Source organism: Lathyrus oleraceus, chromosome 5, assembly GCF_024323335.1.
Source record: "Lathyrus oleraceus cultivar Zhongwan6 chromosome 5, CAAS_Psat_ZW6_1.0, whole genome shotgun sequence".
NCBI classification, from domain to species: domain Eukaryota; kingdom Viridiplantae; phylum Streptophyta; class Magnoliopsida; order Fabales; family Fabaceae; genus Lathyrus; species Lathyrus oleraceus.
Genome location: NC_066583.1, coordinates 228,645,696 through 228,717,784, shown reverse-complemented (window position 1 = coordinate 228,717,784; position 72,089 = coordinate 228,645,696). Strand labels below are relative to the sequence as shown.

The 72,089-nt window shown below is 37.4% G+C and overlaps 1 protein-coding gene across 1 annotated transcript; it reads left to right on the top strand.

Moving 5' to 3' along the window:
- The first annotated feature begins 40,687 nt into the window (after positions 1-40,687).
- LOC127083185 (glycine-rich RNA-binding protein 4, mitochondrial) lies at positions 40,688-42,463 on the top strand. Its single transcript, XM_051023431.1, has 5 exons — positions 40,688-40,861; positions 41,281-41,438; positions 41,552-41,620; positions 41,931-42,037; positions 42,120-42,463. Exons 2-5 carry the CDS (start codon positions 41,315-41,317, stop codon positions 42,258-42,260), a joined length of 441 nt encoding a protein of 146 aa, XP_050879388.1. The 5' UTR covers positions 40,688-40,861; positions 41,281-41,314; the 3' UTR covers positions 42,261-42,463.
- The last annotated feature ends 29,626 nt before the right edge of the window (positions 42,464-72,089 follow it).

The window sequence follows — 72,089 nt, the reverse complement described above, 5'->3', positions numbered from 1 at the left end:
TACATTAGTGGTATCAGAGCAGGTCGGTCTGTCCGGCCAGTTGTCGAGTCGTTTTGTCTAACAATGGTGTAATTGTTACTAGTCTAACTTTTAAGTGTGTTGTAGTGACAAGTTGAAATGGCTGGAAGGAATGACGCTGCAATGGCTGCCGCAATGCAAGCAATGGCACAAGCGGTGCAGAACTTGCCAAATGCTGGTGGAGATGCTGGATCACGTAGCTTGGCGACTTTTCAGAGAGAGAATCCGCCGGTGTTTAAAGGGAAGCATGATCCAGATGCAGCCTTGGGATGGTTGAAAGAGATTGAGAGAATCTTCCGTGTTATGGATTGCACTCCAGCTCAGAAGGTTCGGTATGGTACTCACATGCTAGCAGTCGAAGCTGATGACTGGTGGCTAGAGACTCACGAGAGGTTGACCGTGGCAGGTGAAGACATTACTTGGGATGTATTCCGTAGGGAATTTCTGAGAAAGTATTATCCGGAAGATGTCCGTGGTAAGAAGGAAATTGAGTTCCTTGAGCTGAAGCAAGGAAACATGTCTGTCACGGATTATGCTGCGAAATTTGTGGAGCTGTCCAAATTTTATCCTCATTACACTGGTGCTGGTGCTGAATTTTCAAAGTGCATCAAGTTTGAAAACGGACTGCGCTCTGAAATTAAGAAGGCTGTTGGGTATCAGAAGATACGCATTTTTACTGAATTGGTTGATAGCTGCAGGATATTTGAAGAAGACAATAATGCTCATTACAAGATTGTCAGTGACCGCAGGGGAAAGCAGCATCAAAATCGTGGCGAGCCATATGATGTTCCAGCTGGAAAAGGGAAGCAAAGAGCTGCTCCGGCTCAGAGGACTAGTAGGGGAGGTGCTCCTGCTAGTATAGTTTGCTTCAAATGTGGTCAGGCTGGTCATAAGAGTAATGTATGCACTGCTGAAGTAAAGAGGTGTTTTCGCTGTGGTAAGATTGGCCATGCAATAGCTGATTGCAAGCACAAGGAAGTGATTTGTTTTAATTGTGGTGAAGAAGGGCATATTGGAAGTCAGTGTCAGAAGCCAAAGAAATCTCAGACTGGGAAGGTGTTCGCATTGACCGGAACTCAAACCTCCAGTGAGGACAGACTTATCCGAGGTACGTGTTATATTAATGGCTTTCCTCTTGTAGCTATTATTGACACAGGGGCGACTCATTCCTTTATATCTTTGGATTGTGCTGTGAAACTTAAGTTAGAGATATCTGAGATGTTTGGTAGTATGGTAATTGATACTCCTGCGAAGGGTTCAGTGACTACTACTTCGGTTTGTTTAAATTGTCCTTTGAGTATTTTTGGTAGAGACTTTGGGATGGACCTAGTGTGTCTTCCACTAGTGCAGATTGATGTTATTCTGGGTATGAACTGGTTGGTGTTTAACCGAGTTTCTATCAATTGTTTTGATAAGACTGTGGTCTTTCCGGAGATTGAGGAAGGAAAGAGTTTGTTTCTATCAGCAAGACAGGTGAATGAAGAAGTAGTTGATGGGGCAGAGTTGTTTATGCTGTTAGCGACTGTGGAGGCTAAAGAAAAACTGGTGATTTGCGATCTAGCTGTGGTGTGTGATTTTCCTGATGTGTTTCCGGAAGAAGTGAATGAATTGCCGCCAGAGCGTGAAGTGGAGTTCTCTATTGACTTGGTACCTGGTACTAGGCCGATATCGATGGCTCCGTACCGTATGTCTGCTGTTGAGTTAACTGAATTGAAGAGTCAGTTGGAAGATCTATTGGATAAGAAATTTATTCGTCCGAGTGTGTCACCGTGGGGTGCACCAGTGCTATTGGTTAAGAAGAAAGAAGGTACTATGAGGTTGTGTGTGGACTACAGGCAACTGAATAAAGTGACGATCAAGAATCGGTATCCTTTGCCGAGGATTGATGATTTGATGGATCAGTTGGTTGGTGCAAGTGTGTTCAGTAAAATAGATTTGAGATCTGGGTATCATCAGATCCGTGTGAAAACAGAGGATATTCAGAAGACTGCTTTCAGAACAAGGTATGGACATTATGAGTATTCTGTAATGCCTTTTGGTGTGACTAATGCGCCTGGAGTATTTATGGAGTATATGAATAGGATTTTCCATCCGTACCTAGACAAGTTTGTTGTGGTGTTTATTGATGATATTTTGGTGTATTCGAAATCCGAAGAAGAGCATGCTGAGCATTTGAGAGTGGTTTTAGAAGTTCTACGAGAAAAGAAGTTATTTGCCAAACTCTCTAAATGTGAATTTTGGTTAGAAGAGGTTAGTTTTCTTGGTCATGTGATTTGAAGAGGTGGTGTTGCTGTTGATCCTTCCAAGATAGAAGCGGTATCTAAGTGGGAAGCTCCGAAGTCTGTTGCTGAGATTCGAAGTTTTCTTGGGTTGGCTGGTTATTATAGGAAGTTCATTGAGGGATTTTCTAAGTTGGCGTTACCATTGACGATGTTGACTAGAAAGGGGCAAGCGTTTGTTTGGGACTCAAAATGTGAAGGAGGTTTCCAAGAGTTAAAGAAAAGGTTGACTACTGCTCCTATTCTGATATTACCGAGTTCGTCGGAACCGTTTGAGGTTTACTGTGATGCGTCATTGTTGGGTTTGGGTGGTGTGTTGATGCAGAATAAGCAGGTTATAGCTTATGCTTCGAGACAGCTAAGGGTTCATGAGAGGAACTATCCGACGCACGATTTAGAGTTGGCAGCTGTGGTATTTGTTCTGAAGTTATGGAGGCATTACTTGTACGGGTCAAGATTTGAGGTTTTCAGTGACCATAAAAGTTTAAAGTATTTGTTTGATCAGAAAGAGCTGAATATGAGACAGAGAAGATGGTTAGAGTTTCTGAAGGATTATGACTTTGGTTTGAATTACCATCCGGGTAAAGCAAACGTAGTGGATGATGCATTGAGTCGGAAATCATTACATATGTCTATGCTCATGGTTAAGGAATTGGATTTAATTGAGCAGTTTAGAGACTTGAGTTTGGTGTGTGAGAGTACTCACAATAGTGTTAAATTGGGAATGTTGAAGTTAACAAGTGGTATTCTGGATGAGATCAGAGAGGGTCAGAAATCCGATATGCTTTTGGTTGATAAGTTGACTCTAGTGAATCAAGGTCAAGGTGGCGAATTCAGAGTTGATGAGAATGGCGTTTTGAGATTTGGTAGTCGGGTGTGCATTCCGGATGTTACCGAACTTAAGAAGAGTATTCTGGAGGAAGGACATCGTAGTGGGTTGAGTATTCATCCTGGAGCTACGAAGATGTATCATGATTTGAAAAAGTTATTTTGGTGGCCGGGAATGAAAAGAGAAATTGCAAGTTTTGTTTATTCCTGTTTGACTTGTCAGAAGTCAAAGATTGAGCATCAGAAGCCGTCTGGGCTAATGCAACCGTTGGCTATTCCAGAGTGGAAGTGGGATAGTATCAGTATGGATTTTGTTTCTGGTTTACCGAGGACAAGTAAGAATTTTGAAGCTATTTGGGTGATTGTTGACAGATTAACAAAGTCGGCTCATTTCATTCCGATTAGAATGGATTATCCGTTAGAAAAATTGGCTGAGTTGTATATTGAGAAGATTGTAAGTTTGCATGGTATTCCGTCGAGTATTGTTTCGGACAGAGATCCTAGATTTACATCGAAATTCTGGGAAGGTTTGCAGAGAGCTTTAGGAACTAAGCTGAGATTGAGTTCTGCATATCATCCGCAGACTGATGGTCAGACTGAGAGGACGATTCAGTCATTAGAAGATCTTTTGAGAGCTTGTGTTTTGGAAAAAAGAGGTGGTTGGGATTGTTATTTACCTTTGATTGAGTTTACCTACAACAATAGTTTTCATTCGAGCATTGGTATGGCGCCGTTTGAAGCTTTGTATGGTAGGAGATGTCAGACACCGTTATGCTGGTGTGAGTCCGGTGAGAGTGCTGTGGTCGGACCGGAAATTGTTCAACAGACTACAGAAAAGATTAAGATGATTCAGGAGAAGATGAGGATGGCTCAGAGTCGTCAGAAGAGTTATCATGACAAGAGGAGGAAGTCACTTGAGTTTCAAGAGGGAGATCATGTGTTTCTTCGTGTTACTCCGATAACAGGTGTTGGTCGGGCTTTGAAGTCGAAGAAGTTGACACCTCGATTTATTGGTCCTTATCAGATTTTAGAGAGGATAGGAGAGGTAGCCTATCGTATCGCTTTACCGCCGTCACTTGCGAATTTGCATGAGGTTTTTCATGTGTCTCAGTTGAGGAGGTACATTCATGATCCGTCGCATGTAGTCCAAGTGGATGATGTACAGGTGAGAGATAACCTGACTGTTGAAACATCGCCTATGAAGATCGAGGATCGGGAGTTGAAGCGGTTGCGGGGTAAAGAGATTGCCTTAGTGAAAGTAGCTTGGGGAGGACCAGCAGGTGGCAATGTGACTTGGGAACTGGAGAGTCAGATGAAGGAGTCCTATCCAGAGTTATTTGTTTGAGGTATGTTTTCGAGGACGAAAACTCTTTTAGTGGGGGAGAGTTGTAACACCCCAAATAAAGTAAAAGAATTATTTAATTAAGTTAATAATATATTTAATAATTTAATTAAATAAATTGAATTATTGGATTATTATTATTATTTTGGAATAATAATTATTATTGGAAAATATATAAGTGGAATAAGAGAAAAGGTTTTCATTTTTGGAAAAGGTTTTTACGTGAAAACTGAGAAGCTACAGAGAAGAGGAAAAGGGCAAAGAGCTGTAGAGCAAAGGTTGGAGAACGGAAAAGCTTGAAGCTCGAAGAGTTGCCGGATTGTTAAGGTAAGGGGGGTTTATCGTCGTTTAATGGGTATTATCGATTAACATGTAATGGGTAGTGATAAGCCGTCGATTGACCCTAATTGGGATTGAGAATGCTGAGAAATTATGTTGAATAAGTTGTATTAAAGCTGAAATTGAATTTGTGTTTGAGTGTATTGTGAATTCTGAGCGTATAGCTTTTTACGGAAGTTGAATCGGAGGTCCGGAAGTCCTCCAACGGCGGAAAATGCGGAAACTCTGCATTCTGCCTTGTGTTAGCGCAGGAACTGCTGTTTCGCCTGCGTTAACCGGTTAACCCAGGGTGTTAACCGGTTAACACAGTTATAAATTGTGAAAAATGTTGAGTTTTGCCTGCGTTAACCGGTTAACCTATAGCGTTAACCGGTTAACACTGTTGCGTTTTGCCTGGAAGTGTAATTTTCCTGCGTTAACCGGTTAACACTGTTGCAGTATGTAAAAATGGTTGATTTTTATGATGTAAGTGTAATTGGTGATTGGCCTATTGTATCCAATTGTGATAAATAAATTCGTGGAGTCTATGTTGCGAAATGTTGATGCAAATATGTTGAGAAGTTGTTTTGTGGAAATATTAAGTTGTAGGCTGATGAGCCAAAGTTGAATATAAGTTGTTTTGTTGAAAATGCCGAGTTGTAGGCTGATGAGCCAAAGTTGAATACAAGTTGTTTTGTTGAAAATGCTGAGTTGTAGGCTGATGAGCCAAAGTTGATTTTTAAGTTGTTGTTGCTGAAAAAGCTGTTATGTTGTCGTTGTTATTATGTTGTTGAACTTTCAAGTCGTACATGCCATATACATTCATATGCATTAAGTCGGGGCTTTTGCTCACACCACGTTGGCCTGGACTGGCAAAATTATGGGGCTTTTGCTCACACCACGTTGGCCTGGATTGGCAAAAATTCTAAGTTGAAAGTTGAAGGCTTATGCCTTGATGCCCACTAAACTGGCAATGATTTTAAGTTGGGAGTTTTACTCCAAATGGTACCACATGCATGAAGAGTCGAGTCTCATTTGAGTTGCATTTACGTTGTGTTTGAATATGATGTTGAGTTGAATATGCTGCTACCGAATGCATGATATGATGTGGGTGATTAACGTGTAAAGTTACTTAACATAACATGATGATTTATAATATTTGTTATATCGATTGAGGAACTCACCCTTACAGTTATATTTTTCAGGTAACGAGCAGTGAGTTGAGTAGAAGCTAGTGCTTGAAGTCTAGAGTGGTTTTAGTGGGTCATGCTCTGATAGATGTAACATCGGGACGGGATGTTCTATTTGTTGAATAAATGTTAATTTTAAGATATTACAGATGTTGAATGTTTCTATCCGCTGCGAATTTTTAAAGAAGTGTTTATGTTGGATTAAATAATGAGCATGACTGATTTTACGGTGAATTATGTGAAGTATTATGTGACACCCTTGGTGCATGATTACTCTGATATTGATTTATATGCTGTTGTTTTAATTAAATATTTGGGGTATTTAGAAGGGTGTTACAGTTATCATTACCAACCACTAAAGCAGCAATTTCTGAAACTGTCGGTACATTGTAAATTCTACCATAAGTTTTTCTATCTAAAATGAGACACAACTTCAAGTGTTGTGTATCTGAATTAAACAACCATTGCTTGGCCATTTGATTTTTTTTTGCATGAGGGTTATGTTCATAGAGCATATGCGACAACTGATGTATAATGTCTGAATCAATGTGTTTTGTGTTCCTATATATGTAAAATGACATAAATATAATGGACAATTGAAAGTAATTTTAAATGATTTTTTTTACAAAGGGGAGCATGTATAGGGGAAACGAAAAACAAACTATAAACTTAGTTACCTTAAACCTTACGTTCTGTTTTGGACTTCATTATCAGTGTTAAAAATATAAAGTTGTGCAAACTTAGGTGGTTGACTTTCTGGGGGTAACAAACTTCCAATCCGATGACAAGATTGTCCTTGAATCCACAACGTAGGTGGTCCACCTCCTTTGTTAAAACTATTATCCAACTTTGCACCAGGTGATGTGAATGCAAACATCATGTTGGAAATGCGAATTTGTTGTTGAAACTTCCTGCTAAATATATTGTCATCATCGAAAAGGAGACGTGATAATAAATCTGGTGGTTGTTTAAGTAATGAAAGTTCAACCTTTCCATTGCTACAACATAATGAAAACTTGGGATTAGCGGAATGATGAGTTTTTCTCATTCTCTCTTGATACCACATCATGGCTTTACAATAACGACACTCGATCAAAGGATCCCCAATGTCGTAATATTCTGCGAATAGACACACATTATTATAGTTGGACACCAATGTTATATTATAAGTTTATATGTATGATTATGAAGTACCTTCAGAAGTTGTACGAGCATTGCCATTAATTGAAAAAGGTGGTTGGTAGTCGTCAGAATCGGATCATGATTCATCCTCAGATTGATGAGCTAGTATATAGTAAGATGAAACCGTTACTAGTGCACAAGTATGGGAAAAAAAGTAAAATAGAATTTAGTAATATATAAATGTCTAACAAATATTACAATACAAAACTGTTTTGTTAAAGCTGTATTAAAAAACAGCTAGAATTCAACTTGCTTGAAAAAGGATCATATTCGGATCCTTCGTCAGTGTCACTGTTAAAATCTAGATTAATAGTTGGGATAAAAATAGGACAGTTTGGAACTGGTTTTGGAATGGAAACCAAATTGGGGACTGGACCAGGTTCGTTGACGTGTCTAACCGGATGCGAGAAAATAAAGTTGGATTGACTGTAATTTGATTAAAATAGACATGTATGAAGCCAGGTAAACTATGCTATTGCAAAAGCAGTCAAAAGGCAACACATAATTGCAATAATTACAGACTAATGCAAAGTTTTTCCCAATAAGTATTATATTCGATGTACCTAACGTGCGACGAGGATGGAGATGGCATGACATATTGGCTAGTATTTAGTTCAATAATGATATGTGAAACATTATGAGTAAGATTCATAGCTAGCTCTGGAACTCTCAACGTACGTCGCCGCCGACCATGAGGAGGTTTAACTGTTGTCGATTTTCTGATTCATAAAAGAGTAATTTCATAAACAGTATAATCTTATAAGACTTACTTTCTTGCAATAGAAGGTTCTCCAACATCAAATATGTGGCTGATATGGCATGCATGTGTTCTTATAGGTGACACCATAATATCATGCGAGGAATTTTCATCTTGCTTGCACGGGACAACATCTGAGAACTTAGACAAAAGATTAGTTCCTAAACAATGAACCTTGGAGAATTGCTTTGTAGGATGAAAAACATGTTTGGTATGGCTAGGTTCTGAGCCAACATATTCCGCAGTAAGCAACTGACCTTCTTCAACGACCTGAGCAACTGTTTTTCGATTTTGCTGTGAGGGAGTTATCTCGGACAATGGAATTCTCAATGGGACCAAATTTGGGGTGGTTAGTTGGTGAAAGAATGATTGATGGTGATTAGGTGTATGCCGTAGCCGTTTAGAACATGAGGCTTTTATGATTAAAGCCCTTCTTGCCCTTGCTCGCTTTGCTGATACAAAATTGGTGGCATCATCCATATCTAGCAATTTAGTAATATTAGTCGAATCACATGCTCTATTCGGTGAACAATCCTGAATTTTGTTTACTAAACACCTGACATCAGTGGCGGACCTGAGGGGGACGTGGGAAGGCCACGACCACCCCTCAACTTTTTATTTTTTTTTAATTCATCTATATTAAATTACTAAAACATCCTTATTTTAAATTAAAATTAATTTTTATTTTTTCTTTTTGATTCAAAGTTAGGTTAAAACACAGATAAGGTAAAAAGCTCTTACCTTTCATTTTTTTCTCATATGAGTTTGCTACCGGCATCGGAATCGGAACAGATTAAAGTGATCGGCATCTAACAGGTAAAAAACTTTATTCCTTTTTCTTTTATAAAAAATAACAAATTATAGTGATTGCTTGATTTGTGTTTTTGAGATTTTTAGGGTTCTTCTTTCTTGATGTGTTAAAATAATCTATATGAGGTTTATTAAGTCAATTTATAACACTGTAATTTATAAATATAGTTATACACTGCAATAAGATTTATTTAATCATTATTGCTGTTAATTTCTAATAGTGAAGTTACCGGTATTTAAAAACGGATTAAAGTTGATTAATTAAGTTTATTAATTTTTTTCTCTTTTAATTTTTATGTTCTCTAAATTGATTTTTGGATCTGATATGATATTATAGGAAGAGTAAAGATGAATAATAAGAAAATTGATTCTTTTTTCAAAAGGAAAGCATGTGACATTGAAAGAGAAGAGAGAGATGAAGAAATTATAATCCCGACATCCAAATCTGAAACAGTTCTTGAGAATCCAACAATTGAAGAGCATCATGGTTTTGAAAATTCTTTGGAACGCGATCCTGGAAAGCGTCCTTCGATTTGGCAATATCCACCAAATCAAGTGGATGCAATACGAAGAGCTTATCTAAAATGGGGTCCATATCAAGTTCATTTAGAAAACTATCATTTGTCCGGTAACGAGGATCATCCGAGAAGGTTTCAACATACTTGGTGTAGCATATTTCCATCATGGTTAGAATATTCACCATCTGAAGATGCCACATATTGCTTACTATGTTACCTTTTTAGCAAAAAACTAAGTGGACGTCCCGGATCACTTGTCTTTATTTCTATGGGTTTTAGAAATTGGAAGAAAGTTAGGAATGGAAAACATTGTTCCTTTCTTAAACACATAGGGAAGGATCATTGCTCACCACACAACAATGCAATGAAAGCTTGTCAAGACTTGTTGAATTAAGATGGTCATATTAGAAATGTTATTCAAGTGCAAAGTTCAAGTCAAAGAATGAATAATCGGTTACGACTCAAGACTTCAATTGACACTGTTCGTTGGTTAACACTACAAGCTTGTGCTTTTAGGGGTCACGACGAAAGTAGCAAATCAAGAAATCAAGGTAACTTTCTTGAGTTATTGAAACTTTTAGCATCCTACAATGATGAAGTTGCAAAAGTTGTGTTGGAAAATGCTCCACAAAATTGCAAGTATACTTCACATCAAATTCAAAAAGAGCTCTTGCAAATTATTTCTAGTAGGGTGAAAAAGAGTATTCGTGAGAAAATTGGTGATTCCAAATTTTGCATCGTTGTTGATGAAGCTCGTGATGAATCAAAAAAGGAGCAAATGGCTCTTGTATTAAGATTAGTTGATAAAGTTGGTTTAATACAAGAGATTTTTTTTGATGTAGCACATGTTAAAGACACCACATCTTTAACTCTTAAGGAAGCAATATGTGATATACTTTCTCGACATAACCTTGATGTTTCTAACATTCGTGGCCAAGGGTATGATGGTGCTAGAAATATGAGAGGAGAATGGAATGGTTTACAAGCCCTCTTTATGAAGGATTGTCATTATGCATACTATGTTCATTGTTTTGCTCATCGATTGCAACTTGCATTAGTTACATCATCAAGAGAAGTCAAACCTGTTCATACATTTTTTGAGAAGCTGATCTTTGTTGTGAAAATGTTGTTTGTTCTTCTACAAAGCGTCATGATGAGTTACAAGCTGCCCAATTAGAAGAAATTGCTTATTTGTTAGAGATTGATGAGATTGTAACTGGTAAAGGTGCAAATCAAGTTGGTACATTGAAACGAGCTGGAGATACTCGTTGGGGATCACATTACGATTCAATTTCTAGCTTGATAAACATGTATGAAGCAACTTGTTTAGTTTTAAAAAAATTGCAAAAGATAGAGGGAGTTATGCTACACGTGCGGATGCAGATAGTTGTTACAATTACTTGAAGGCATTTGATTTTATATTTATTTTGCACTTGATGAAAGAAATCATGAGAATAACAGATATGCTTTGTCAAGCCTTACAAAAAAAAATCAAGATGTAGTTAATGCTATGAACTTGATTCGTTCAACAAAACATCTTATTCAAGGTTTGAGAGAAAATGGTTGGGATATATTGTTTACTAAAGTGGTATCTTTTTGGGAAAAACATGGTATTGAGATTCCTGATCTTAATGATGTTCATTCAACAACAAGATTTGGACGCTCCCGTCTTGAAGAGAATCAAGTCACAATTCAACATTACTTTAAAGTTGAAATCTTTTTCACTACCATTGACAAACAGTTACAAGAGTTGAATAGCAGATTCAGTGAGCAGGCAATGGATTTGTTAACTCTTTCTTGTTTTTTATCTCCTAAGGATAGATATAAAGCTTTTAGCATTGATATTATTTGTTCTTTAGTTGAAAAATATTATCCTATGGATTTTAGTGATCAAGAGAAGAATAATTTGCAATTTCAACTCCAACATTTTCTATTTGTTGCTCGTCAAGCATCAAACTTGAATAATTTATCAACTATTCAAGAACTATGTTCATGTTTGGTTGCATCTGGACTGACTGAAACTTACTTCTTGATTGATAAACTACTTCGTCTTATCATGACTCTTCCCGTTTCTACGGCCACAACTGAGAGGTCTTTTTCAGCAATGAAAATTATTAAGACTAAGTTGAGAAACAAGATGGATGATGGGTTTCTTGGAGATAGCATGACAATATATATTGAAAGGGAGATTAGTGCAATCATTAGTTCAGAGTCAATTATTGACGATTTCAATTCACTCGGAACGCGTAAAGCATTACCTTAAGGTAGTTTTAAGTCATGTAATTTAAATTTTTAGTAATTAACTTTGTATTTATTTTAACTTTAATGTTTTATTTAAAATACTATTTACATTTTATTTATAATCTTTATTTTACGTTAGCGGTCATCCCAAATTTTTTTATCTGGCTCCGCCACTGCCTGACATGTTGCTTCTGTATTTTTGAAAAAATAATGCACAGTGCATATAAGCTAATCATGTGATACATTGTATATATGTAATGTGAATGTATTTGCCATGAAGGTTTGTTTCTACAACAACTAAAACAATTTACATATGTCACACCATGTAATGAGCAATGGAGAACATTTGCTTATTGACATATATGCAATTTTACATATGCTGCTATCAAGATATTCACAAATAGTCACAAGTATTTGAATGATTATGTTGTTGTGATATCTTAAATTTCCCAACATGTAATGAAAGTAGGGTTCTTATATAAATCCTAACAAATAGAAGCATGTAACAATCTAGGTATCTATGGTTCTTAAAATAATGTATCCTCGGAAACAAATAAGTGAATGAAAATGGTTACGTGTAGGGGTGGCAAAACGGGTCATCCGCCACGCCCCGCCAAATTGAAATGGGCACGAAAATCTAGCCCGCCCCGCCAAGGTGGCAAGTTGGCGGGCGGCGTGCTTGCCCATTTTTTTTTTAAGTTGTTTTTGCCATCTTTATTTTGATTTAATTGAGAAATCAAGTAATATCATTATGATTATTATTTCTTAAATAAGTTTATGTATAATAATACAATATATATATGTAGTTCCATTTTAAATAAGTTTGAAGTTGAGTATCAATTAGTTATAAGGAATTGATTTCATTCAATATTATCAATATAAATTATATTATGTATAATAATACAGTATTATTCTCCCCTGTTATGCAATGATCATTTATAAATTAAAATATTATTTATTTATTACATAGTACTATATATTAATGATAAAAAAATTTAAGTGATAATAATCATAATGATATATATATATATATATATATATATATATATATATATATATATATATATATATATATATACTATTTTCTTTATAAAATAAATTTTTAGAATCAATTTTGGAGATATGACAATGTATGTAATACTATTAAAGCTGAAATTGTCTATTACTGTATGGAATTTGCGGAATAGGCAATGTATGTAATAAAGAAGAATAAATTTTAATAGACAGTGTATGTCGTGCCTATGTGAGCATGTATTAATGTATTAAAGAGATGTCATGCTTTATGCTTAAAATGGAACTTTCAAATTGTAGATTTTGGTCAACGGGTAAAAAAAGTAAATTGACAATCAGCGCACATAGTTACACTTGAGTCGAACGATCATATGTCTAAAAATGTCACTTTGCACCCAAAATCATGTCAATTGGCCTGTAAATGTTATTTTGTTTGAATGGAAATCACATTGGTTTGAACATTGAAGGATGATGGATGTAATTGAAATTAGTTTACAAGTTGGTTTAACACTTGAATATGGTAAGATTATCATGGGTTGTAAAATGGTATGTTGTAAGGCAAGTTACAATAGTTGGTTCAAATAGATCAAAAATGGTTTATGGAATGGTTTGTGGTGAGTTGACTTTGGTCAACTAGTTGACCAAAAAGTCAATTGTTGACCAAAGTCAACATGTGTTTTTTTGGCATTTTTCTCATGTAATGGACACTTGTATGATTATACAACAAATGTGATTGATATTTTGGATGAAATGGATTGGATGAACTTGTATTGAATGAATCTTCTGTATGAACATGTTTGAAATTAGATTGAAATGAAAACAACTTGACATAACTTGAAATGTACATGACTTAAGTATGAATGGAATCACACTTGGCAAGAATTAAATATTTCTAACAATGGATTACCAAAGCTTAAGGAATAAACCAATAGCTTGCAATGGCATGGAATCAATGCTAGGATCCATGAATGAACCATTAGACATAAACCAAAGGACATATCAATGACTCAAATGGTCAAGGACATGTATGAGCAAAGGCATGGCAACAGATGAAGTGAGCATTGACCAAATGAAAATATGCTAAACAATGCATGACCTTGGACTAGGCATGAGGATGATCCAAATGAAGTGCCATGAATGGGGAGAGAATATGAGTTATGGGATCAAGATGAATGAAGTTGTAACCAAGGAAACAACATGAATGGAGTTGTAACCAAGGAAACAACATGAATGAACCATGAACAAGAGGTTAAGTGAAGCACACAATGGGCGAAGAATCACACGAAACTAGGGTTATGAGGCCATCCAATGAGTAGGAGACACCATTAGGGTTTAGACAGCCAAGACAAGACTCAGAGAAGCTCCATAGGATTCCATCATCATATCACCAGGAATTAGGGGTTGGAACTCTGAGGATTTCTTTGATGACACCTTGTTGAATCCACACCCTCACAATCAACAATTAGGGTTTCAACCCATATGATGAGCAAGACCACAATCTTCAGGCCAAAGCCCTGATTTTTAATAACCGCAACCTTGAATCTATTATGCTTGTTAGAAAATGTTAATCATGAATGAATGATGCACATGAATGAGGCATGAATGAGTATAGATGGATCTCAAGTTATAGGTCAGGTGAAAAACAAAAAGGGAGGGCAAATTTTGGGTTACAACACAATCATAGTTAGTTATTGAAGAGTATAAACATACCATAAATTCAGTTTGAAGGTCCACCCCAACATCAGTATCCATAACCAATAATGGTGTTTTTGAAGTATGCTGGTGGCATATCCGTAAACCAATACATTGGAATTAATTGAACATAAGAATCAAAATTCATAACATGATTATGAGTAAAACGGAAAGAAAAAACAGAATAGTAAATGGCTTGTACCTCATTTGGTTTAAGCAAGTCAGTTAAGGTTGTGTAAACACCAGACTCATTAAGGATGCTAACAATTGAGAATTGGCCATACAAAGATTGAAACTTGATTCTAAAAGCAAGATCTTGGTCCAACAATTTGTCTAGGTGTATTTGATATATCTTTGGGTTATCCTCTCCATCCTAGGCCAACAAATTAAATTAGTAATTGAAAAGTTGTTGACTTGATATGAAAATTACAAATAAATAGTAAGAATTGCATTAGGGATTACCTCCTTCATGAGTTGTCTAAATTCCCTAGCAATCATGTTAATGTAAGGGATACAATCTTTATCCCAAAACACAAAGCATCCAACATGGTTATCAAACTCGACTTCAATTTCAATTTTGTATCTAAAACATGTATTGAACTGTGGTATATGTCATTTATGAAGCTTCAGAAGTAATAGATGTAAATTTGAAAATGAAAGTGAATTCTTACTTAGAAACAGGTTCAACATCCTTAACTCCACAAACACATTCAAATTTGGTTCTATTGGACTTGTTTGATGTCTTGCAACCCGGACACGGCTCAAAGTACCATCCAAATTTGGAAGCCTTAAATCGTTTGGTTGTACCAATGGTTGTGGCAAAACAATCCTAGTTTGGTTCCATTTACTGTCAACAAATATATGATTAAGACAATAACTTTAGTCATTCTTAAAACTACAACAAACATTGCTTAGTTCACAGATTCGTCAGATACTTTTGACCTCATTCGGGTGAGTCCATTTTTTGTTGCTAGATTGTATAAATGAATATGATGTTTGGGTGAGAGAATGAGACAGGGCAATGGTTGATTAGGTTGTTGCTAACCTGCTGCAAAAATTAAATGCAAAACACATTCATGATATACAAGTAACAGTATAGTCATAAATTAGAGACACAAATTATAACTATTTAAGAAATTAACATACTTCGATTTGAATGCCAAAACTTGGGGATGGTTTAAGTTAATATGAAGCTTCGATCCTTTCATGCGTTTGATAGACCAGGTGTAACACCCCGAATAAAATAAGAGAATTATTTAAATTAAGTTAATAATATAATTATTAATTTAATTAAATAAATTGAATTATTGGATTATTATTATTATTATTATTATTTGGAATAATAATTATTGGAAAATATATAAGTTGGAATAAGGAAAAAAGGGTTTCATTGTTGGTAAAGAGTTTTCACGTGAAACAGAGAAGCGGCTGAAAAGTGGAAAGTGGAGAAAGGGCAAAGAGGAAGAGCTAGAGAGCAAAGGTTGAAGAACGGAAAAACTTGAAGCTTAGAGATTTGCCGGATTATCTCAGGTAAGGGGGGTTTATCGTCGTTTAATGGGTATTATCGATTAACATGTAATGGGTAGTGATAAGTCGTCGATTGACCCTAATTGGGATTTAGAATGCTGAGAAATTATGTTGAATAAGTTGTATTAACGCTGAAATTGAATTGGTGTTTGAGTGTATTGTGAATTTCTGAGCGTATAGCTTTTTACGGAAGTTGAATCGGAGGTCCGGAAGTCCTCCAGCGGCGGAAAATGCGGAAACTCTGCATTCTGCCTTGTGTTAGCGCAGGAACTGCTGTTTCGCCTGCGTTAACCGGTTAACCCAGGGTGTTAACCGGTTAACACTGTTATAAATTGTGAAAAATGTTGAGTTTTGCCTGCGTTAACCGGTTAACCTATAGCGTTAACCGGTTAACACTGTTGCGTTTTGCCTGGAAGTGTAATTTTCCTGCGTTAACCGGTTAACCTATAGCGTTAACCGGTTAACACTGTTGCAGTATGTAAAAATGGTTGATTTTTATGATGTAAGTGTAATTGGTGATTGGCCTATTGTATCCAATTGTGATAAATAAATTCGTGGAGTCTATGTTGCGAAATGTTGATGCAAATATGTTGATAAGTTGTTTTTGTGGAAAATATTAAGTTGTAGGCTGATGAGCCAAAGTTGAATATAAGTTGTTTTGTTGAAAATGCTGAGTTGTAGGCTGATGAGCCAAAGTTGATTTTTAAGTTGTTGTTGCTGAAAAAGCTGTTATGTTGTCGTTGTTATTATGTTGTTGAACTTTCAAGTCGTACATGCCATATACATTCATATGCATTAAGTCGGGGCTTTTGCTCACACCACGTTGGCCTGGATTGGCAAAATTATGGGGCTTTTGCTCACACCACGTTGGCCTGGATTGGCAAATTTTAAGTTGAAAGTTGAAGGCTTATGCCTTGATGCCCAATAAAATGGCAATGATTTTAAGTTGGGAGTTTTACTCCGATTGGTACCACATGCATGACGAGTCGAGTCTCATTTGAGTTGCATTTTATGTTGTTATTGAGTTGCATTTTACGTTGTTATTGAGTATGATATTTGAGTTGATGTGTCGTTACTGAATGCATGATATGATTGGGGTGATTAACGTGTAAATTTACTTAGCATTACATGATGATTTATAATGCTTATTATATCGATTGAGGAACTCACCCTTACAACTATTTTTCAGGTAACGAGCAGTGAGTGAGTAGAAGCTAGTGCTTGGAGTCTAGTGTGGTCTCCTTAGTGGGTCATGCTCTGATAGATGTAACATCGGGACGGGATGTTTTAACTTGTTGAATAATTTTATGTGTAATGTATTACATATGTTGAATGATCTCTATCCGCTGCGTATTTTGCAAGAAGTGTTTATGTTGAATTAAATAATGAGCATGACTGATTTTTATGGTGAAATGTGTGAAGTGTTGTGTGACACCCTTAACTGAAATAATTACTCTGATTTATATATTTGTTGTTGTAAATTAAATATTTGGGGTATTTTAGAAGGGTGTTACATTAGTGGTATCAGAGCAGGTCGGTCTGTCCGGCCAGTTGTCGTGTCGTTACTGTCTAACAATTGTGTATTGTTACTAATCTAACTTTTAAGTTGTGTTGTGGTGATAAGTTGAAATGGCCGGAAGGAATGACGCTGCAATGGCTGCCGCAATGCAAGCAATGGCACAAGCTGTGCAGAACTTGCCAAATGCTGGTGGTGATGCTGGATCACGTAGCTTGGCGACTTTTCAAAGAGAGAATCCGCCGGTGTTTAAAGGGAAGCATGATCCAGATGCAGCCTTAGGATGGTTGAAAGAGATCGAGAGAATCTTCCGTGTTATGGATTGCACTCCAGCTCAGAAGGTTCGGTATGGTACTCACATGCTAGCAGTCGAAGCTGATGACTGGTGGCTAGAGACTCGCGAGAGGTTGACCGTGGCAGGTGAAGTCATTACTTGGGATGTATTCCGTAGGGAATTCATGAGAAAGTATTATCCGGAAGATGTCCGTGGTAAGAAGGAAATTGAGTTCCTTGAGCTGAAGCAAGGAAACATGTCTGTCACTGATTATGCTGCGAAATTTGTGGAGTTGTCCAAATTTTATCCTCATTACACTGGTGCTGGTGCTGAATTTTCAAAGTGCATCAAGTTTGAAAATGGACTGCGCTCTGAAATTAAGAAGGCTGTTGGGTATCAGAAGATACGCATTTTTACTGAATTGGTTGATAGCTGCAGGATATTTGAAGAAGACAATAATGCTCATTACAAGATTGTCAGTGACCGCAGGGGCAAGCAACATCAAAATCGTGGCAAGCCGTATGATGCCCCAGTGGGAAAAGGGAAACAAGGAGCTGCTCCGGCTCAGAGGACTAGTAGGGGAGGTGCTCCTGCTGGTATAGTTTGCTTCAAATGTGGTCAGGCTGGTCATAAGAGTAATGTATGCACTGCTGAAGTAAAGAGATGTTTTCGTTGTGGTAAGACTGGTCATGCAATAGCTGATTGCAAGCACAAGGAAGTGATTTGTTTTAATTGTGGCGAAGAAGGGCATATTGGAAGTCAGTGTCAGAAGCCGAAGAAATCTCAGACTGGGAAGGTGTTCGCATTGACTGGAACTCAAACCTCCAGTGAGGACAGACTTATCCGAGGTACGTGTTATATTAATGGCTTTCCTCTTGTAGCTATTATTGACACAGGTGCGACTCATTCCTTTATATCTTTGGATTGTGCTGTGAAACTTAAGTTAGAGATATCTGAGATGTTTGGTAGTATGGTAATTGATACTCCTGCGAAGGGTTCAGTGACTACTACTTCGGTTTGTTTAAATTGTCCTTTGAGTATTTTTGGTAGAGACTTTGGGATGGACCTAGTGTGTCTTCCACTAGTGCAGATTGATGTTATTCTGGGTATGAACTGGTTGGTATTTAACTGAGTTTCTATCAACTGTTTTGATAAGACGGTGGTCTTTCCTGAGATTGAGGAGGGAAAGAGTTTGTTTCTATCAGCAAGGCAAGTGAATGAAGAAGTAGCTGATGGGGCGGAGTTGTTTATGCTGTTAGCGACTTTGGAGGCTAAAGATAAACTGGTGATTGGCGATCTAGCCGTGGTGTGTGATTTTCCTGATGTGTTTCCGGAAGAAGTGAATGAATTACCACCAGAGCGTGAAGTGGAGTTCTCGATTGATTTGGTACCTGGTACTAGGCCGATATCGATGGCTCCGTACCGTATGTCTGCTGTTGAGTTAACTGAATTGAAGAGTCAGTTGGAAGATCTGTTGGATAAGAAATTTATTCGTCCGAGTGTGTCACCGTGGGGTGCACCAGTGCTATTGGTTAATAAGAAAGAAGGTACTATGAGGTTGTGTGTGGACTACAGGCAACTGAATAAAGTGACGATCAAGAATCGGTATCCTTTGCCGAGGATTGATGATTTGATGGATCAGTTGGTTGGTGCAAGTGTGTTCAGCAAAATAGATTTGAGATCTGGGTATCATCAGATCCGTGTGAAAACCGAGGATATTCAGAAGACTGCTTTCAGAACAAGGTATGGACATTATGAGTATTCTGTAATGCCTTTTGGTGTGACTAATGCGCCTGGAGTATTTATGGAGTATATGAATAGGATTTTCCATCCGTACCTAGACAAGTTTGTTGTGGTGTTTATTGATGATATTTTGGTGTATTCGAAATCTGAAGAAGAGCATGCTGAACATTTGAGAGTGGTTTTAGAAGTTCTACGAGAAAAGAAGTTATTTGCTAAACTCTCTAAGTGTGAATTTTGGTTAGAGGAGGTTAGTTTTCTGGGTCATGTGATTTCAAGAGGTGGCGTTGCTGTTGATCCTTCTAAGATAGAAGCGGTATCTAAGTGGGAAGCTCCGAAGTCTGTTGCTGAGATTCGAAGTTTCCTTGGTTTGGCTGGTTATTATAGGAAGTTCATTGAGGGATTTTCTAAGTTGGCGTTACCATTGACGATGTTGACTAGGAAGGGGCAAGCGTTTGTTTGGGACTCAAAATGTGAAGAAGGTTTCCAAGAGTTAAAGAGAAGGTTAACTACTGCTCCTATTCTGAGATTACCGAGTTCGTCGGAATCATTTGAAGTTTACTGTGATGCTTCATTGTTGGGTTTGGGTGGCGTGTTGATGCAGAATAAGCAGGTTATAGCTTATGCTTCGAGACAGCTGAGGGTTCATGAGAGGAACTATCCGACGCACGATTTAGAGTTGGCGGCTGTGGTGTTTGTTCTAAAGTTGTGGAGGCATTACTTGTACGGGTCAAGATTTGAGGTTTTCAGTGACCATAAAAGTTTAAAGTATTTGTTTGATCAGAAAGAGTTGAATATGAGACAGAGAAGATGGTTAGAGTTTCTGAAGGATTATGACTTTGGTTTGAATTACCATCCGGGTAAAGCAAACGTAGTGGCTGATGCATTGAGTCGGAAATCATTACATATGTCTATGCTAATGGTTAAGGAATTGGATTTAATTGAGCAGTTTAGAGACTTGAGTTTGGTGTGTGAGAGTACTCACAATAGTGTTAAATTGGGAATGTTGAAGTTAACAAGTGGTATTCTGGATGAGATCAGAGAGGGTCAGAAATCCGATGTGCTTTTGGTTGATAAGTTGACTCTAGTGAATCAAGGTCAAGGTGGCGAATTCAGAGTTGATGAGAATGATGTTTTGAAATTTGGTAATCGGGTGTGCATTCCGAATGTTGTCGAACTTAAGAAGAGTATTCTTGAAGAAGGACATCGTAGTGGGTTGAGTATTCATCCTGGAGCTACGAAGATGTATCATGATTTGAAAAAGTTATTTTGGTGGCCGGGAATGAAGAAAGAAATTGCGAGTTTTGTTTATTCCTGTTTGACTTGTCAGAAGTCAAAGATTGAGCATCAGAAGCCGTCTGGGCTAATGCAACCGTTGGCTATTCCAGAGTGGAAGTGGGATAGTATCAGTATGGATTTTGTTTCTGGTTTACCGAGGACAATTAAGAATTTTGAAGCTATTTGGGTGATTGTTGACAGATTGACAAAGTCGGCTCATTTCATTCCGATCAGAATGGACTATCCGTTAGAGAAATTAGCTGAGTTGTATATTGAGAAAATTGTAAGTTTGCATGGTATTCCGTCGAGTATTGTTTCGGACAGAGATCCTAGATTTACATCGAAATTCTGGGAAGGTTTGCAGAGGGCTTTGGGAACTAAGCTGAGATTGAGCTCTGCATATCACCCGCAGACTGATGGTCAGACTGAGAGGACGATTCAGTCATTGGAGGATCTTTTGAGAGCTTGCGTTTTGGAAAAGGGAGGTGCTTGGGATTGTTATTTACCTTTGATTGAGTTTACCTACAACAATAGTTTTCATTCGAGTATTGGTATGGCACCGTTTGAAGCTTTGTATGGTAGGAGATGTCGGACACCTTTATGTTGGTATGAGTCCGGTGAGAGTGCTGTGGTTGGACCGGAAATTGTTCAACAAACTACGGAAAAGATTAAGATGATTCAGGAGAAGATGAAAATTGCTCAGAGTCGTCAGAAGAGTTATCATGACAAGAGGAGGAAATCACTTGAGTTCCGAGAGGGAGATCACGTGTTTCTTCGTGTTACTCCGATAACTGGGGTTGGTCGAGCTTTGAAGTCAAAGAAGTTGACACCTCGATTTATTGGTCCTTATCAGATTTTGGAGAGGATAGGAGAGGTAGCCTATCGTATCGCTTTACCGCCGTCACTTGCGAATTTGCATGAGGTTTTTCATGTGTCTCAGTTGAGGAGGTACATTCATGATCCGTCGCATGTGATCCAAGTAGATGATGTACAGGTGAGAGATAACCTGACTGTTGAAATATCGCCTATGAGGATTGAGGATCGAGAGTTGAAGCAGTTGCGGGGTAAAGAGATTGCCTTAGTGAAAGTAGCTTGGGGAGGACCAGCAGGTGGCAATGTGACTTGGGAACTGGAGAGTCAGATGAAAGAGTCTTATCCAGAGTTATTTGCTTGAGGTATGTTTTCGAGGACGAAAACTCTTTTAGTGGGGGAGAGTTGTAACACCCCGAATAAAATAAGAGAATTATTTAAATTAAGTTAATAATATAATTATTAATTTAATTAAATAAATTGAATTATTGGATTATTATTATTATTATTATTTGGAATAATAATTATTGGAAAATATATAAGTTGGAATAAGGAAAAAAGGGTTTCATTGTTGGTAAAGAGTTTTCACGTGAAACAGAGAAGCGGCTGAAAAGTGGAAAGTGGAGAAAGGGCAAAGAGGAAGAGCTAGAGAGCAAAGGTTGAAGAACGGAAAAACTTGAAGCTTAGAGATTTGCCGGATTATCTCAGGTAAGGGGGGTTTATCGTCGTTTAATGGGTATTATCGATTAACATGTAATGGGTAGTGATAAGCCGTCGATTGACCCTAATTGGGATTTAGAATGCTGAGAAATTATGTTGAATAAGTTGTATTAACGCTGAAATTGAATTGGTGTTTGAGTGTATTGTGAATTTCTGAGCGTATAGCTTTTTACGGAAGTTGAATCGGAGGTCCGGAAGTCCTCCAGCGGCGGAAAATGCGGAAACTCTGCATTCTGCCTTGTGTTAGCGCAGGAACTGCTGTTTCGCCTGCGTTAACCGGTTAACCCAGGGTGTTAACCGGTTAACACTGTTATAAATTGTGAAAAATGTTGAGTTTTGCCTGCGTTAACCGGTTAACCTATAGCGTTAACCGGTTAACACTGTTGCGTTTTGCCTGGAAGTTTAATTTTCCTGCGTTAACCGGTTAACCTATAGCGTTAACCGGTTAACACTATTGCAGTATGTAAAAATGGTTGATTTTTATGATGTAAGTGTAATTGGTGATTGGCCTATTGTATCCAATTGTGATAAATAAATTCGTGGAGTCTATGTTGCGAAATGTTGATGCAAATATGTTGATAAGTTGTTTTTGTGGAAAATATTAAGTTGTAGGCTGATGAGCCAAAGTTGAATATAAGTTGTTTTGTTGAAAATGCTGAGTTGTAGGCTGATGAGCCAAAGTTGATTTTTAAGTTGTTGTTGCTGAAAAAGCTGTTATGTTGTCGTTGTTATTATGTTGTTGAACTTTCAAGTCGTACATGCCATATACATTCATATGCATTAAGTCGGGGCTTTTGCTCACACCACGTTGGCCTGGATTGGCAAAATTATGGGGCTTTTGCTCACACCACGTTGGCCTGGATTGGCAAATTTTAAGTTGAAAGTTGAAGGCTTATGCCTTGATGCCCAATAAAATGGCAATGATTTTAAGTTGGGAGTTTTACTCCGATTGGTACCACATGCATGACGAGTCGAGTCTCATTTGAGTTGCATTTTATGTTGTTATTGAGTTGCATTTTACGTTGTTATTGAGTATGATATTTGAGTTGATGTGCCGTTACTGAATGCATGATATGATTAGGGTGATTAACGTGTAAATTTACTTAGCATTACATGATGATTTATAATGCTTATTATATCGATTGAGGAACTCACCCTTACAACTATTTTTCAGGTAACGAGCAGTGAGTGAGTAGAAGCTAGTGCTTGGAGTCTAGTGTGGTCTCCTTAGTGGGTCATGCTCTGATAGATGTAACATCGGGACGGGATGTTTTAACTTGTTGAATAATTTTATGTGTAATGTATTACATATGTTGAATGATCTCTATCCGCTGCGTATTTTGCAAGAAGTGTTTATGTTGAATTAAATAATGAGCATGACTGATTTTTATGGTGAAATGTGTGAAGTGTTGTGTGACACCCTTAACTGAAATAATTACTCTGATTTATATATTTGTTGTTGTAAATTAAATATTTGGGGTATTTTAGAAGGGTGTTACACCAGGCATACCAGATGTTGCAGAAACAGATAGAATTGCAGTTACATGTCAGAACAACTAAAACAACAAGTGACACAGTTATCGTCAAAACATTGGATTAAATGGCAAACCTTGAATTTGCTTACACCACGCATGTGTTAAGATCAACATTGTTGGACCAGGAGACTTGTTTGAGACACTATATTTCATGAATTTTTTTGTGTAATCTTCCCATAGTGCAACCTCAATGACATTACCAGCCTCATCACAAAGAGTTATATTGGCACACGATTTATTACCACCGCCGCCCATTTGCGTCTTCACAATATCTTCCATAACACCTATAATGTCTAAAGTTACAAAGAATCCATACAGTTAAAATGTAGTTGTTCGAGAATGCAATCAATGTAAAAGAAAGTATAACACATGATACACCAATATCATAAAAAGCTCGCCATATAAGAGATCAGTGCTGAATTTTCCAATAAGAAAATCGACCATAACCTTAAACTTGAATTGGTGTAGCGATATTTTGGGTATTGCCATCTTTGAAACCGTTGTTCCTCCATTGAATATAAGTTTCAGCTTGTTGTGGCATACTTTGAAAGTGTCGTCATTAACAATATGTTATCCATTGTAAAGAAAATATGTTTCATGTTTCGTAAGTTATTCAATCCAATCTTTAAACTCTCGATCCCGAGTTGTCACGTGAATTTGATCACCCTACAATGTAAATGTACATTTAAAGGAAGCATTCATAACAAATTTACAAACATGGCTACTAACGGTTACCTTAGCATCTTGTATGACCATTTCGAGATGTTGTAGTCCACTGTTCTCTTTAACAACCCAAAGGTTAGCGACACGAATTAGCATTTTCCACACATGATTTCCTTTAACCAAATCCTTGATTATAATAGGTGGTCTTGACATGGTTGCTTAAAAATCTGGCCAAATCATAAGAACGCATCATATGTCTGTTAGTGAACATGACAAAACTCATCATATGACAGAACATACAACTCCATGTAACATGAAATAAGGACCATACCAGTTATGAATACAAAAGCAAATGTAACATCTAGGATGACAGAGCATACCAGTAAATAAAATGAAATTCATACCAAATGTAACATCATAAAATAAGGACCATACTAGTTATACATGAAATGATAAAGCATACCGGTAAACAAAATGAAATGCATACAACAACAAATGTAACATCTATGTAACATGAAAATGAGGTTCATACCAATTATGACACAGGGGGTATAACATCATATCAGTCAATATGGCAGAGTAAACAAAGCAATGTATAATGTATATAAATAAAATGCATCCAAGTCTATACAACTCATGAATTTATGAAAAGCATTTCAGTCTATGAACACGAAAAGCATACCAATACTGACACATAGTAAATAAAGTTTACACGAAAAGCATACCAATATTAAAAGCTTTTGCATAAACATAACTTCATAGTTTGGACAATGGAACAAAGCTCATACTCTTCAGAGATCTTCCCTTGCAAATAAAGTTTACTTGAATGGTATAAAAATCAAGACCCCGTTACATGAACATAAACCATACTACATAATCTGGTATGCTTAAAACTTCAGAAGAATAAAATGGTAGTCTGGGATAGAAACTATAGAATAACAAACATGATTCGACATAGACTTCGATAAATAATGCACAAACCTGATTGCAAATGTATCGCTTGAGCGGTGACCTCTCCGTGTCAGAGTTGGCTATCGGAGTGTATCGCCTCTCTGTGTAACATAGGACGAGAAGAACAAAAAGTGAAGTTTGGGCGCCTATGACTGAGACATAAGAGTGACTGCAATGTACTCCCTCCGTTCCTTTTTAAGTGTCATTTTTTGACTTTTTACACATACCAAGAAAGCTAATCATTGTTGTTACTTTTCACATAATAATTCTTCTTTTACCTATAATACCCTTAATTATATATTACATTTATTTTATTTTCTCTCTCTCTGTAATAATTATCTAGGGGTAATTTTGATAAAAGAGCCATTAATACTACCTTGAACTTTGTAAGTGACAATTAAAAAGAAACATTTTTTTCTCAAGAAAGTGACACTTATAAAGGAACGGAGGGAGTAATAGGTAAAGAGTGTTGAATGGCTTATATGGGAATGAGGGGAATTGTTTTTTGAGGAAGCCAATTGTGGATGGACATTTGGCAGTATGGGAAAGGGTATGTTTGGAATTAATTAAATGATTTGTTATTTAATGAAGTGTCACTTCAGTTGTGTTAAATAAAATGACTGGTAGGGAAACTTTGTCAAGGCATGAAATAAACTTTTGAAGGGTTGCTAGTTGATTTATACGAATTACTTTGTTTCTCACTACCACTGCACCCATTTTTTATTGGTAATAATATCTCTCTCGCTTCTAACATTTGCTTTATCTTCTTATAATATGTGTTTCATGTTATTAGATCATTTTTTTCTTTTCAATTCGTATACATTGTTAGTACAATATGGAGTTTTTATGGTTTATTATCCCGTTTTGACGTAATGTTGTCTTCAGACATACTTGAACCTAATACAAATCTAATTCTTAGTTTAAAACTCCTAGTATGATTTTCACTGATCAATTTCATTGAAAATTAACTATAAAAACTAACAACTAATTCTATTTTTTTGGACAAATGTATGTTTTTCTTTTAATATTTGGAAAATTTGAAAAAATTCTATGAAGCAAACATAAGTAAAATAAAAAACCTTAAACCCTGACGAAAAAAATGTGAGCTTGACTTGAAGAAATGTCTAACTTAAAACCTGATATTGTCGGAAGTCGTGGCTACGAGCTCCGCCTCATCCGCTGCACACACTCTCTTTCTTCGGTGATAACTTTGAATCTCGAACCTCAAAACAAATTCATAAATGGTCTCATCAACAAGCTCATGGCCTCAATCGAGCATGACAATTATCTTGAAGGACTCTCCTCCCAATCATGCAAACTTATCTTTCAACTTAGCCCCAATTTGCTGCCATCAATTTCCATCGACACTTTTTACTTTGAGTTGGTAGTTAAGGTGAGAAAAATACACAAGAAGGGGGAGGGTTGAATTATGTATAACAAAATTGTTTTGCTTCTGAAAAACAGTTCAGAGTCTGATATCAAAGTTAATAATAGCAACGAAAAGAATATGAATCAGAAGTAATAAATAACACACATAATTTATCCTAGTTCCTCTCCTCAACTAAGATTAGTCCATTTTCATTGCCTCAATAAGAGCTTTTCACTATAATCAATCCTGATTATAACTTTGCTCAATCAAACCAGAAAGAGATTTCACTGCTCAATCAATCCAGAAAGAGACTTCATTGCTCAAGCACACAGGCAAGAGACTTCCTTTGCTCAAGCAAACTAGCAAGAGTTCTACTTTTAAAAAATAGTTTAGTAGAAAAGATAACAATTATACTTTGATACACAATTAGAAGTATAGTAGTTGTACAAAAACCACAAAGGTTCTTAACTCTTAAGATTTCTAAGATACACAAAGATAAGAAATCTTAAGATCTTATGTAATAACAGTTATAAATAATAGCTCAAAGTTATGCTTAAGATGTTACGATATTGTATTATTGTAATCTTCCTTCAAATCTTCAGCTTCCTTTTATTGAGGTAAAGAAAAAGTTATTGAAGGGTTGAGCAGAAGAGTTAACTTCGCGAAGAAGCATGCCAAGAGAGACGTTAGAGTATGTATCTAGTTAGAAACATTGTCCACTAAATAAAGGCATTGTTCACAACATATTTCAGAGTACTAGGTATCTATCAAAAGGTAGAACAGACAGAAGATGTCACATCACCATTCCTTTAGCCTTGCAAAACGAAACCCTAGTTGACTCTCTCCAGAAATCTGGCGCTTTGATGAGACTGGTATGATTTTGGTACAAAGTACATATTAGAGACACCTTTAACCTTCAGAGTCTAAGTTGTCATTAGAGGATGGAACACTATGATCAAAGTCTAAACCTTCAGAGGCAGAACCACCTCGTTCAGAGTCTGATCCTTCAGAATCATCGGATTCTGATCTTCCAGAATCTGGCATACTTTTCTTCTTCACATATGATTTTAACAAGGTCTATTCATAGTAAAATACTAAGCTTGTGATCCTGCACACTTTAACATATGTTAGTATACCCATTTGTTTTTTAAGTACTTTGTTATCATCAAAGCCCAAGGGCTATGAGCAATCTTGTTCTAACAATCTTCCCTTTTTTAATGATGACAAACAAATGTATTTAAGAATAATGGTTGGTCAGTTTAACTAGCTTGACAATATAACAGTCCGAGGTTTGTAAGCTCTCCTTAAGTGTAATGGTTCATAGGTTAAGTTTTGTAAGCTCCCCATAAGTCCTATCCAAGTTAATTAAACTTATTTTGATAAGATAATGTTTAGATGAATGCAATATCAAAATAATTAGGGTTCAAGTATATTAAAAGCATTCAATAAATACTTGTAATCCTTCTTGTTAGACGAAGGCGACTTATCTATAGGGGAGTGAATAGATCCCAAGTTAAAAAACTTACAAAAACTATTTTGAAAATTTTAACGGTTAGCGAAAGTGATCCGGATCGAATCATCTAAACCAAACTGCTACTCAAAGAACCCTAACCAAATCAACCGTTCACCTTTCAAAGCTTCACGGTTCTCACTTTATGAAAAAACAATTAAACTTCCTTTCCAAATGTACAAAGATTCCAGAAGAAAGACAACAACAATCTACTACTCAAATTGATTGAAATCCTCTCTCTCTCTCTCTCAAACCGTTTCCCTCAACCCAATTTTTCAGTGATTTTCGTTGAATATCAAAACCACACACACGACTCTAGCAATACAAATCCGAAACCGAAATTTTCTAATCAACATGATCTACACATCGCATGCATTCAACAATCGAAAACTCTTTCACTCGAATTTACCTTAAACAATCATAAATCATTAATCATAAAAAAATATACGGCAAAATATACAAGATTTATCAATGTGAAACATAAATTGTACCCCCTACGAAGGAAGAAATATGAACGAAAGTTATTTCTCTTCTTCTGTTTGTCTGCTGATTTTTTGCAATCTTCTTCTCTTCGCGTCTGAACTTTAATGTGTATGCTTGGAGCTTTTGTGTGATAATGGTATCTCTCTGTTTTTTAATGGATATGCTATTTTTTTGTGGTATTAGGCCATCTGGATTTTCTTTGGTTTCATTGAGTTCAATGTATGAGTATGTAATACCCCGTATTTCCTTAAATACCTAAATTCCTATTAATTGAGATCAATTGAGTTCCTATGTGCTCTAAAAGCTGTTGATTGGGATAAATAGAGTAAATAGTGAGTTCAGGTTGACTTAATTAATATTAATTGGGACTGACCTTTTATTAATTGGGACATTTTGGTAACACTAATAATGGGTCAATAGCTTTGGTAGAACAAATATTACAAGTATGATGCCACTTGAGATATTTGCTACTACCTGTAACCACTTACTTACCACATATATTCCTCATGGCCACTTGCTTATGATCTTTGACTCACTCACCAGCACATGTTATTACCACATATCACCTACCATAAGCCACATCACTTTCTCTATGTATCAGAAAGGTTAGTATGGAAAGAAGTAGCTCAAGGGAAAGGTAGAAGAAGAGAAAGCAAGGCTAGTGGAGAATAAGAAGAAGAAGGAAAAAAGCTTGGAACCAACACCATCATCTTCATCCTCATCTCATCTTCCACAACTTCTCCTCTTCAATTTCTTGAGGTGGGTTCTAGTTAGAAACCATAGATTTCTAGAGGATTATGGTTGTAGAATTATAGACAAATCATGAAAATCCATGCTATATGATAAATATTTTCTTGCTCTTGTTGACTTCCATGAACATGTGCTTTGATGTGTTCTTATGATTGTTATGATAACATGATTTGTTATGGTTGTGTTTATGATGTTGAAATCCTTGTGGTTATGGACTTGGAATCCTTGCTATACATGTGTATATGAGCATGTAATATGATGAGTTTTGTTGGAAGAAGAAATGGATGGTGTGCTAGAAAAGAAATAACAGAGGAAAAGGTGTATGTAAAGGTGAAATGTGAAAATGTGAGTGGACCAATCGATTGGTCTCTGTCATCAATCAATTGACAACCCTTTGTTTTCCAGAAAAAAAATGTAATTTTAGCAGGACCAATCGATTGACACTGCATTACAATCGATTGCACAAACTTTCTATATATGGACAGTGGGAAATGTTTAGTGAGCCAATCGATTGACACTCAGGATCAATTGATTGATCCTCAACAAACTTTGAAAAACAGAAATGTGAGAGGAACCAATCGATTGGGCTTCCCCAACCAATCGATTGACTTATGTTCAAAACTTCAAAATCCATTTCTTAAGTGTTTCTAAATGCATTTTTCCAACCATTAATCAATTGTGATGCTACGCTTATGTTGAATACACGCTAATGGTGAAAATTACATGATGAACCTAGTGAGTTAACCTAGGATTGAAATTAGGTCATGAGTTAGGTTTACAACCTAGACAATATGAGAATACGGTATTCATTCTTACGATGCTTATGTGGAGGTCGTGGACGAATTGTTTCCATTATTGAGAATGAGACGCATTGTATGGAACATGCCATGTTATTATTTGTGTATTATGGTGAATTAAGTCACCTGTGATTAATGGATTTTGTTATGGTTCGTGGAACCGATCATGTATTCAGAATGTGTATTTTCTGTGGCGGTGCACATCTCTATTTGGTATGCTTAGATGAGTAAGCATTGGGATGTGAGACCGATGATTCGAGCCTCAATTGGGTTTGAGCCCCAACCACTGCAGATGTGGGGGAAAGGTGGACACCTAAATGAGTTGGATTCCCATATGGTGAAAGAGACCCTAAGTGGGTTAGATTCCCATACGGGTGACAGTCGCTTGAATTGGGGATTAAGCCTCATAGAGGACCCAATATCCACCGCGAAATTCGAATCATACGAGCATGCATGAATCGGGCCTGGCTTAGACATAAGGTCGTTCGGGAATTGATGTTTCGTGATCTGAATAATGGTCGTGGTTGAGTTATGAGAACTCAGGTGCATGTTGTCATACATTGCGAGGTATTTTCCCCATTGCTCAAGTGTTAGTTCCCTTGTTGACTTGAGTTGGATATGAGTTGAACATTGATTAAAAAACCCTGTAGAGCCGAGTGGACCAATAAGATAGAGAACCCACTGAAATTATCATCTCACCCCATGTTGTTGATTATTTTTCAGGTGGTTCTGAGCAGGTGAAGGGTAAGGACAAGATAAAGTGATGTCTTGCTTACCTGATGACTGGATGGCTTTTCTTTCCGTTGTGTAGATATTTTTGGGATAATTGTTTAATGATCTAGATCAGTAGTTTTATTTTGGGCACTTTTGTGTATATTTTGTTCCATGTTGTATTTATTTTGGGCATGTATTCGTATATGTACACTATGCTGCTAGGCGCTTATATATTTCAGTACCAGTTTTACACTATGTATAATATGTATTCTAGACATATATTATACATGAGTGTTATAGTTGATATCAGAGTAGGTTGTATCCTCGACCTAGCCATGAAATATTATAAGTATTTCTTTCTACCTCATATGTGGGTTATCATCATTGTCCTTGGTGTTATATTCATAGTATTGAGCCTGATCAACTTAATCCTATTTGTATGACATTCAGGATCATGACTGATAGACGCAGAGGTCGTGGTAGACCCAGAACCCAGAATTCAGACTCTGAACCGCCAAGTGGCAGTGAAGGTTTTCAATGGCCTTAATTTATGCAACAGATGCAACAACAACAGAACCAATTCATGCAACAGATGATGCAACAATGGGATGATGGTTTTCATCCTCAACGGGTTCCACAAGAAGCTGCAGGTGGTAGTTTCCGAGATTTCTTTCGAATTAATCCTCCTGAATTCCATGGTGGGTTGAATCCCGTGAAGGCTCAGGAGTGGATAACCAACATGGAAATGATTTTTCAGATAGTGCATTGTAGCAAAGAGAATAAGATTGTGTTTTCTTCTCACATGATGAAGGGTTCAACTGTGAGATGGTGGGAGAGTGCTTCGACTCTTATGACCAATCAAGGAATACCCAGGGATTGAGAGCATTTTAAGACTATTTTCCTGGATAAGTATTTTCATAGTTCTTTGAGGACTCAGAAAGAGTTTGAATTTCAACAGCTTAGGCAGGGTACTATGTCAGTAGTTGTGTATGCCGAGAAGTTCGAAGATATGGCTGCTTACTCTAGGCAGGCCGCGTACGCACCCAATGAGAGGTGGATGATTGATTAGTTTCTTTTTGGTCTAAGGGGTGAAATTTATCACAGTGTATCTCAAAGGGAATTCACTTCTTATGCTGAATTGTTAAGGCAATGTTATGTGGCTGAGAACAGTTTGAAGAAAGTTCAAGAAGAAATGGATCAATACAGGAGTGGATAGAAAGACCAAGGAAGGCCAGGTAGCCAGTTTAGGCATAGATCTCAGGCTTTCAAAGGAAAACAGGTGCAACATGCAAAACCTAACCAACCTCCCCAATGTCAAGTGTGTAAGAAGTCTCATTTTTGAAGATGTGCTGGAAGTGGAGTTAAGTGTTTTACTTGTCAGAGGGAGGGACACATGTCTAGGGAATGTCCTCAAAATAAGAATCAGATGCAAGGGAGGAGTACCAATCGAGTTTATACTTTGGATGCAAGGAAGGATAAGAGCAATAATGCCTTAATTGTTGGCATGTGTCTCATCAATAATCATCCTTGTTTTGTATTGTTTGATTGTGGGGCGACACACTCTTTTGTATCAATTCAGTGCATGAAGCGTCTTGGCTTGCAAGCAATTCCCTTGTCTCCCCTTATGGTGGTTACTACCGCCATGGATGATGTGGTTGGGACACTTTTGATTTGTGAAAATTGTTCGCTCTCGGTGAATGGTAGAAATTTTCAGATTGATCTTATTTGTTTACCACTTAAGAAGGTTGATGTAGTTTTGGGGATGGATTGGCTTTTCGCCAATTCGGTGTTTATTGGATGTGAAGAGAAGTTGATTATCATTCCATCTAGTGAATCTGCTCCAAAGGATGTACTAACTACTATCTTGGAAGGTACGGTTGGCATGGTTAATTTCTTATTTGGGAATGAAAAGTCAGTTCTCTTGGTTCTTACCAAGGAACCTAGCGATAATCTGAGCGTTACCCAAATTCCAGTTGTTTGTGAATTTTCGGAAGTTTTCCCCGAGGATGTCACCTCTATTCCTTCTGAAAGGGAAGTGGAATTCTCTATTGATCTGATACCTGGGATGACTCCAATCTCCGTTTCTCCGTATCGCATGGCGCCACTCGAGTTGAGAGAGTTGAAGAATCAATTGGAGGAGTTGTTATCCAAGCATTTCATCCGACCTAGTGTCTCACCATGGGGAGCTCTAGTGTTATTAGTAAAGAAGAAGGAAGGTAGTATGCGGTTATGCATTGATTATCGCCAGTTGAATAAAGTTACCATTAAGAACAAGTATCCTCTGCCAAGGATAAAAGATTTATTAGATCGGTTGAAAAAAGCATGCGTGTTCTCGAAGATTGATCTACGATCAGGCTATCATTAAATAAGAGTTAAGAGTTCGGATGTACCAAAGACCGCATTTAGAACCCGATATGGCCATTATGAGTTCCTTGTAATGCCGTTTGGTGTAACAAATGCCCCAACTGTTTTCATGGACTACATGAATCAGATATTTCAACTTTACTTGGATCAGTTTGTGGTGATCTTTATTGATGACATTCTTATTTATTCTCGTACTCCTCAAGAGCACGGAGAATACCTAAGGATTGTTCTATTTGTACTGCAAGAGAAACAACTTTTTGACAAGTTAAGTAAGTGTGAATTTTGGATGAACGAAGTGAAGTTTCTTGGTCATATAATATCACAAGGAGGAATGTCAGTGGATCCATCTAAAGTTGAAGCAGTTATTAATTGGGAAAGACCGAAGAATGCTTACAAAGTCATAAGTTTCTTAGGTTTGGCAGGTTACTATCGAAGGTTCATAAAAGGATTTTCATATATAGCATTACCCATGACTAGACTTACCCGAAAGGAAATTTCTTTCAAATGGGATTCGAAGTGTGAGAAGAGTTTTATGAGTTTGAAGGAAAAGCTAACAACTGCTCCTGTTTTAGTCATCCCTGGTCCTAGTAAGTCTTATGAAGTATTTTGTGATGCCTCTAAGAGAGGATTAGGAGGGGTGTTAATGTATAGTGGTCAGGTTGTAGTCTATGCCTCTCGTCAGTTGAAGCCTCACGAAGAGAACTATCCGACTCATGATCTTGAACTGGCTGTTGTTGTATTTGCAATGAAAGTTTGGCGACATTACTTATATGGAGTGCATTTTGAGATGTTTAGTGATCACAAGAGTTTGAAATACTTATTTGACCAGAAAGAGTTAAATATGAGACAGAGGAGATGGATTGAGTATTTGAAGGATTTTGGTTTTGAGCTTAAGTATCACCCAGGGAAGGCGAATAAGGTTGCAGATGCCTTAAGTTGGAAAGAGATACATAAAGCTGAGTTTATGATGTTAGAATACACATTATTGGAAGAGTTCTGAGATCTTAATCTTCAGTTAAGTTGGATGCAGGATGGTGTGATAATGGGAAATTTGAATGTTATTTCTAACATAAGGGAAGAGATTCTACAAGGACAAATTATAGATGAGAAGTTGCAAGAGATGTCAATTCAACCAGGTTTCGCTCAGTCACTGGATGGAATCATACTGTTTAATCAAAGGATTTGTGTTCCGAATGATGCCGAGCTGAAAAGCAAAGTTTTGGAGGAAGCTCACAAATGGGCGTTTACTATACACCCAGGTTCATCGAAGATGTATCAAGACTTGAAGAAGGACTATTGGTGGCCTGAAATGAAAAGGGATATCGTAGAGTATATGTCGGAATGCATTGTATGCCAGCAGGTAAAGATCGAACATCAGAAGCCAGGTGGTTTATTAGGACCTTTAGAGATTCCGGTTTGGAAATGGGATAGTATTTCAATGGATTTTGCAGTAGGGTTACCTCGGACCCAAGGTAGTTATGATTCAATTTGGGTAATTGTGGATCGGTTAACTAAGTCTGCGCACTTCTTGGTTGTGAATACTATATACAAGGCAAGTCATCTTGCACGGTTGTTCATTTCAGAAATTGTTAGGTTGCATGGTGTACCAACTAGCATTGTGTCTGATATAGACCCAAAGTTTACTTCGAGGTTTTGGAAAGCATTCCAACAAGCCATGGGATAAAGATTGTGTTTGAGTACTTCCAATCATCCTCAGACAGATGGTCAGACTGAACAGACAATATAGACACTGGAAGATATGTTAAGAGCTTGTGTACTTGAAAGTGGAGGAAATTGGAAGGAGCTTTTACCATTGATTGAATTCGCATATAACAATAGTTATCATACAAGTATTGGGATGGCTCCTTATGAAGCCTTATATGGACGGAGATGTAGAACACCTTTATGTTGGACGGAAGTTGGTGAAGAAAGGATCTTAGGACCTTAGATTATTCAAGAGACTACTAAAAAGATAAGGATGGTCCGTGATAAGATGAAGAAAGCACAAGATCGCCAAAAGAGCTATGCGGATCACAGGAGAAGACCATTGGAATTTGATGAAGGTGACCATGTATTTTTGAAGGTGACTGCGAGGTTGAGACTGAAAGGACCGTTTAAGTCACTGAAGCTAAGTCCAAGATACATAGGGCCATACCAGATTATATAGAGGATTGAAGAAGTAGCCTACAGACTAGCTTTACCACCTTCTCTATCAAAAATGCATGATATTTTTCACGTATCCCAACTTCGAAAGTTCATTCCAGATTCTCTTCATCCTATTCTTCCAGATTCAATAGAAGTAGAAGCAGATCTGACTTTCGAACCACTACCAAGTCGCCTTGCAGGACGAGAAGTTAAGGTATTAAGGAATAAGGAGATTCCTCTTGTTAAGGTTCAATGGGACGAATCACATCCGGGAGATGCTACCTGGGAATCGGAGTCAGAAATGTGAGAAGCTTACCCTCATCTCTTCCGGGTAATATTTAAATTCAAGGATGAATTTTATTTAAGGGGGGGGGGATGTAATACCCTGTATTTCCTTAAATACCTAAATTCCTATTAATTGAGATCAATTGAGTTCCTATGTGCTCTAAAAGTTGCCGATTGAGATAAATAGAGTAAATAGTGAGTTCAGGTTGACTTAATTAATATTAATTGGGACTGACCTTTTATTAATTGGGACATTTTGGTAACACTAATAATGGGTCAATAGCTTTGGTAGAACAAGTATTACAAGTATGATGCCACTTGAGATATTTGTTACTACCTGTAACCACTTACTAACCACATATATTCCTCATGGCCACTTGCTTATGATCTTTTACTCACTCACCACCACATGTTATTACCACATATCACCTACCATAAGCCACTTCACTTTCTCTATGTATCATAAAGGTTAATATGGAAATAAGTAGCTCAAGGGAAAGGTAGAAGAAGAGAAATCAAGGCTAGTGGATAAGAAGAAGAAGAAGAAGGAAAAAAGCTTGGAACTAACACCATCATCTTTATCCTCATCTCATCTTCATAACTTTTCCTCTTCAATTTCTTAAGGTGGGTTCTAGTTAGAAACCATAGATTTCTAGAGGATTAGGGTTGTAGAATTATAGACAAATCATGAAAATCCATGCTATATGATGAATATTTTCTTGCTCTTGTTGACTTCCATGAACATGTGATTTGATGTGCTCTTATGATTGTTATGATAACATGATTTGTTATGGTTGTGTTTATGATGTTGAAATCCTTGTGGTTATGGACTTGGAATCCTTGCTATACATGTGTATATGAGCATGTAATATGATGATTTTTGTTGGAAGAAGAAATGGATGGCATGTTAGAAAAGAAATAACAGAGGAAAAGGTGTCTGTAAAGTGGAAATGTGAAAATGTGAGTGGACCAATTGATTGGTCTCTGTCATCAATCAATTGACAACCCTTTATTTTGTAGAAAAAAATGTAATTTTAGCAGGACCAATCGATTGACACTGCATTACAATCGATTGCACAAATTTTCTGTATATGAACAGTGGAAAATGTTTAGTGAGCCAATCGATTGACACTCAGGATCAATCGATTGATCCTCAGTAAACTTTGAAAAACAGAAATGTGAGAGGAACCAATCGATTGGGCTTCCCCAACCAATCGATTGACTTATGTTAAAAACTTCAAAATCCATTTCTTAAGTGTTTCTAAATGCATTTTTCAAACATTAATCAATTGTGATGCTATGCTTATGTTGAATACATGCTAATGGTGAAAATTACATGATGAACCTAGTGAGTTAACCTAGGATTAAAATTAGGTCATGAGTTAGGTTTACAACCTATATAATATGAGAATACAATATTCATTCGTACGACGCTTGTGTGGAGGTCGTGGATGAATTGTTGCCATGATTGAGAATGAGACGCATTGTATGGAACATGCCATGCTATTATTTGTGTATTGTGGTGAATGAAGTCACCTGTGATTGGTGGATTTTGTTATGGTTCGTGGAATCAATGTTTTGTGGAACCGGTCATGTATTCAGAATGTGTATTTTCTGTGGCGGTGCACATCTCTATTTGGTATGCTTAGATGAGTAAGCATTGGGATGTGAGACCGATGATTCGAGCCTCAATTGGGTTTGAGCCCCAACCACGGAGGACGCGGGGGAAAGGTGGACACCTAAATGGGTTGGATTCCCATACAGTGAAAGAGACCCTAAGTGGGTTAGATTCCCATACGGGTGACGGTCGCTTGAACTGGGGATTAAGCCTCATAGAGGACCCGATATCCACCGCGAAAGTCGAATCATACGAGCATGCATGAACCGGGCCTGACTTAGACGTAAGTTCGTTCGGGAATTGGTGTTTCGTGATCTGAATAATGGTCGTGGTTGAGTTGTGAGAACTCAGGTGCATGTTGCCATACATTGCTAGGTAGTTTCCGCATTGCTCAAGTCTTCGTTCCCTTGTTGACTTGAGTTGGATATGAGTTGAACATTGATTAGAATACCCTGTAGAGCCAAGTGGACCCATAAGATAGGGAACCCACTGAGATTATTATCTCACCCCATGTTGTTGATTATTTTTCAGGTGGTTCTGAGCAGGTGAAGGGTAAGGACAAGATAGAGTGATGTCTTGCTTACCCGGTGACTGGATGGCTTTTCTTTCTGTTGTGTAGATATTTTTGGGATCATTATCTAATGATCTAGATCAGTAGTTTTATTTGGGGCAATTTTGTGTACATATTGTGCCATGTTTTATTTATTTTGGGCATGTATTTGTATATGTACACTGTGCTGCTAGGCGCTTATGTATTTCAGTACCAGTTTTACACTATGTATAATATGTATTATAGACATATATTATATATGGGTGTTACAGAGTATGAGTTTATTATTGTAGCAGATTGGATTTTTTCTGACATGAATGTGGTAGCTACTTGATTTTGATTTCACCCCCCCCTTTGAAGTTCTGCTAATTGTTATATACTACGAACATTAGTTTTTGATTGAATATAATAAGATTTTTAAATGGTTCAATTTTGAAAATTCTATGTTATCCTGATCAAAACCTAAACCTGTTGTTAACCTTAAACTGTGATACCTTATTTCTACTTTCTGCAATTTGAATTCTTGAGTTCAAGTTATATCCAAAATTATGATAACACTGCTTCTATGTAATCACTGCAGTAATAGGATAAAGTTTATGTCCAAAAGAGCAGATATGCTGCTGCGCTTAAGGAGCAAAGAGGACAGTTTTCTGATGTATTGATATGCTTTTTTTGTTTTATTATGTTTAGTTACTGTAAGAAAAATGTAAACATGCTTTTTTTGTTTTATTATGTTTAGTTACTGTAAGAAAAATGTAAACATATTGTAACTTTGATGATGTATGAAATGCCTCTCTGCTTTGTAATGTTAATGTAAAAACTTGTAACTAAAGACCTTTTTTGTTTTTGTTTTTTTTATGATATAGAGAAAAAAATGAAATATAATTTAATTTTTTAATATAAATACAATGTCCTTAATTATTCTCAATGAGATGATTTAATTTTGTGACACAAAGTTGTAAAACAAAGTAATTTTGTAAAACAAAACTTAACTGTTAAACAAAATTGATGTGAAACAAAATCATGATGATAAAATGATAAAATCTAAGTATCCTTTTTTCAAATTTGTAAATCAAACCTCACATTGTTTTTATTTCCAATTAAGTTAGAACCTTGCAATGAGAATCATCAAGATACATCCAATTGAGACCTAAGGTGTTCTTTGAAATTGAATGTGAAGACGAAGCTTTAATTAAAACTAAACCTTAATGGAATCAAAGACAAGTCTCTACGTGCTCAAATACTCAATGCAATGCCATTAGTGCCAATTAATGAATATGTAGTACATGATGGAAAAATAAATGCATGAATGACATGGTATATGATAGATGTATGCATGAACGAATCATAAATTTACAAGTAATTGTGATTGGAAATCAAGACTTTAGCCAACCACAAGTGGTATCCAAAAAGACCATGAACTATCCAAATCATCCCCATAATAACTTTAAATGATGCATGATAAGAATGTATGAGCTGAACTTATCAAACTAAACACATACAAACTTATTTAATCCTTGATTATTGAATTTTAACCTATGCATAAAAATGAGACCTTATGACCTGATGAAATGGTCAAGGGAAGCTATGCAAATATGCAAAATGAGGTGCATATGTAAATATGCAGATGACTGAAATGCCGATGAATCAGGTGAAGCAAATTTTAGGGTATGACACATGTCAAAAACACATTCATTCTCTTCCAGCATGAGACAACACACAATTGGATGACCAACTAACTTTTCACATAAATCATGGTTATGCAAACCACATATGACATTAAATCTCAAGTTATTGTTTGCCAATATATAACCATGCATCTTAAAGGGACACTCACATTTTCTTGAACTAGTGTCGTCTTGTTTAAAATTTTGGAGAAGATGTATATATTTCTAGTTTCTTTCGAACTTCATTGTCACAAAACACATCTTCTATCCGAACCATTATCGGACCTTCTGATAACCACACCAAATCCTAGTTTGGAGGCCTCCGTACGAATCCATTGAAGCATGTGATCACGAGATTCAAACTCTTGCTCATTTTTAATTGGTTATTAATATCTACTGCCTTTACAACAACACATCTGATATTCAAAGACATAACATGTTTGGGGAAAACATCGGGGTGCACCATATCTAATTAAAACAATTACCACAAAACACTAAGTAAGTGCTAATTCTGTAAACAGAGTTGAAAATTTGAACACACACAGGTACCGGAAATACATTTCTAGGTAAATTCATACTCGTTCCGGAAAAGTATCTCCGAAATAAATGCATATTTTTCTGACAGATAACAAGCTTAATGTGAGCAATTAGGCTTTTGAAATAAATGATATTTACTTAAAATTCCAACTTATTTTGCTCCATTTGATGTGATGAAACACACGATTAAAGATTTGGAGTGAACATGTGGATTGAGAATGGAAGAGTTTTTGCTGAGGGTTTTGAGTAAAAAATAAGTATGGTTGTGCGATCATGCAACTCCGTGTTTTATAAAATTATTCTGGAGATGTATCTTCAGAAATATTTAACATACAAAAATGACAACAAATTTCAAAATTCCGTCTCAAACTTCCGAAGATGCATCTCCGGAATGTCCAGTATGCCGATCATCTATCAACATATTTGTTGGAAATTATGGAGATATATCTCTAATTTTTTTATATTATTTATCTAGGATGACACTTATTTGATGCACCATAACATTGGTGCATGATACATTCAAAGATATATCTCCAAAATCTATGAAGCATTTTAATATTTTTACGTGATGAATAAATAATATATTCGTGCATTAAAAAAATTTCTTAAATATATAAGTAGGCCACGTAGAAAAGGCCCCTAAGGGTAAGAAATGTACAACATGCCTTTGATATAGTTTGTAATAAAGTTTTGAAATAATCAACCAATACATCACCTGCAGTTGCAATTCGTAAATATACACTCGCCTGCAGAGGATCTGATCTCCCAATACCACTTCAACTATAAAAGCAAAGATATTTCCAAGCTGAAATCATTTTCAAGCGTGAGTGAGATTTTCTGCTTAAACCCTAGCCGCTTCACTCATTTCTCAGGTAATTTTCTTCCTTCAACCCTAGAACCCTCATTCGAACTCCATAACTAAATTATTCATGATTTTGATGCAGTTTCACATATCTTTCTGTTGATTCGTTGTTTGAATTTTGTTTCAACATATTTATTGTTTGATTTGTTTTTCCAGTGCGCATTTTAGGGTTTATCAGTTTTTCATATCTTCCGATTTGTCAGGAGTTGAAATTAATTCATCTAAATCTGTGTTCATTTATGCTTAAGCTGCTGTAGATAATTATAATTATAAGGTTTTCTGTTCTTGTCTGGATTCACATGCTGTTAATTTTTGCGTTATCTTTCTTCACTCCCCAATTTACGACGACAGTGGTTTCGATTTTTTGTGCGTGATGATGTAGTTTTTGCTCCTGTGGTTGTGTTAATACTGTTGTTGTTTTTGTATTAGTAACTTTGAAGGCTTAGCTCAGTCTTCAAACAAAATGGCTTTCTGCAACAAGCTTGGAAACCTCTTGAGGCAGGGTGCCACTCAGAGCAGCCATGCTCCCGTTTCATCCATGCTTAACTATCTTCGCCATATGTCATCAAGCAAGCTTTTCATTGGAGGTGACTTTAGTTTTAATTTATTATTATTGTAATGGCAATATGATAATGATATTGTTATTGTCAATTGTTTTTATGATATTAATAAATTGTGTTTCTGGCTTTTGTTACCACAGGCCTTTCTTATGGAGTTGATGATCAGTCTCTTAAGGATGCATTTGCAAGCTATGGGGAGGTCGTTGAGGGTGAGTTCATCTTTAGTTTTTGTTGCTAATTGGTTTGATTTAGCTTAGTTATCCCACGTGTTGTCTAATAATCCCACTTGAATTGTTTGCTGAAGAATTATAGAAATTGTAATTTGTCTTGGAATTTCACTTGTTTATGATATTTGCATCTGTAACCTGTTATAAATGCGAAGATTCAGGATATTTTTTCATGTAATCCATGCATTATAATGGATGTGTCTTTGGTTTCGTGATTTTTGTGATATGAATAAACATCTACTTTGATTGATATTGATGTTGCTACAATCATATCTTTGGCTCATTTTTTCAGCAAGAGTTATCACTGATAGAGACACCGGAAGATCGAGGGGATTTGGTTTTGTCAACTTCACCAGTGACGAGTCTGCAACTTCAGCACTCTCTGCTATGGACGGACAGGTTGTATTATTATGCTCTTAAATATAGATCATTATTTAATTGTATTGGTTAGTTAGTTGTCTGACATTCTTTTGTTTATCAGGATTTGAATGGGCGAAACATTCGTGTGTCTTATGCAAATGACAGACCTTCTGCACCTCGTGGTGGTGGTGGTGGTTATGGTGGTGGCTATGGGGATGGTTTTTCAAACCGTGGTGGCGGTGGCGGAGGTGGCGGTTGGTGATGCATCATTTAGTTTGATGTGTTTTCTGGTTATGTTGAGTCGTGTCTAAAAATTCTATGAACTTGTTACTTTCCAAGTGGAAAATCACTAATTAGTGAAATGTTATGGATTTTTTTGTTCACATTTTGGTGGTTATGTTTTTCTAGGTTCAATGTGTTTAACTCCTAAAATAATATAGTAGAATATGATGTGGTTTTCTATAATTCTTAATTGTCACGGTGTGTGTTCGCTGAAATAATTCACTCGCTTTCATTATCTGATCCTGAATACGTAAAATAAACTTGTAGTCTGTTAATGCAGCATATGGTGTCTGCTGTTTATTCATTTTTGAGTGTTAATTACAACACTCTACCACATTCTCTTGACATTTCTTAAACTATGGTGTGCACTATTTATTAACATTTTCAACTAATTATAATGTATTAGAGTGTATTTTTGACATATCTTGTTATTTATGTTTGGTTGTGTTAACATGGCTACAGCTGAAAAATTTAAAATTTTCACCCGCTTGTTTTAATGATTTTGTTGCACAATAACCACCGGGCTTGCAAATGTTTATTTTGGGGAGTTGCTTAATGCACCCTAAGTATTGCTTTATCCTAGTAAAAAAATCATAACTACTCTTAGTAGACGAATTTCTTAAGTGAATCACATCCTCTGCTCACCATATTAAACAAATTAATCAACAATATATGCACTGACTGACTAATCAATGATACGAAACGTCTAGTGATTATTAATAGGTGCAATCCTTTTAATTGGCACTCATGGATGCTGCTATGCTTTTAATTGGCACTCATGGATGCTTTACTCATGCATGCTGTTGTCTTGTTCACAAAATCTTTACAAATCCATCTAGATCTTTAATCTCTAAAGCTTCGATTATGATTTGACATTTATAGAGTTACTATACCCCTTTTGCTTCCACACGTAGTCGTTGCAATAGTCTCACCAACTCATTTTTAAACATAGATTGTAAAAGAAGTATCATGCTCATATTATATGTTATACAATTTTTGTCTGTGGGATAAACAATTCCGGTGCTTTAATTTTTGTCTGTTTGTAATCTCAAATTTGAAAGTGCAAACGAACAATCGAGCTCATTATGGTGTTAAGTTTTCATTCGATACTACTATTTTTTAGCCCAAACACAAGTTTGCATGAACATTCAAGTATATTTTGGACCCACTTAATGTTTCCGTTGAAAGGAAGTCCAATTAGTCATTACAATATTAAATTAGGGGAATTTCTAATCCTAAAGGATGGAAAAAAACCTTATAGAAAATTAAAAATGTTCTTCGGATTTCAGAAATACATCTCTGATCATACCATGTACCACTTTTATGACGTATCAAATGAGTGCAATTCCAGTTTAAAACAAAAATTATTATGGAGATGTATCTCTAAGTATTTTTCAACAAATATGTTGACACTTGAGCAATCCAGTGGATATTCTGGAAATTTCTATCACCTTTACATGTTAGATATTTTCAGAATAAGTTGATAGAATACTCACATGCATTATCACATTCCCATACTTGTTTTCCACTCAAAATTCTTTCCAAAAATCCTAACATTCTCAATCAACATTTTCACTCCAAATCTTCGTTCTTGTGTTTCATCACATCAGATGGAAAAGAAGCTGGAATTCCAGATAAAGATCATTTATATCAAACCCCATTGCTCACATTAAGCTTGTCTGTATTTTGAAAAATATTCGTTTTATCTGGAGATACATCCCCGAATTCTGTATGAACTCGTCCGGAGATGCATCTCTGTAGACAGTCTGTTATCATTTTTTCATCTTCGTTTTCAGTATTAGCACTTTTTGAGTGTTTTATTGTAACTGTTTTCATTAGATATGATGCACCCTAATGTTTTCCCCAAACATGTTATGTCTCCGGATGTCAAATGTGTTGTTGTGAAAGAGGTAGATGTTGGAAACCAATTTAAAAATGAGTAAGAGTTTGAATTTTGTGATCACATCCTTCAATGAATTTGTATGGAGGTCTCTAAACTGAGATTGGGTGTGGTAATCAGAAGGTCCGATAATGGTTCGAATAAAGTGGGAAATATTGACATCTTCTCCGAAATTTTAAACGAGATGACACCAATTCAAGAAAATGCAATGTCCCTTTAAGTTGCATGGTTATATGTTGGTAAATAAGAAATAAAGATTTAATGTCATATATGGTTTACAAAATCATGACTTGTGTGAAGAGTTAGTATCCAATTGCGTGTCGCTTCATGCCGGAAGAGAAGAAATGCGTTTCAACCATGACATTGAATTTGGTTCAACCGAAAATATAATTGTAACTTTGAAACATAAAAGACCCGAAAATATCTCAAATATCAAGCAAGTGTACAATATTCAGTACCAAAATAACAATGCGCTAAGGGAGGATAGATATGAAATGCAACAACTATTAAGACTCTTTGGATTATAACAATTATGTTTCCAAGTATCGAAGGTACGAGGATGGAGTAACCATTAGAGATGTATTTTGGACTCAACCTCATTCCATCAAGTTGTTCAACACGTTTCCTACCATGATTATCATTGATTCAACGTATAAGACCAACTTGTACATACTTATATTATTGGAGATGGTTGGTGCTACCTATACTGAGAAGACCTATTATGTTGGATTTACATTTCTAGAGAGCGAAAAGGAGGAGAATGTTACTTGGGTCTTAGAGGTGTATCGGAAAATGTTGAAGAACCAAGAAGAGACGCCGAAAGTAATTGTTACCGATCACGATACCGCATTGATGAATTCAGTTGCAAAGATATTTTTTACTTCTTATACATTACTTTGTAGGTATCACATAACATAGAATGTGAGAAGTCGAGTTAAACCAGCGATAGGGATGAAATAGATAAAGGCCGAAGATGGAAAAATGGTGAAGGCGAGTGTGATAGAGGAAAAAAATATTGGATGCATAAACTGTTATAGTAAATTCTTCTACTAAAGAGTTATATGATGAATCCATTATGCATTTCAGAAAGGCATGCGAGAAATATCCATATTTGTTGAAATATGTTGAAAGCACAATTCTGGACCAGGTGAAGGAGAAAATTATTTGTGGATGGACCGATCAGGTTAGACACTTTGATAATACAATAATAAACCGAGTTGAGTCTGCCCATGCTACATTTAAGAATTGGTTGGGAAATAGTAAGAGTGATTTGTGTAGAGATTAGGACTATGTGAACCAAATGATCCAGAACCAGCATAATGAGATACAAACATCATTTGGCCGGAGCATAATGGTTTTGAAACACATATTTAAAGACAACAATCTTTATTCTCAGTTGGTCGACAACATATCTCGAGCATGTTTGAATTATATTTTTCACCAAGCTAAACCGACTGACAATCTAGGCTTCAATAATGCAAAGTGTGGTTGCACCATTGTGAAAACCTATGGTCTCCCATGTGCTTGTCTTATAGCAAAAAAGGGGAAACTTAGTAGACCGTTAAGAATGGATGAAGTTTGCAGTCACTAGTAAAGACTTATGTTTGATGATGATGGTGTTATTAAAGACGGTAAATCAAATATCCCTATCTTGAACGAATAGAAAGTGATACAAGAGAGATTTTTGAAAGTCGATGACAATATGAAACTCCACATCAAAGGATAATTAAGGAAGATTGCTTATTCGGAAACCACCATCTCAACCGGTAAAAACAAAAAGTGCCCAGAAGAAGGTCAAACTTACATTGAGTGACAATTCAATAGTGTGGTCTCCTTCGTATTTTGAACATGTTGAAAAAGTTTTTCCAAACTCACCAACTCCAAAATCTCAAAAAAGTGTTTTTAAAGGAACTCACATTAGCAAACCACCTCCTTCGCAACCTCCACAAAAAATTCCATTCATTGATGAGATGTTGGTTTTTATGCACAAATACATCGAACAAATCATGAATGTTGAGGGTGACATTAGTTGCAGTGTTCGAGCTATTTTAGATTTACTCGACGAAGGAGAAGAAAATCACACACTTGTCCTCCATCAACTTATCCATGAGTTGAGAACCCATAAAGAACCATACATAACTTTATGGAAAGAAAGAAATTTTTGATGCAGTTTATGAGTCTCTTGTTCCTTATATTAGTCGATCGACACTGGAGAAAAAATGGATGCGCTTCCCTAAAATGGGTCATATCATATAAAGTCCGTATGATAGAGTGTGTATTGATATTACAAGATACAATTTTTCGGAAGCCTTTTTCCCTCTCCGCACCTCAAAATCCAAATGATCGTATTGTGTGTGTTGCATGACTTTCAAAATGATGACACTTTATTCAAGTTTATTTGAAATCGAAATTGCCCTATACCACTTACATCAGTGGAGCAAACAACTCATTCAACAACAAAAGTCAAGACTTGGCCGGACAAATTTGTGAAAAGGATGCAAGAGTTCGTCAAATTGAGCAACATTGAAAGATAATCAAATGTACAAAAGTCAAAGGGGGGTACCACCCATACTTATAGATTTAGTCAGCGATAAATCTTTTGATTCGTTTTAGTTTTTCGTCATCAATTAAGTGTATGTAATTGTGTATTAATGATGACTTCTTGACAAGTATACCGATAATGTCAAAGTAATAATTAAGATCGAATCCACATGGACTGCTTTTGAACAAGACAACTTTCGTGCAATGTGTATAAAATAGTAAAATGAGGGGATTTCGAGTTTAAAATGCGAAAAGTAAATAAATGTTTAAACATAATTACGAAAGAAGTCAGGTGGTGTAGTGAATCCCTTATTTCTCCATTGTTGATGTTTGATGCCTTATATGAATAATCTCATCACTATAATCCCACAACGAACTAACAAAGTCGCTATAACTAATTTCTTGCGAAATAGCTCACTAATTAATACTCGGAGTTTCCTATCCCTAGTCCACCAACGTAAACAGGATTAAACGATGGATAAAATGTTCATTCCCTATGCCACTACTCGGGGTCTCCTATTCCTATTCAACAAGTGTAAGTACATCAGTTTCCCTAGGTCCAACATATAAACTAATGGTCAGTATTCCCTATGTGCCCAAAATCAATTTAAAAGAGTATCTCACATAAAAAATATTAAGAACAATAAGAAATTGAATATAATTGTAGATCAAATGATTCATACAAAGTCAAATCAACATATTACCCAACAATATTGAAAAAGGTTCATCACACACAACCTAATCTAGAGGAGTTTAGCTACTCATAATTCAGTTTATAATACCAAATGAATAAAGAAGAATAACATATGATTTTCCTTGAAGTATTGAACTCCAATGGCTTCAAATGCTCTCCAAATCACCCTTGATGTTGTAAAAGTCATACTTGCAGTGCCAATTTACGTAACCCTTTTGAAAGTACAGAAAATCCCCATTTATTGGCTTCAGAATGGACTAGAACGCGTCAGAAAAACCCAGAAAAACGAGTTATCGCGCACATGGTGACCTACATCGCGCGATGCAACCTTTATGTAACTATCGCGTGCGCGATGCTGCGCGAGATTATTCCAGTGGTTGCACGATTTTGCTCCCATTTTCACCTGGATTTTCATTAAGTCCAATTTCTTCACACTTAGGTATTTTTTCCTCATTCTCTGGTCTTTCTTATTCATTTTCCTCCTCTTCGAATTGTTTTGATTTGTTTCTTTGACCGATTTTATGCAGTGTAGTATATATAATTTCAAATATTTTAATATATTTTGATATTTGCCAAAAAACTTGTTCGTTTTCCAAACAACACACACATGTTCTGTTTTCTGTATGGTTCAAGAGAGGTTCTGGAGATGTATCTCCAGAATCAGATAATACAGTGGTATCAAAAATGTATCTTCGAAACTAACACTTATACATGATATAATTTTTGAGGTCCACATTTGTCTACAACTTCTATAAATTTAGGCCCTTGTTTTTTTTCCATACAAACAGAAAATATCGCAATTGTCACAAATAAACATCATCTGGTATGTCACAAATATCTTATTCTCTAGCACGACATTCAGGAGAAAGTTTAAGATCAACGAGTACACATCTTTTACAGATCTGCAATACGAAATGCATAATCTCATACGTTACGAAGATAATCGAAAAATTGTGAAGCTCGAGTACTATTCATCGTTAATTAACAACAAAGGTAAGATTGAGTTTAACAACTATGAACTCAAGACGGATGCAGATGTAAGGGCTATGTGGAATATATTTTTCTGTTTCGAAATAAAAGTTCCGATTGTGTTGGAATACATTTTTCCGTTTCAAACATTAATATGCTATTTCAAGATCGGTCAAAGATATTGTGAATATGTTGAAGCGTCCACATGGATATTGAAGTTTCATGTTTGATTTTATGTTAACACCACCTATGTAATACTGATTTTATGTTATTAATGATAATTTTATTTTGTCAAAATAAAACTTTCTGATTTTCTGCTTCTGTTTCTGTTTCACAATGTTACGAAGATGCATTTTTGGATAGATTCCAAAAATATATCTCCGGATAAAAAAAGACACACTCCTAAGACATCGGTCAGAATTGACCTAGATTATGTGTATTTGAAGTACGTTTGAAGATGCATGTCAAAAATCTGAAAATATTTTAGTATTTTCACGTGATACCTTATATATATATATATATATATATATATATATATATATATATATATATATATATATATATATATATATATATATAATTGAAATACACTGACAGAGTAAAGGGATTTTACACCGTCGATTAATCCTAGATGTTGGATATTGAAATAAATTTGACTTTTATTTTAAAAACTTATAAAATAATGCAAACGTGCGATGGTGATGAATCAACAATGTAAATCTTTTTACATTGATTATGCATAATAATTAATATCTCTGTATAAAAGTTGGCGTTAACAATTCTCTTGTTACAGAATTTAATAATAAGGAGAAGCAATAACAATGACATAAATAGTAAAAAGTATCATGCCCATACTATATATTATGCAAGTGAATGAGCACATTCCGATATTGATTATAAAGTAGAGCTAAAACATCATTGAGAAGTAGAATAGAAAAATGTAATTTGTATGATTTTTATTATTTTTTTCAAAAATAATGTCCTTGAAACTAATATCGCGTGTAAAGTAAAAAAGTCACTAGAAAGACCTAAGCTTCGAGAAAGATCAACTACTTAAACTAATCTTATAAAAAAAACCTTGTCATGAGATTATTATTAGGATCTCTAAGAATACTTCTGCATGATCACAAGCCATTAACTAAACCGTAAGCGCCAATGACATTCATTTTGAGGATTCATATAGGAGGTTAAGTCAAGTTATTGAATTTCTAACCTTTCGTTATCCCACTAAAAAACTATGATTTTTTTTTTATAATTTGATTTAAAATTCTAGACAAAAGAGTAGAATCCATATTCAATTGCTACGGGAATTTCTTTAAAAAATAATCAATACCAACTCCAATAATGAGATTCATATAGTAAATATTTCAATTCTTCCAAAGAATGAGAGATCGAGATTTTCTTTTACCGGCCAAAAGTCTAATAACACCAACTCAGATCCACTTATCCAATCCACTTCGTTAAGTCTATGGCATAAATACCTTCATAAAAGATTTTTTAGATATACAATCTCTAATCTTCACTTTCACTACGATTATCTTGTACCATAAACTTAGTTGGACGTTGGAGTGCTAACCATGTAGGTATTCCATATGTTCCACTGTATCAGAGATTACCAACGTCGATTCAAGATCAACATCGAATTGTAACGTCAATTTAAGATTAACGTCTCCGAATCGAGAATCACTACGATCGTAACCTTTGATCCACGATGCTGCACCACTGAATCACTTAGGAAGCTTCGCTCCACCGTAGTTTCGGCGATCTTCTCCGTTTTCTGGTCCCGTAACAGAACAGTGGCACCGAATGTGGAAATCGACTTTCGGTTCTTGCGATTTGCACGAGGTCAAATCTGATTCTTATATCCACAATCCGAAAGCGTCTCCGATAAAAGAATCAAGGTTCTATAGAGTCAAGATCTCATCTCTACGGCGTTGAAATCCGCCGAATTCTGATATGACTTCGATCAATTATTAATATCGATGTCGAGCCACCATGGAAGGACACTGTCAGATACTTTTCCATCAAAACCTAATACCGTCAAGTTCCGATCAATTAGGTTTGGTTTGAGCTCAGAAGGATAGAGAATTTTGATCTTTAACCTATGGCAAGACTCACAAATGGGCATATGCGAATCCAGATTTAAAACTAGCTCGAATTCAGGCGAAGGTAGCGGAAATTATATTCAAAAGAAAATATCGCACAAATATCGTCTAAACTTACCCCAACCAAATGTCTCATCATCGTAAATACCCATTGCCGGGCACATCACCACCCCGCAGAATGAAGTTACGGAGTTGACAAATGGCTGGTGCATGGAAGCGGGTATCTTAGGGGATTAAACTTCGTTCCTCGTATGGGACCCCCCGGGGGGAGGGGGACAAATAGTAGATCCAAGCTTCCAAAGAAAAGGCATGCCACACGACCTTAGAAACAATTTTTAAAGATGGAAGGGCGTCGGGTCACAAAGAAGATCCACATGCTACCATCGTGTGAGTCTTTCCCAACAATTAGGTCGTCCTTCTCAAGCCCCACGACAAGACAAAGTACCTGGACCATATATGCGAGATTTCTAGTTGGAGTGGTATGTGAAGATCCATGTGGCAAAACGTCAGGGTTCTCTAAATACAACGAAGCCACCAGGAGTCCAGAAACACCAATCTGTTATGAACTCGAGAAGTAGAACCGAGAACATCTATTAAAGTCCGACCATTTCCCAAGCCAAAGGCACAATCCTCCAGATTAGCCGACAATCAAACCACCCAAACAAAACATCCGAGGGCGACTGATTGATATACACTTACGATCGACCATAAACTTTAATTAATACATTTGCAAATATATTTCCCAGCAACAATTACTGATATAATTATTAAATGCAAACTATATACATATATGTATTGCTATTATATTCTTGCTGCTATGTTTTCTGTCTTGTCCCCTAATTAGGGCAACAAAGCGTGAATGTACGTAACAACAATCTGGGGGTAAAACCAACATAATTGATGCCCAAAGTAAAGATTCCAGGGGTGCTATCGGAGATGCTTTACACGTCCGATCAAAGCAATTAATTTCCCCTAGCGCCGAGCGCGCCTAAAGATTCCAGGAGTGTTGTCGAAGACGCTTTACACGTCCAACCAAAGAAATAAATTCCCCTCAGTGCCGAGCGTGCCTAAAGATTCCAGGCATGTTGTCAGAGACACTTTAATGTGCGACCAAAGGAATCAATTCCCCTTAGTTCTGAGTGCGCCTAATTATTCTAGAGTTCTATTGGAGATGTATTGCATGTCCGACCAAAGCAATCAATTTCCCTTAAGGCCCTGCGCACCTTCAGAGTTCAGGGGCATTGTCAAAGACGCTTTGCATGTATGACTATAACAACCAATTCCAATATATGTGCTTCGTAGATGTTTTGTACATCCAAATATAACATTCAAATACCTCATTGTCGAATAACTAAACGTACCCATGTGTAGTGGCACACCCCTTTTGGGTCTATACAATCTAAGGGACGTGAGTGGTGGAGCCTGGAAACGTCCACTGTAACACCCTTCTACCCAAACGACATATTTATATATATTATCAGAGTGCAACATGTAGAAGAGTTTACATTTCATAAAAACATAACACTCATTACATTACAACATAAAACATGTTATTTAATTTTTAAAACTTCGCAGCGGACAACAACACAATTATTATAATTCAGCATATAACAATTCATAAAAATGGTTCAACATTATCTCAATAAAACATCTCAACATTTGGTCATCATAAACAACATAAATAATAATCAACTATCTATCGAATCCCATAACCCCGGTGTCACATGACCAGAGCATTTGACTCGACTCTGTAGAATAATTCTACACTTATTCTTCGAACCTCAACAATAGCTACTCCGCTTTATCTGCACATTGCTCATCATAGATGAACATAAACACATGCAGAAGGGGTGAGAATTACATTATTAAATAATAGTATAACGACAGAAATATAAACATAAATATATATTTCACATATGCCAACACAACTCATCATCATCATCAAAATCAACAAACTCATGAACATCAACAAAACAACACATCAAATACAATGCACCAACCCATGCATGACTCAACACGACTCGGTATACCCATTTTGTGACCACTACAGGATCACCACTCCCAGATTCACCACCATAGAATCCGAGTTCCCCGTAAGGAACCAAGCCTCTCAACAAGCCCGGAGTCAACAACATCATTGGAACTCATGTCCGTTCATCACTAGGCATCGGCCTTTCATGAATGCATGCACATCAAACATGCATCATAATCATCATAGCAACAACAACATCATATAGTCATGTTATCATCATCATTAATATCATGACATACAACTCAACAAAACAACAACAACATCATAACGATATCACATCGTCACATAACACATTCATAATTAAACACATAAATTCAACATATCATCATCATAACACCTCATACAAATCATATAATCACTATTAATGGTTTATAGTACAACTACAGCGACTTACTAAGAGTCTCGCAACTCAACGTACTCCAAACCCACCAACATTAGCTTCTGCATTTCTCCAGTTCGCGCCGCCAACATAGGGACGCGCCGCGAACTCTCCAACACAACACAGTTCGCGCCGCGAACGAAGGGTCGCGTCGCGAACAACTTATTTCGCTTCAGTGCGCGCCGCGAAGCAGGGTTCGCGTCGCGAACAACGAATTACAGAACCCCTCTAAATCCTGCCCAGTTCGCGCCGCGAACTGGGCTTCGCGCCGCGAATCGCGCGCAACCAGAACCCTCTACTGCAGAATTCAGCGCAGCTTTGCTTCTCTACTTGCCATAACCCGTACCCCACAGCTAACAAACCAAAATCGACATTTAACAGACACATATACACAACATACTTCGATTACGGTGCGTATAACACAACACAACTCACAGATCGGAGGATTTTCCCTCAAAACCCCAACTTTCCCAATCTCCCTAAAATCCCCAAAATTCATCAACAATCCAACCTATCTCATGAACATGCTCGCATATTATCATTTAACAAGGTTCAGACCCCTTACCTCTTTGGATTGAAGGAAGCTCTGAGCAATCTTTGGCCTTTTCCTCTTCCTTCTCTTTCTCTTCAGCTTTTTCCCTTTCTCTGACTCTGAAGCCAAACACGTGAAAACAACCTAAGTTTCACCTTGGACTCTTTTATCCCATTTCCACTTTTACCCTTCCACTCTTCATATTCCAATTACTTTATTTATTTAATTATTATTAAAATAAATAACATCAATAATAATAATAAAAATAATCCAATAATCCAATTTTATTTAATTAAATTAATAAAATAATATTAACTCAATTAAATAATTCTCTTATTTTAATCGGGGTGTTACAACTCTCCCCCACTAAAAGAGTTTTCGTCCTCGAAAACATACCTCAAGCAAATAGAGCCGGATACGACTCCTTCATCTGATCTTCACGCTCCCAAGTCAAGCTCTCACCAGCTGGACCTCCCCAAACAACTTTCACTAGAGCAATCTTCTTACCTCTCAGGGTCTTCTCTTCTCGGTCATCTATCCGAATCGGCAACACCTCAACGGTCAAATTATCCCTCACCTGGATATCATCCAACTGAACAACATGCGAAGGATCCGCAATATATTTTCTCAACTGAGATACATGAAACACATCATGCAGATTAGAAAGCGACGGCGGTAAAGCCATCTGATACGCCACTTCCCCAACCCTCTTCAAAATCTGATACGGACCCACAAACCTCGGAGTAAGCTTTTTAGACTTTAAAGCTCTGCCCACACCTGTCGTCGGAGTAACTCTCAAGAACACATGATCTCCCTCTTGGAACTCAAGTGCCTTTCTCCTCTTATCATGATAACTCTTCTGACGACTCTGAGAAATCTTCATTTTCTCCTGAATCATCTTAACCCTTTCAGTCGTCTGCTGCACAATCTCAGGTCCGAGTACAACCCTCTCACCTGATTCATACCAACACAATGGAGTTCTACACCTCCTACCATACAATGCTTCATAAGGAGCCATACCGATACTAGCATGAAAACTATTATTATAAGTAAACTCCACCAACGGCAAATAACTATCCCAAGAACCACTCTGCTCCAACACACAAGCTCTCAACAAATCCTCCAAGGATTGGATAGTTCTTTCAGTCTGACCATCAGTCTGAGGATGATAAGCTGAACTCAACCTCAACTTAGTCCCCAACGCTTTCTGCAAACTTTCCCAAAATCTAGAAGTAAATCTGGGATCTCTATCAGACACAATACTGGATGGAATACCATGCAGCCTCACTATCTCCTCAATATACAACTCTGCCAACTTCTCTAAAGAGTGATTAATCTTCATCGGCAAGAAATGCGCCGACTTAGTCAATCGATCCACAATCACCCAAATAGAATCATTACCTTTCACCGTCCTCGGCAATCCCGTCACAAAATCCATGGAAATGCTATCCCACTTCCATTCAGGAATCTTTAAAGGTTGCATCATACCTGCCGGTTTCTGATGTTCAATCTTTGACTTCTGACAAGTCAAACAGGCATACACAAACTTAGCAACATCTCTTTTCATACCCGCCCACCAAAACAACTTCTTCAAATCCTGATACATTTTAGTTGCACCTGGATGGATGCTCAATCCACTCCTATGGCCCTCTTCAAGAATACTCTTTTTCAATTCAGACACCTCAGGAACACAAACTCTACCTTTAAATCGCAGGATGCCATTCTCATCAATCTCAAAATTACCACCATTACCTTGGTTAACCATAGTAATATGATCAACTAGAGCGACATCAACTTGCTGACCATTCCGAATATCTTCCAGAATTCCACTAGTCAACTTCAGCATACCCAACCTTACACTATCAGCGGAAACTTCACAACCCAAACTCATATCACGGAACTGTTCAATTAACTCAAGCTCCCGAACCATCATCATAGACATATGTAGAGGCTTTCTACTCAGCGCATCTGCAACTACATTAGCCTTACCGGGATGATAACTCAATTCAAAGTCAAAATCCTTCAGTAATTCTAACCATCTTCTCTGCCTCATATTTAACTCTTTCTGATCAAACAGGTACTTCAGACTCTTGTGATCACTGAACACTTCGAATCTGGAACCATACAGATAATGCCTCCACATCTTCAACACAAATACAACGGCTGCAAGTTCTAGATCATGCGTAGGATAATTCCTCTCATGAACTTTCAACTGTCTAGAAGCATAAGCTACAACTTTACCATTCTGCATCAAAACACCACCAAGACCCATCAAAGAAGCATCACAATAAACAACGAAGGACTCACCAGGATTAGGCAAGATCAACACTGGAGCACTGGTCAACCGCCTCTTCAACTCAACAAAACTCGCTTCACAAGCTGCATCCCACACATACACTTGACCCTTCTTAGTCAACTGCGTCAACGGTAATGCCAACTTAGAGAAGCCCTCAATAAATCTGCGATAATAACCAGCTAACCCCAGAAAACTGCGTATCTCAGTAGCAGACTTCGGAGTCTCCCACTGTAATACAGCTTCAACTTTAGCAGGATCAACAGAAATTCCACCACTCGAAATCACATGGCCAAGGAAACTTACTTCCTTCAACCAGAACTCACATTTAGATAACTTTGCATATAATTTCTTTTCTCTTAACACCTGCAAAACAATTCTCAGATGTCCTGCATGCTCTTCTTCCGTCTTAGAATATATCAATATATCATCTATGAACACCACAACAAAATTATCAAGGTATGGATGAAATATACGATTCATATATTCCATAAACACACCTGGAGCATTAGACACACCGAACGGCATCACAGTGTATTCATAATGACCATACCTCGTACGGAAAGCAGTCTTCGCAATATCATCTGACTTCACTCGGATCTGATGATAACCCGACCGCAAATCAATCTTACTGAAAACATGAGCTCCAACCAACTGATCCATCAAATCATCAATCCTCGGCAACGGATACCGATTCTTGATAGTCACCTTATTCAACTGCCGATAATCGACACACAACCTCATCGTACCTTCTTTCTTCTTCACTAACAATACTGGTGCACCCCAAGGAGAAACACTTGGACGCACAAACTTCTTCTCAAGCAATTCTTCAAGTTGCTTCTTCAATTCAACTAATTCAGTTGCCGACATTCTATAAGGAGACATCGACACTGGACTCGTACCTGGTACTAAGTCAATGGCAAATTCGACTTCACGTTCTGGAGGTAATTCACTTACATCCTCCGGAAACACATCCTGAAATTCACAGACAATAGGCAAATCTACACTCACCACTTTCTTATCCGATTGCAGAGACGCAAATAAAGCGAATATCTGAGCTTCATCTTTCACCAATTCCCCCACCTGCCTAGCAGATAGAAATCTTGCCTCATCATTCTCACCAACTTCAGAAAACCGCACCGTCTTACTATAGCAGTTGATAAACACGCCATAGAATTCTAGCCAATTCATTCCCAGAATAATATCAATTTGGTGCAAGGGTAAGCACACCAAATCAACCACGAACTCTCTCCCAAAGATCGTCAAATGACAACCTCGACAGACAACAGAAGTCTTCACAGAACCATTAGCAGGAGTATCTATCACCATACTTCCGCTTAGGGACGACATAATCACACCAATCCTAGTCGCACACTCATACGAAATAAACGAATGAGTAGCACCAGTGTCAACAATAGCAAGCAATTCAACATTATTAATCAAGCAAGTACCTTTAATCAGATTATCTTCTTTAGGAGCTTCAGTCCCACTCAGAGCAAACACCCTACCAGTAGTATGAGCTGCAGTAGCCGCCTTCTTCGGTTTCGAGCACTGCGAACTGATATGGCCTTTCTCGCCACAATTAAAACATGTCGGACCAGCATCCTTACATTCCGTAACTCTATGACCAGCCTGACCGCATCGGAAACATCTCAGCACTTTCTTGGTACAGCTATCAGCACGGTGGCCTGGCTCGCCACACTTGAAACATTTACCAGCTATGGGAGATCCTCCCCCACTTGGCTTCTTCGCATCTACCACTTTCTGCTTACCTTTACCATTCGGGGATGCATAAGGACTACCACGATCCTTATTCTTCTTCTCACTAAGATTCTTGTAGTGAGCAGTCCTAGCCTTGCTATCTTCATCAAATATCCTGCACTTGTTAACCAGTGTAGGAAACCTACGAATCTCCTGGTAACCAATGCCTTGTTTGATCTCTGGACGCAACCCATTCTCAAACTTGACACACTTGGATTCCTCAGCATCTGCATTATTATAATGAGGACAATACTGCACCAGCTCTTCAAACTTCGAAGCGTAATCAGCAACAGACATGTTACCTTGCTTCAGTCCTAGAAATTCCATCTCCTTCTTACATCGCACATCAGCAGGAAAATATTTCTCCAGAAAGGCCGTCTTGAACCTTTCCCAAGTCATCTCAGCACCTGGTACTGCAATCCTCTGGCGAGTGTTATCCCACCAGTTCTCAGCCTCTTCAGATAACATATGCGTACCAAACTGCACCTTCTGTGCTTCAGTACACGTCATCACCCGGAAAATCTTCTCAATTTCCTTCAGCCAAATCTGAGCACCATCTGGATCATAGCGCCCTTTGAATGTAGGAGGGTTATTCTTCAGAAACCTTCCCAAATTCTTAAACTCGTCGACCGGCGGATTCTGCTGCGCCTGCATAGCCTGCGCTATAGCAGCCAAAGCCTCAGCAATCGCACAGTCATTTTCTCCAGCCATACTCTACACAACACAACCACAACCGTTAAATATCGACAGTGTCATTTACACTAATCGACCAACAGGGAAAACATCACATTATGACTCGACTGGACTGACAATGCTCTGATACCACTAATGTAACACCCTTCTACCCAAACGACATATTTATATATATTATCAGAGTGCAACATGTAGAAGAGTTTACATTTCATAAAAACATAACACTCATTACATTACAACATAAAACATGTTATTTAATTTTTAAAACTTCGCAGCGGACAACAACACAATTATTATAATTCAGCATATAACAATTCATAAAAATGGTTCAACATTATCTCAATAAAACATCTCAACATTTGGTCATCATAAACAACATAAATAATAATCAACTATCTATCGAATCCCATAACCCCGGTGTCACATGACTAGAGCATTTGACTCGACTCTGTAGAATAATTCTACACTTATTCTTCGAACCTCAACAATAGCTACTCCGCTTTATCTGCACATTGCTCATCATAGATGAACATAAACACATGCAGAAGGGGTGAGAATTACATTATTAAATAATAGTATAACGACAGAAATATAAACATAAATATATATTTCACATATGCCAACACAACTCATCATCATCATCAAAATCAACAAACTCATGAACATCAACAAAACAACACATCAAATACAATGCACCAACCCATGCATGACTCAACACGACTCGGTATACCCATTTTGTGACCACTACAGGATCACCACTCCCAGATTCACCACCATAGAATCCGAGTTCCCCGTAAGGAACCAAGCCTCTCAACAAGCCCGGAGTCAACAACATCATTGGAACTCATGTCCGTTCATCACTAGGCATCGGCCTTTCATGAATGCATGCACATCAAACATGCATCATAATCATCATAGCAACAACAACATCATATAGTCATGTTATCATCATCATTAATATCATGACATACAACTCAACAAAACAACAACAACATCATAACGATATCACATCGTCACATAACACATTCATAATTAAACACATAAATTCAACATATCATCATCATAACACCTCATACAAATCATATAATCACTATTAATGGTTTATAGTACAACTACAGCGACTTACTAAGAGTCTCGCAACTCAACGTACTCCAAACCCACCAACATTAGCTTCTGCATTTCTCCAGTTCGCGCCGCCAACATAGGGACGCGCCGCGAACTCTCCAACACAACACAGTTCGCGCCGCGAACGAAGGGTCGCGTCGCGAACAACTTATTTCGCTTCAGTGCGCGCCGCGAAGCAGGGTTCGCGTCGCGAACAACGAATTACAGAACCCCTCTAAATCCTGCCCAGTTCGCGCCGCGAACTGGGCTTCGCGCCGCGAATCGCGCGCAACCAGAACCCTCTGCTGCAGAATTCAGCGCAGCTTTGCTTCTCTACTTGCCATAACCCGTACCCCACAGCTAACAAACCAAAATCGACATTTAACAGACACATATACACAACATACTTCGATTACGGTGCGTATAACACAACACAACTCACAGATCGGAGGATTTTCCCTCAAAACCCCAACTTTCCCAATCTCCCTAAAATCCCCAAAATTCATCAACAATCCAACCTATCTCATGAACATGCTCGCATATTATCATTTAACAAGGTTCAGACCCCTTACCTCTTTGGATTGAAGGAAGCTCTGAGCAATCTTTGGCCTTTTCCTCTTCCTTCTCTTTCTCTTCAGCTTTTTCCCTTTCTCTGACTCTGAAGCCAAACACGTGAAAACAACCTAAGTTTCACCTTGGACTCTTTTATCCCATTTCCACTTTTACCCTTCCACTCTTCATATTCCAATTACTTTATTTATTTAATTATTATTAAAATAAATAACATCAATAATAATAATAAAAATAATCCAATAATCCAATTTTATTTAATTAAATTAATAAAATAATATTAACTCAATTAAATAATTCTCTTATTTTAATCGGGGTGTTACATCCACCTCGATCCGAGCTTGTACCTCGGGGAAAGGGACGAGGATCCTCTACCCTTTGCAGGGGAATGATTCTCTGTGGCGTAGAGCACAATTGAATAACATGGCCACATCTATTCGACTTCATGTCCTTCACCTGTAAGTATGATTCAAAACATAACTGCATTTAACTGGACTCATGCTTTATTCTTATGAATATGATTCAAAGCATAACCGCGTATAACCGGTTCAACATGGGATCATCACAAGTGAAACTTAAAATATAGACGCCCAAAACTGAGCTCATGTCTGACCATTACAAATCCAACGTACGAACACATTGAACTGAACAAACACTTCACTCGCTTAAGCATGTTCCAATTACACCCCCATCCGTCTGATTTAACATTCCACCAAGACAATGCGTACATCTTAACGCGACATAAAACAGCCATACCTGGCCTCACAAAAGGCATAAATTTATTTACACTTTAAGTAAATATATTTACTACTATTTGTAGCATACAAATTATGCAAACTGCAGGGCTCGAAAGCAAGCCTTGGTTTTTCTCAGCTCTCATTCGATTGGAAACTACAGTTGAAAAGAGTGCATTATGAAACCAAAATGTAAAAGAATTCAAAAGGTAATGATATAAATAAATGTAAATATTGTTCAAAAAATGAGGCATAAAGCCCACAAAAGTATTACACGCACAGAGCAAAAATAGAGAGAAAAAGGGGGGAACAAAAAGATCCTCAAACATCAGTGCCCGACTTCAAAACACCCAGACTACCTCCGACATCCTCTCTAGGATCTGCTCGAAAAGGTTCCAAATGATCAACAGTGACAAAAAGGCTGTGACTTCCATAGCCCGTTGAAGTGACTCTTGAGATTTCTGTCGTGCGACAGTCAGTTCCCCCTCAAGGCTTTTTAAAGCATTGATATGGTAATCTTTCTTCTTCTGGAGAACTTTCCGATGCGCTTCAAACGTATAACACACTTCTGCATCATCTTTTGAAGCTTTCTTCCAATGTTTCTCTCTTTGCTTATCTCTCTCTCTCTCTCTCTCACACACACACACACACACACACACTCAATAAGAGAAGTCTTCAATCTCATTATCTGAGCAACCATAATTGATGGAGAACCGTACATATATACCTCTTTCTACAAAGAGTTATCAAGCTCGACCTTCATCCACAAGCCGACCAAATCTTTCTCAACTGCAGAATTTTTTCGCTCAAGGGCCTCACATTTCTCCTTCAGCTCATCCTTCTCCCTAAAAAGGTCACTAGAGCCCAGTACATCATCCTGGCCAACAGGTACCATCAAAACCAGTGATTCAACCCTAAACAAGGTACCAGAAACATCTGCAAAAATACCTTGCATGTTAGTTGCAGATAAGCTCCAGACAAAGGCTATGTCCTTATTGGCCACAACAATAGCGAATTCCTCCGGGGTGCTCAGTACCCAGGATGGAATAATGAAAGGAATCCTAAATAAAGGATTGAGAGCCTCCGACCCAACATCCTCCGTTAAATGGTCCCGACTATGAGAACCTTCTTCAATAGGAGTAGACGGGTTATCACCATAATTCCTCTTAATAAGGGAAAGAGATGGTGTAGGCTCACATGCAGAGAAATCGACCGCTTTGATAATCAGCTGTCTCACCTCAGGAGTCATACTCATGATAGAAGTCACAACTACTAACATGGAAGCAATTATAGCCGATGCCCGGACCCCTAGAGCGAAAGTAGCAACAATAACAGGAGTCACCGACACCCGACCAGACAAGTCAGCCATGAGACCCTAATCCCTGGTGAATGCAAGAACCTTTTATATTTGATCCATGTTATCTACGAGGTACAAGTTAAACTTATTAAAAAAATGGGAACTTCCCGGGCTCCCATCCTCACCTAATATTTCGTGTCGCTCGACATGATTGGGGGCACACATTATCTCGCAAGTATTAATCCGTTTCTTCTTTTGTTGAGAATGGGGCACCTAGTTAGGACCAAATCTCTCCTCATAGCCGAACCCTTGATACCAAGCGCATATATCCTCTTTCATTTTTGTTTATTCGGAGGATACATGACATAACTCGGTCTGGTCAAAAGAAAGAGACCGACCGAAGTGAGCTATAGTCCAATACAAAAAAAACTCTTATAAAAGCGAGCGCATCCCACTGGATCCAAAGTCAAACAAAAGGTAAGATGTTCCTCAGGAGTAGCAGGTTTCACCATTATGAAACATTCACGAAAATTACTCTAGTCAGTGGTGAAAGGGAAGGACCAAGGCACCTGAGGGTGAAAGGAGACCGATCGATGATCTCGTGAATCATCCTGAGAGGTATGGGCCACAGAAAAGATCGAAAAAGAGCTCCAGAGAAGGTTTCCAAGATCTATACTCACAGCAAAGTTGGAACACTTTCATGAAAGCCCAAGCTTTATGATTAAGTTACGAGGGTGCAACTCTCAAGCGGTCCATCACGATCACCTCAGAATCAGATAAGGGCAAACACATCCCCGACATGATGAATATGCATTGTTATAGAGGAACCGAACAACCCTCAAAAGAAATACATATCCTCTCTGCCATGCCTACTTGGAGAATCAACTAATCCGAGGGGTTGTCGATCGTAATATCAACATTCACTATAACCTCGACAATATTCAAGATAGAAGAAGTCTCAACCACTTCAACTGCCATCAAATAATACCTATTGGCGTTGGCCGACTCGATTAACCAAAGTCCTTTACGGGCCAGTTCATCAGCTTTATAATGATCATCGAGACGGATCCAAGACTATCATTTCCATTCCAAATGATGTGCGATTTGAGCATCGCTGGGTTCACGATTATTCATTCACATATATAGGCTGACTAAGATACAAATGCGTCCCCTTATTTGATGAGCAACTTCTATTTCGTCCTCGGTCAAGACACGAGGAGGCAATAATTTCTCAGCTAAACTGTCACCCCATCAATTTTTTTTTGAGAAAAAGGCCTCTGAAGAATCTCTAGAAGGGGCTTCGTCTAAAAGAGAATCTCAAGATACTCCCCCAGTTTCCGAATCACCAACCAAAGAGACAATCTTTGGTTTAAAATCCCCAATGACAGAAGAAAGGGAATGCGATTCAGACTCCGTTATTGCTCATCTTAATAAAGAAATGACAAATGCTTGAATAAAAAATCTGAAGTGAAGAGAACGTACATTAAAATATAAGGTCGAAGACAATAAAGAAAAATAGAAGGCCGAAAGTTGAAGCTTTGAATGTGTGACCACAATTACTCTTGTAAAAACGCCCTAAGAGAAGAGGGAAAGAACAAAAAGATAACAAGGGAAACTCAGTGTACAAGATTGCAAAAAAGTTTCTCCACATTCCCTCTCTCCTTATATTGGCAAAAAAAATTGGGCGGATGAGATTGAAAGTAAGAAGCAAGTATGGATCAACGATCAGATTTCGCCTCGGGGACACATCCAAACTCAAGTACACTCAAGTGAACAGTAAGTAACATCACACCACTATCTACCTTTTCAGGTCACATGTCAAGAAAAAAAAACGGCGAAATGTTTCAATGATTGAACTGTATTTAATGCTCACGTTCTCCATTATGCTTTGACAAAATCAAAGCAGCGCATGTCAGCTGATGACTGGACAACTACTTTCAAAGGCCGAACACAATTGCTAAAAGACTCCCCCAATATCCAGAATGTCCAGCGAGTTTTTGGGGAGGTAGCAACATGAGACCCATTTATCTAGCCCGCTCTACTAAGCCAAAAATATAAATACCTTCGTAAATGGGTTTTCAGGTACAGAATCTCGAATCTCCACTTTCACTAGGATTATCTTGAACCTTAAACATATTTGAACGTTGGAGTGCTAACCATGCAGGTACCCCCTCTGATCCGCCGTATCGGAGATTAGCCACACTTGTTCAAGATTAACGTCTCCGATTCGAGAAACGCCGCAATCATAACCTTCGATCCACGATGCTACACCACCGAATCGTTTAGGAAGCTTCACTCTACCGTAGTTTCCGTGATACTCTATTTTCTAATTCTGCAACAGACAAATTTCATATAATAAATATTTAACAAATGTAATTATTAATTATAGTGATTATTTTAATAATATTACCGTTCATTAATCCATTAATTTCTTGTATAGGAAAATTCATGGAATATTTGTATGCAAAGTACATGATGAGCTGTTATTATTTTGTGTGAACGAATGATGCTATTACAACCAACGATATTCTGAATCCAAACACCAATAAAGAAAACGCCAAGTGCAAGGAATTTATGAACATATGCATGGCAGTTTAACCTGTTTTCCCCTTTTGTCTACTAAAAGTAAATACATTAATCCGGAATGTGTAACATCATTTGTTTGTTTTTTATGTTAGTATTTAGTGGTGTCTGTGAGTTTGAATTGAATGCCTACTCAAATAATCGTCGGTGAGGAGTCACATATTTCGAAATGTAAGGTCAAAGAAAACAATATGGCAAATCTTGTCAAGAGTTTTCAAGTGACATGCCACATTAATGTGGCTGCATGTGCTTATGTACCCCAGTGACAGCGAAAGCCATAGTTGAATCAATTTTGTTTCACAGATATTGCACTGGCTTAAACGTGGTGGCTGCCTTGTCTTTGTCCCTCTAAATTTTCCAATTTCTACATGTGTGTGGACATGAAAACGAATAAACCGTCGAATTAATTTTTTTAGGCGCTTTCAAATACGTTCAATAAGTGTATAGTTCAAAATAGTTTATAACTTGGTTAATAGTCCTATCTTCGCATCATTTATTATAATATATTTCACAATATTTACGACAACCCTCAATCATGTATCAAGGACTCACAATAACATAAATTTGGCGTCTATTTTCTATTGGGACTTTTCTTTATCAACATCATACCTTATGGAGATATACTATATTTTTATTTAAATTTTTTAATGAACGTGATTTCTCTTATTTATAAATATTAAAATCTTTATTTTTTTAATTAATGTGAGTCTTTTTCACATTTTATTTTTTAAAGTTTTCAACCTGTATTTGTTATTCTCAACATTCTCTTTTAAGTATGAGTCTATCCACAATGCTCAATCACAAGCGGAAACTCTTTCATCCACATACATTTATATTGCCGTTGACACTTTTCAACGAGACACCTCCTATCCACCATCATGTGGGGAGTACTTTCGATACAAGGAAATCAGTCCTTCACTTGAACCAAAAGTTTTTGATACCACTGTTTGGTCATCAATTCTAAAGGGATCAACATAAGGGCAATTTCTTTTCCCACTTTTAGGGTGTGACTCACACATATGAAAATCTTAAATCGCCCTAAGATATTTTCGGAGATGCATCTCCGGATGCACCTTAGATCACCTCATCCTTTGTAAATCAAACAACCACTCCAATTTTGTCAAAAATTGATCCGGAGATGCATCAACGATTTTTTAAGGTGTATTCGGTGATACATCTCCCGAAAACACCAATGAGTGCATTTTAAGCTATTTAAACAATATTATTTTGGATATGCATCTCTGAAGACTTCCATGCATGCATCTTGGACAGAAACATAGTCATAAGTTTGTATTTTTTTGAAGTCAAAGTCATTTTAATCCGACTAACAATGTTATAATTAGATTCATACATTAATAAAGACACACATTATAATACAAAGTAATGCATTAATTAAAAAAGTATCCTATAACATTACAAACATTGTTCTTAAAGTATGAAAAATAATATTAAAATATTGCAAAATACAAAAAAAACATAACCTAATGCGTATGCCTAATTCTAACCCCTTGGCTCCTCCTCTGCCGTCGGTAACTCAAGGCATTATGTGACTTGGTAAGAATAGCACATGTGTGGACAACCACTTCATCACCACCTCTCTCAAACAGCCCAAACTCTATGCCCTCATACGTAAGACTCATAATATGTTGATAGATCGACAACACATAAATGACATGGTCATCCCTGACCTACTCATTCTCCAGAATCTCCTTATGAGCTGGTCTAGATGGACGTCCAAGAGCCTCTGGTGTCATGACAAGGTGTGACACACTATATAAGAAAGTCATGTAACCATCCATATAAGACCACTGACTTGTGCCTAACATCCTCCGATACTCCTCAGGTACCAGATGACTCTCGTAATCTGCCAGTATGTCATCAAGATGTATGCGAATGATGTTGTTAGGACCAGACTCGAAGGGGGATCTCATAATGATATACACATATCCAAAATGACACATGCGTCGCTCTAATAGATACTTGCATATCATATTCTTTCCACATGCCAGCCATCCAGAGTATAATGAAATAGGGCCAAAGGCAATAGTCTCCCAGTGAGCGGTGTATAGTGTCCAGACGATGTCATCATGTGCAGTCCGATAAATATACACACGAAACGACCACATAACATCAATACAAGCACATGTCCAATCTTCAATATACCCTACCACATAATCAAATCCGTGTATACAGTAAAAATGGGATATGATCCATCCTTGAAAATGAATAAGAAAAAAAAAATAATAACAAGTTTAAAAAGTGCTTTTAAAACTATTAGTAATATTAGCTATGAAAATTACTGTCAGCGGGGTGGAGGAGCCTGCCATTTGCCTTATCATCCAAAGATAACCTTCTCTCAACTTGTAGTACAGGTATATCAAACAGGCGCCCCCCCAATTCCACTCGTGAATAACCGATAACTCGATTAAGTACTTAGGGTATGCCACATCCACGTACGTTACACTTTTGTCCATGTACTAACCAAGAATAAGAGGAAATGTAACACCCCAACTAAAATAAGCTAATTATTTAATTTAAATTAATATTTTATTTATTAATTTAATTGAATAATTGGAAGTTTGGATTAATATTATTATTTTTGGGAATAATAATTATTGGGATTATTATTATTGGATTATTATTTTATAATTGGAATAAAAGTGGAAATCAGTAAAAAGGTCCCATTGGGTAAAAAGGTTTATTGTTTTCACGTGGAAAGGGAAAAGAGGCAGAACGTGGAAAGGAAAAAGAGGCAGAACGTGGAAAAGGGCAAAAAGAGAACCAGAGAACAAGGGATTGAAGGGAGGAAAAGCTTGAAGCTGCAGAATTTGCCGGATTAACTCAGGTAAGGGGGGTTTATCGTTGATTAACGGGTATTGTATGATAATATGTCATGGGTAGTGATAGACCTTTAATTTACCTTTGAATTGGATGATTATGATGAATTTGTGGAAATAATTGATGAACGAAATTGGGTGATAATCGCAAGAAATTCGTAGGAAATTGTATGTGATGATGTCAGGAGTTGTGAAATCGAATAGGGAATGATTCGGGTTAGATGATATGAGTGATTTCTGTGTAAATTTGGACTGTGGAAGGTGAGATCGAATAGAACTCGTAGCAGGAAAAACCATAGCAGATCTGGAAATCTGGTTTCTGGTCATACGCGTATGGCACTAGGCAATACGCGTATGGGATGGCTGGTACGCGTATGGCGCTAGGCAATACGCGTATGGATGAGGAAGATGAAATTTTGAACGTAAAATGGTCTCTGGTGGTACGCGTATGGGGAAGTGATACGCGTAGCATACGCGTATGGAATTGGGCAATACGCGTATGGCTTGGTCAGGATTTAGGCAATACGCGTATGAGCATAGGCAATACGCGTATGGGCAGGGTTGTGATTTCCTGTGCTGTTGTCGTGCAGTTTTTGACTGTTCGGGCTGAGTAGTGAGACTTAGCTGAGGTATGATGTAATAGGGATCGTTTCTCGTTGTTTTGAGTAGTATAGGTATTAGTAGAATGTGCTAATACTGTGTTTGATTTTATGGCATGTTGTGATATGCTTTTGTGATAAATGTGTTGACAATATGTGTTGGTTGGTATGCTTTATACTGTAAATGTATCAGTTATGTATGCATTAGCGAATAGACTGTTTTATGGCTTAGAGTGTGAGCATATGTCTATTCTTGAGTTGATGTTGTTGTTGCATTGCTAGGTGATTAGCATGCATAGTTTAGCCTTTGGGGCTGTAGCTAATTCCCATTGTGAGGAATTAGTGAGTTGTGGATTGTTGTTGATGTTTGCATACTAGATGAGTAGCGTGCATAGTCTAGCCTTTGGGGCTGTAGCTAATTCCCATGGTGAGGAATTAGTGAGTGAGTCACTAGATCTCAATGAGTGGGACTAGTGAGCTCAGTAGCCGTATCCAGAGGGATCGGTGAGCTTGAACTATATGTTCGAGAATAGTCGGTACCGCATGTGTAGAGTCTCATTGCATAATGAATGCATGGCATAGCCGGTGGGGCTGTAGCTAATTCCCATTGTGAGGAATTAGTGAGTAAATCGTTGTGTTGTGTTGTTGGTATGGAGTATGGGTTGAGATTATATATAGATATATATGCTATATGTTATTGCTGAGTATGATGTTGCGTTGATACTGCCGTTATGGAGTGTGTAGTCTGGTTGGGGTGATTTGATGCGTCATTTACTTAACATTACATAATGTCGTATAATGCCTGTTATATTGATTGAGGAACTCACCCTTACAACTCTTTTTCAGGTAACGAGCAGTGAGTCGAGTAGAAGCTAATGATTGGAGTCTAGTGTAGTCTCCTAGTGGGTCATGCTCTGATAGATGTAACATCGGGGTGGGATGTTTGAATATTTTATCGATTGGTTGTGAACCATTTTGCATGTAATATGTTACATGTTTGGAATAATTGAATTGATTTCTATCCGCTGCGTATTATGCAGATACTTTATGTTTTGAATTAAATAAATGAGCATGACAGGACCTATTTGATGGTTATTGTTTGATGATCGTGTGACACCCTTCGGGGCATAATTACTCTGATTATTATATGTTATTATTTTAAATTATTATTTTTGGGGTATTTAGAAGGGTGTTACATTAGTGGTATCAGAGCATAGTCGGTCGTGTCGAGTCGTAGTTATTCTGTTTCCCCTGTACGGGATAGGTGTTGTGTAACCCTATCAGTACTTACTATTTTAGCTTGTTGGGTTTTCAGAATAGAGATGGCTGGAAGAGGTAGAGATGATGCTGCGATTGCTGAGGCTCTGGGTATGCTAGCTGGAGTACTTGGAGGAAATCCGAATGCGGTGGGAATGGGAGCTGCTCGTCAGTTGAGTGAGTTCCAAAAGAACAATCCTCCAATGTTCAAGGGAGCATACGATCCAGATGGTGCTCAGAAGTGGTTGAAGGAGATTGAGAGAATCTTCAGAGTAACTGAGTGTGCTGATAACCAGAAGGTCAGGTTCGGTACGCATATGCTGTCAGAAGAAGCTGACGATTGGTGGGTTGCTACCCGCACTGAGTTGGAAACTGCTGGAGATGCTGAGATTTCTTGGGCTGTGTTCAGAGAGAGATTTCTGAGGAAGTACTTTCCCGAGGATGTCAGAGGAAAGAAAGAAATTGAGTTCTTGGAATTGAAGCAGGGTAACAGGTCCGTTACGGAGTATGCTGCCAAGTTCACAGAGCTGTCGAAGTATTACACTCCCTATGCTGAGGCTGCTGGGGAATTTTCCAAGTGTGTGAAGTTTGAGAACGGGTTGCGTCCCGAGATCAAGCAAGCGATTGGATATCAGAGGATTAGAGTGTTTTCTGATCTGGTTGACTGTTGCAGGATTTTTGAACAGGATTCCAAGGCCAGAGCTGAGAGCTATCAGCAGAGGGTTGATAGGAAAGGCAAGAATCAGATTGATCGTGGAAAACCGTATACAGCTGGCAAAGGTTTTCAGAGGCAGAGTGGGATGAAAAGGCCTAGTGGGGGAGACTCTAGTGCTCCTGTTAAGTGTTACCGATGTGGTCGGGCTGGACATCGTGTTCATGAGTGTACCAGTGCTGAGATGAAGTGTTTCAAGTGTGGAAAAGGTGGTCATTTGGCTGCAGAGTGCCGGTTGAAGACTGTGACTTGTTTCAACTGTGGAGAGTTGGGTCATATCAGTCCACAGTGTCCAAAGCCAAAGAAAGAGAATCAGTCAGGAGGCAAGGTTTTTGCTTTATCGGGTTCTGAGACTTCGGCAGATGATCGTTTGATCCGAGGTACGTGTTATATTAATGGCTTTCCTCTTGTAGCTATTATTGACACAGGTGCGACTCATTCTTTTATATCCTTGGATTGTGCTGTGAAACTTAAGTTAGAGATATCTGAGATGCGTGGTAGTATGGTGATTGATACTCCTGCGAAGGGTTCAGTAACTACTACTTCAGTTTGTCTAAGTTGTCCCTTGAGTATTTTTGGTAGAGACTTTGGGATAGACCTTGTGTGTCTTCCACTGGTACAGGTTGATGTTATTCTGGGTATGAACTGGTTGGTGTTTAACCGAGTCTATATCAACTGTTTTGATAAGACAGTGATATTCCCTGAGATTGAGGAAGGAAAGAGTTTGTTTCTATCAGCAAGGCAGGTGAATGAGGCAGTGGTAGATGGGGCAGAGTTGTTTATGCTGTTAGCGACTATGGAAGCTAAAGATAAACTGGTAATTGGTGATATAGCTGTGGTGTGTGATTTTCCCGATGTGTTTCCGGAAGAGGTGAACGAATTGCCACCAGAGCGTGAAGTTGAGTTCTCAATTGATTTAGTACCTGGTACTAGACCGATATCGATGGCTCCTTATCGTATGTCTGCTGTTGAGCTAGCTGAATTGAAGAGTCAGTTGGAAGATCTGTTGGATAAGAAATTTATTCGTCCGAGTGTGTCACCGTGGGGTGCACCAGTGTTGTTGGTTAAGAAGAAAGAAGGTACTATGAGGTTGTGTGTGGACTACAGGCAATTGAATAAAGTGACGATCAAGAATCGGTATCCTTTACCGAGGATTGATGATTTGATGGATCAATTGGTTGGTGCTAGTGTGTTCAGCAAGATAGACTTGAGATCTGGGTATCATCAGATACGTGTGAAAACTGAAGATATTCAGAAGACTGCTTTCAGAACGAGGTATGGACATTATGAGTATTCTGTAATGCCTTTCGGTGTGACTAATGCGCCTGGAGTATTCATGGAGTATATGAACAGGATCTTTCATCCGTACCTAGACAAGTTTGTAGTAGTGTTTATTGATGACATTTTGGTGTATTCGAAATCTGAAGAAGAGCATGCTGAGCATTTGAGAGTGGTTTTGGGAGTTCTACGAGAAAAGAAGTTATTCGCTAAACTGTCGAAGTGTGAATTTTGGTTAGAAGAAGTTAGTTTTCTTGGCCATGTGATTTCCAGAGGTGGTGTTGCCGTTGATCCTTCTAAGATAGAAGCGGTATCTAAATGGGAAGCTCCGAAGTCAGTTTCTGAAATAAGAAGTTTTCTTGGACTTGCAGGTTATTATAGGAAATTTATTGAGGGATTTTCTAAGTTGGCGTTACCGTTGACAATGTTGACTAGAAAGGGACAAGCGTTTGTTTGGGACTCAAAATGTGAAGAAGGGTTCCAAGAGTTAAAGAGAAGGCTGACTACTGCTCCTATTCTGATATTACCGAGTTCGTCGGAATTATTTGAGGTTTATTGTGATGCTTCATTGTTGGGTTTAGGTGGTGTGTTGATGCAGAATAAGCAGGTGATAGCTTATGCTTCGAGACAACTAAGGGTTCATGAGAGGAACTATCCGACACATGATTTAGAGTTGGCAGCTGTGGTATTTGTTCTGAAGTTGTGGAGGCATTATTTGTATGGGTCAAGATTTGAAGTTTTCAGTGACCATAAGAGTTTAAAGTATTTGTTCGACCAGAAAGAGCTGAATATGAGACAGAGAAGATGGTTAGAGTTTCTGAAGGATTATGACTTTGGTTTGAATTACCATCCGGGTAAAGCAAATGTAGTGGCTGATGCATTGAGTCGGAAATCATTGCATATGTCTATGTTAATGGTTAAAGAGTTGGATTTAATTGA

Bases quoted from the DNA above. Each gene is read 5' to 3' on its own strand.
- LOC127083185 (XM_051023431.1), top strand. From the start codon at position 41,315: ATGGCTTTCTGCAACAAGCTTGGAAACCTCTTGAGGCAGGGTGCCACT. The intron at 41,439-41,551 runs GTGACTTTAGTT...TTGTTACCACAG, and splicing joins AAGCAAGCTTTTCATTGGAG to GCCTTTCTTATGGAGTTGAT. The intron at 41,621-41,930 runs GTGAGTTCATCT...TCATTTTTTCAG, and splicing joins CTATGGGGAGGTCGTTGAGG to CAAGAGTTATCACTGATAGA.